This window comes from Schistocerca serialis, chromosome 6 (genome assembly GCF_023864345.2).
Source record: "Schistocerca serialis cubense isolate TAMUIC-IGC-003099 chromosome 6, iqSchSeri2.2, whole genome shotgun sequence".
Classification (NCBI taxonomy): Eukaryota; Metazoa; Arthropoda; class Insecta; order Orthoptera; family Acrididae; genus Schistocerca; species Schistocerca serialis.
In genome coordinates this window covers 745,008,927-745,081,015 of record NC_064643.1, presented here as the reverse complement: position 1 = coordinate 745,081,015, position 72,089 = coordinate 745,008,927, and positions in this window count along the sequence as shown.

The window sequence follows — 72,089 nt, the reverse complement described above, 5'->3', positions numbered from 1 at the left end:
TGGTTCAAAATGGGTCTGAGCACTATGGGACTTAACTTCTGAGGTCATCAGTCCCCTAGAACCTAGAACTACTTAAACCTAACTAACCTAAGGACATCACACACATCCATGCCCGAGGCAGGATTCGAACCTGCGACCGGTGCGGTGGCGACGCTCCAGACTGAAGCGCCTAGAACCGCTCGGCCACACTGGCCGGCTGAGATATTTGGCCCGCCCACTATCAATGGACCACCCTGTACAGTCCAACATCGTGACCTCTCTTTTTTTTGCGCGTGTTGTTCGTTGTTGATCGTTGTGGACGTCACACGACATCCGTTCAAGTTCGTTTGTTTGTTCCTTCCACTGAGTTTTTTTTTTTTTTTTTTGACCGAACACGCTGAGCTACCGTGCCGGCACTTAACCACGACGCCGTGGCTGTTCATGTTTGCTCAATATTGCACCTGTTGAACTTGGAGCGTTCACTGTTTCTATTTCTTTTTTTTTTTTTTTTCTTTTTGGTTCAATACATCTTCCTGTTTTCTTACTATCGTAAAGCTACAAATGAAGATCATAGTTCTGTATTACTGAATTCTGTCTAAAAAAGCGTAGATCAATATGAGAAGATGCTTTGCCCCATTGCAAGCTTCGGAAATTTTACATTCAGGTAACTATATTTACTTGATCCATTTGGTTATCGAAACTTACCCCAACTCCCTTACAATTAACTCGTTTCTTTTATTTATTTATTTATTTTCGTTTGACATCGTCACTGGAAATGTGAACTAATTTACATGTGTAAATGTCCAACTGTTGCCAGTCATTAGATTACAGTCGTTTTCAGCGAAAGAAATTCTACACAGAAAACAAAATAGCTTCATACATCGAAAATACTGCTGAGCTTAAACTTTTTTAAACATGCACATTATAAAAGGTAAATATTCCCCTCTTGCAACAGAAAGGAGAGACTTTATAAGACAAAAAAATTTTATTTGATAAAACAAGTGTCTCTCTTTTGCCTCTTCTTCAGTGCCCCACCCCCTCCCCCAACGTGTACAATCGCAAGATATTTCATTAACATTCAGTGCTCCTCACCCCATAGTCAACCAAGATACAAAAAGAAGAGTACCAATATGTTCACAGTTTCTTGTAAAAGCAACCCAGTACAAACGTAACTTCCTCAGATTTACAAATAAGGTAAAGAAGCACGAATTCTGTTGCTGCTGGACCACGAACTTGTTTTTGTATGTCAATCCTTAAAACAGGTGGAAATTTAAGTTCAGGAGTACACTATTTGTTAAGAAGTGTAATGAATTGCACAAATAATTGATTGGAGAAATCTCTCACAACAATGTGTGTTGATCAACTACCGCCAATAGTTTCACATTTTCCTGTGTCAGAGAGGGAGACACCACCATTGTGAGTATGCCTGCAACAGACCTGGCGTTCGCCGTGCCTAGCTGACGTGACGTCACGAAGAAGCACCGAGTCGGTGTTGGTTCACCTGACCCGATGTGAGAACTGGTAAGGCCTTGAGCTTGTAAGACTCTGCCTTCGTGTGCAACGTAAACTACGCTGTGACTTTGTGTTGCATCTACAACGCCAGTGAGGGCGGAGCGGCCAGTGGAGGCGGTCGGCGCGGGTCAACAGCCAGGAGCGTGTGGCCGGCTGCAGCCATTTGCCTGCACCTCCCGTCAAATGTCGCTGCACGCTCCAGTGGCCGCCGCGATTTCGCTCCGGCCGGCGCGTCGGCCGTTAGCCCCGCCCGAGCTCACACCGCTCGCCGCATCTAGCTCCACCTAGCAAGCAGCTCGTGGCGATCCTGCCCACAGCCGCTGCCGGCAGAAGACACGGCGAAGACAGGCGCGCCGCTCCACATCGCCTGCCGCCAACGAGGATATTTGTGGCCATGTCAAGTGCAAGATGGCGCGGGACTTGTAACGTCCCCCTTCCCTTCTATCGACAATGTTAGAAATATATTACCGTGTAAGCACGTGTCTAAACAATTGGAATAAAATTTTGAAAAGGCTACCGTTCCGAAGATTCAATATAAAGTCGATAAATGAGGGGGAGGTTAACAACAAGATGCCATCTAGGACAACTTATTCCGCCTACTTAATTACTGTAAAATTTAGTATGGTTGTTCGAAAGGTTTGTGCTATCATTCACGTACTGTTGCAACGAGATGGGGTACCACGTGGATCGGAACAGAATAATAAGAGTTACTGAAATAATTATAGCTAAAAGAAATACGGTCGCCAGCCCAATTGGGGCAAAATTTCTGTCCGGTAGGTGAATTAATGAGGCGAACAGTCAATGTCAAGAATTACTAGAACACGCGCGGCAACAGAGGGCTGCACGCACGTTAGCAAAAACAATTGAAACATTTACGTAATAAAGCGAGAAAGAAAATAGTTTGCACTCGAAATATCATAAACTAATAGAGCTGAAATAAACTGTTGTAAGTGACACTGGCGCTACCTCACAATAACGTCTACCATTTTCATATGAATGTTGGAAAATGGCAAAAAAATAATTAAAAGAAAAGTTTGTATATGGCTGCACGTTCAGAGTCCGTGAATAATTACAACTGAAAGAAAACAGCCCTCGGTCACTATTTTTAACGAATTAACCGGGTTTCAACACTGCTAGGAGTGTCTTCCTCAGAAGTCACTCCGTTTTGCAACCTGCACCACGCAAGTAACGAGCAGCCGTCAGTGGCTCGCCATCACAGTTTTCTTTATTTAAATATCTTTGTGACTAATGCCCTTTTGCCATATTTATTATTTTATAAATGACATGTAAGTACGATAATTCCGTGCTTATACTCTACCATACGTTTTTAGTCATAATTCTGTGACCATGTTATAGAATATAGACCATTCTTTGATTTAAATTCTGAGGAAGACACTCCTAGCAGTGTTGAAACCCGGTTAATTCGTTTAAATATAGTGACCGAGGGCTGTTTTTCTTTCAATTGTAATTAAAAGAAACTCTATTGACTTCTGAAGAGGGAAGTAGAAATTGATAATTACTGTATCAAAAGGCAATTATTATACTTTAGCACGACTGCAAGTCAAAATGTGAACCAGAACTTTACCAACAACAGATTACAATAATCACTGGTATTTGCACTCACTGATTAATTCTAGTTAGTGCTTTTGTTCATAGTGCCAGGAATCATTTTAATTTGATTAGTTGATTTACTATTTGAAACAATTACATCACATCAGATTAAAATTCAAATTTAAAGTTAGTGAGACTGAAATTACTGAATGCTTTAAGTTCAATTCTTTGATCTAACTGAATCATTTATTTCATAAGCAAAATTAACTGGCATTGCAATTTTCATTTTTCGTAAACGGTACTCGGATTATTGTACCAACAGGACAGGACAGGAACTTACTTGGTGAGTGATTTTAGGAGAATCTTAACAGTTTTGATTAAACTATGGTAATTATTCACTCGCAAAACACCACAAAGTTGAGTAACGCCGTTACAAAACTAGTTGGCAATAAGCTGTGATGCAGCAACCTCACTTCAGTCCATTCCCGCCGTGACGAAGTTGCTGACGACGATACTGCTGCTGGCTCCTATCCATGATAATTAGCGAGCACGGGAGTTGTTGGCCATGATATTGCCGTGGCGGGTTCTTGATGTTGCTGCAGCCAATATTTTCACCGCCCACGCTCATCACTTGCCACGTGCCGCTAAACAATCACTCCTCCAGTACAGTCCACGCCATCCATGCGTCCGCACTTCACCAAGTCTCATACCAGAGTTCTGTCTCTGTGTAGCGCGCGCTCTGACGTAACATTCTCCCGAGTCCAGAGACGCCGCTACTCCGACGATACTTATTCGCTGACAAAAGCCTAACGTTTTCCAAACATTCCATCAGCGATTACTCAGCGATGTTTACATAATATACATAATTGATTATACAGCAAAATAAACAAATTAATTCATATATCGTGTACATATAAATTTACATAAAGATAAAAGCAAGTATATATACAGTAATAAATGGTCAAAGAGTACATCGGCATGAAAGTGTTACAGACTCCAGCAGGCGCGGCTCCAAGCAGGGAAACGGGGTGGGCAGGTCACGTGATTAACTGACCACCCCCCCCCCCCCCTTAAGAAACCGGCAAGAGCCTTCACGTTTTTTTACGGATATCAATTTCCAGATTTCACAGCTAACTTTCGGAGAACGATGTAGCTTAACACCTAAGGGTCACGAAAATCAGAGCTCTTCATCTCAGAGTGGCACTTTCAACTGATGTTCTCAATTATTTGCTTGATGTAATCGAATCACAGCCCGCTCCGTAGCCGAGTGGTTAATACAAAAACAGACCCTCATCCAGGGAATTCGGGTACGATTCTAGGTACTGCCAGGAATTTTTCCTTGGTGCGAGGACTGGACCAGGTACACCAGCCCGTTGGGGAGCTACCTGCTTGAGAGCTAGCGGCTGTAAGGTCGAAACGTCGCCAATGGCCGGGAGTGTGGTGAGTTGCTCCTTCATATCGTATCCCATGATGAACGACTCAGGATGACACGTATCCACAAAAAAATGGTTCAAATGGCTCTGAGCACTATGGGACTTAACTTCTAAGGTCATCAGTCCCCTATAACTTAGAACTACTTAAACCTAACCAACCTAAGGACATCACACACATCCATGCCCGGGGCAGGATTCGAACCTGCGACCGTAGTGGTCGAGCGGTTCCAGACTGTAGCGCCTAGAACCGCTCGGCCACTTCGGCCGGCACGTATCCACACTGTTTCCTTTTTCCTATATCACACTCTGTCTTCTTTTCCAGTTCTCTTTACTAACATGGAGTTTATTTCCTGATGTTTTTATATTTCTTCTATCATCCTGTCCTTTCTTCTTGTCGGCGTTTTCTATGCGTCCCGTTCTTCGCCGATTCTGCGGGGAACCTCCTCATTCCTTACTTTATCATTCCACCAACGTCCTTCTATACTATCTAACAACGCTACCACGACAAAGGTCAGCATTTCATAACGATTGCGGTGTTACTCACGCTGCTAAATACTGCATTTTCGGGCAACAACAGTCATATTATGAGGCAGGTGTCATTAGAGCACACTTAATAAAGTTATTTCATGTAATAATAAAAAAATTTTACACTCTCATCCTTTTGGGTTTCCCACGCTGGTCTCATCGTAAAATCATGGCTCAATCGTTGAAAATCTAGGTGGTTATGATTCCAAGCTCGGATGCAAAGAGGCCTAGGTTTTATTCTGCTATATTCAAAAGTTTTGTAGATGTGCTTGACAAATCATTCTTGAAGATTACACTTTTGCAGGACAATGGTGATGTAAAAAAAGCAATCAGCACTCCGAATTTAAGTTACACTTCCTTGTAATTGCAATATCACGTAAACACAAAACATCACTTCACAATACAAAACATACTTGAAAATATCTTTCTCACAGTCACTGTTAAAGTTCACATTTTACAAGCGGACTACGTTAAGCGTCTTTCCAACATGACGTCCAACACTTGACATTCTCAAGGTTCGACTCTCTAACAACTCAACAACTAACTAACAATCGCTTACGCGCACAAAAATCAGAGTTACAAGTACGTCAAAGATCATAGTGATTGGTTCAAATGGCTCTGAGCGCTATGGGACTTACATCTATGGTCATCAGTCCCCTAGAACTTAGAACTACTTAAACCTAACTAACCTAAGGACATCACACAACACCCAGTCATCACGAAGCAGAGAAAATCCCTGACCCCGCCGGGAATCGAACCCGGGAACCCGGGCGTGGGAAGAGAGAGCGCTACCGCACAAGATCATAGTGACAAAAGAAAGAATACACATAAGAATAATATCATTGCAATACAAACATATCGATGTATCAAAAGTGAAATCAAATCTGAATGTTGTCTCAGAAATATGTCAACTACTTTGCAGAAACACAGCAGAATATTACTGGTATCGAGAGGTTCAGGTGAGGTGTCGTAATGGTTGCGTAATTCAAGTACCATTACAACCACCACATCTCAAACACTTTAATTCCCTTCTTTTCTGGTTTTCCCACATTTACCGCAAGGCACTGTACACCAAACGTACATTCTGAGAAATTTCTTCCTCATATTAAGGCCGATATTTGATACTATCACACATCTCTTAGTCAGGAGTGACTTCTCTTTGTGCCTGTGATAATATGCTTCGTCCTTCTAGCTTCGCCCGTCATCTGTTCTTTTGATTTGAAAATAGCATAATTCCTTCACTTCGTCTACGTCGTGGTCCCCAATCTGCATGTTAAGTTTATAGCTAGTATCATTTTACTGTTCGTAATTAACTTCGTGTCGGCCGCGGTGGCCGAGCGGTTCTAGGCCCTTCAGTCCGGAACCACGCGGCTGCTACGGTCGCAGGTTCGAATGCTGCCTTGGGCATGGATGTGTGTGACGTCCTTAGGTTAGTTAGGTTTAAATAATTCTAAGTCTAGGGAACTGAAGACCTCAGATGTTGTCCCATAGTGCTGAGAGCCATTTGAACCATTTGAACCAATTAATTTAGTCTTTCTTCCGTTGATTCAAAACGCATACGCCATACACTGTACTAATTAGACCATTCTATTCAACACGTCCAGAACTCCTCTTCCCTTTCAGTGAGGACAGGTACGTCAACATAGAATCCTTTAAACCTGACATTCAGACCCACGCTTGAAAGTTTTATTTCCATCATTGCTTGCTTGATCGATGGATAGGTTGAACAGCAGAGACGAAAGAATACGTACGTGAATTACACCCTTTTTAGTCCAAACAATTCGTTTGTGGTCTTCTGTTCTCATTGTTCCTGTTGGTACTTCAACATATTGTATAGTACCCTTCTTTTCCTATAGCTGACTCCTACGTTTCCCAGAATTTCGAACACCTAGCACGATTTCCACATTTTCGAACGCTTTTTCTCGGTCAGCAATTAATACGAGTGTGTCTTGACTTTCGTTCAGTCTTGTTTCCATTATCAGACGCAACGTCAGAACTGCCTCTGTGGTGCCTTTACCTTTCCTAAAGCCAAACTGGTGGTCATCTAACAGATCCGTGATTTTTTATGCCATTTTTCTGTATATTATTCTTGTCAGCAGCTTGGATGCATGAGCTGTTAAGCTGATTGTGCGATAGTTCTCACACTTATCTCCTCTAGTTATCTTCGGAACTGAAAAGATGTTATCTTCCGTATGTTTTGCCATTTCACCCAATGATTTTAGAAATTCCAAAGGAATCTTATCTACACGTGCTACCTTATTTCATTTTAAGTCTTCCAGAGCTCTTTTAAATTTTGATTCTAATACTAGATGCCCTATTTCTTCCATATACGCGACAATTTGTTTTTCTATAATGTCATCAGACAGTTCTTCCCCCTCATAGAGGTCTCCAGTGTATTATTTCTACCTATCCGCTCTTCTCTCTGCGTTTAACATTGGAATTCCCATCACACTCCTGATGTCCCTTTTTTATGGGACCAAACTGCTGATGTCATAGGTCCCTAATTTTACACACTACTTAATCTAACTTAAACTAACTTACGCTGAGTCAGTACTTTTGATGACCATTTCCTTTTCTATTTCTTCGCATTTTTCCCGCAGCCATTTCGCCGTCGCTCCCCGACGCGTATTTCATTCCTAAATGATGTATGTTGCTGTCCTCCTGTCTTTCACTGGACATATTTGTACTTCATCTTCATCGACATCTACACGTGACCAGAGCCTGAGCAGACCCAAAGCACCGCTCGAGGCAGACCCATAGTTTGAGCAGAATACCATACGAAAGACTGACGAAACAACAGTTGAAATACAGGCCCAGAGGGAGAAGGAATCCTGGTAGGCCTGAAAAAAAGTTGGGCTCAACTGTAAGCTTCGAAGACGGAACAGGGAGTTAGCCTAATCTCTGGAAGTGATGATGATGACGGTAATTAAATCATGCAATGAAGAACTGTTTACTGCTCTTGTTCTGAGATTAAGTTCAGTAAAATTAATTTCTATTTCTCATTTCTTCTATCGAAGCTCTATTACCATGAGCAACAAATTGTGAAGGAAAAAATCTTGACACTAATACGATTACTTTTAATTAGCTACTATGACCGTGGGGTAACTTTGAAAGGGTACAGCACCGCCCGACATTGAAAATAGGAACAACATTCTTCGTTATTCTTGTCAGAACAACATATTTTTTTGTAATAATAACTCAATTTCACTTAATACATCGAAGCCGGATACCAGTCTAGGAAAGAAGATAATTTATTTATTTAATTGATCACATGTGCACTCCCACAAAATAAATCCCTACATCCAGTTTGGTGAGATCTGCGAAATGAATGAATGTATGGTCGTCTGCCAACCGCAGATAGTGAATGTGCATAATATGATCATCTTTGAGACGGGCCTCTGGTCACCTTTGGTGGAACCAAAGAGATGAAATTTACCGGAGCTTTGAGCGCCTGAAATGTGGCTGACTAATACGATAGCATGGTGCTCCCCCACCTCGACGGAGGTGCGAGCTGACCTGAAGAACGGCCATGTTTCAGCACTCTTCCGCTGGATCTTGTGTTGGTAAGACCTGTCTTAGGTGTGCTCCATAAAGACAAAAGAGTGGAGAGATGGTATGCATGTGAAATACTTAAAGAGTAGTTTGGAATAATAATTTCTCTATTTCAGGAACTTTTGGGGGAAAATTAAATGACAGGCAGGTAATATGAAGGGGATCGTAGTAATCTTCGGAAATGACCAACGGTCACAGTGAACCACGTGTAGCAATTCGTTGAAATACTTGCGAGTGCTGGTACTAAGTTGAAATACTTCCGAGTGCTAAAGTTAAGCTGAATTACTGGCGTGTGTACTATAAGTTGGAAATATTTAAGAAATGGCGTGTGCAGGACTTGAAATTAGAGACGAGCACTTCCACGTGGTGAGTACTGTGAGAGTCTCAATCTGTGTATGAGAGAAAGGATAAAGAGAAGTACTCGTCCATGGTATCAGTTGAGGACTCGAGTGTGTGACGAATATGTTCTTAAAATTACTTCGCGTGTTATGTTTCCGTGTGACGCTGGATTCAAACTCTAATACTCTGAGAGAGAAACAAGGTGAGTCAGCCGACTACCCAGCAGCGCCACTTGGCTTGCATTGCACAGGAAGACGTACATATATGCTCCAGAGTTCGTAGCAGGAAAGAAAAGTTACGAAGTGGGGCAGTGTCGTGTGAAACTGGGATGAATACTAATTGAAGTGGGGAAGCTGAAAGTGAAGTGATTCTAACGTTGTGACTATTCTTCGTGATGTTTTGTATGTTGCCAGTGTGATGTATTTCATGTAATTTAAGTATGTGTGGTTTGCATGGGATAGTAGCAAGATAGGTTCAGAGGCAGTGGGTTATGCATGTTCCTTTTTGTACCGCTCGGTCTGGAGGATATTTTCGTGATGATGGGTGTGAGAGTCGAAGTGTGAGATATAGCAAAAGATCCACCATCCTATCCAGAAAGTGCACTGTAGCGTTAGATAATTACGAGACGATAAGATAGAGAATCACCAATGTAAAGCCATGCCCATTGGGCGGAGTTTCTCATGTGTAATTGTTGTATAAAATGTAATGGTGTGTTTAGGTTGTCTTTGAATCATAATAGAATTTATCGCAATTAAAAGTGATAGTGAAAAGAAAAAGGTTGGTGGCCTTGTTCTTCGAATAGTGTGTAGCCATGATATCCAGAATTTATAATGTGTGCGCCATTCATATTCAGTGCGATGGCCACGTGTTGATCAAAGCCGTTAAATAAGAAAAAAAATGTGGTATTGCCAGAGTGTAGTGAACAATCATAGTTGTGTAAATTCCAAATAGTCAGATGTGCGTTATCCGTTTCCGTTGCGTATTATTCAAACAGAAGAATAATTTGTAGCTTAATTGTGAGTACTAGAGCTCATAATCAGTCATTGATATTACTCGATAGATAAGAATAAATCCACTCGCTTGGCAGACCACTCATCTTGCAGGCCTGACTGCTTGATGCCACAGTATGAGCAAGGCATGTGGGTGCCTCTCAACTTAAATCATCCGCGTAAGGCGCTGTCAAAGTGTATGACCCTTTGAATTAATTTGTGTTACTGAAATAGCTATTTACAAAGTTAATCAATGAATGAGCCATACGAATTAATAGGAAGCAATGTGAAAATAGTAATCCCAAAGGAATCCAAATTCTATAATCTGTCTATCGTCGTGATCAAAGAGAACGTCTTATAGAAACAGCTTTTCAATAACAATACTCGGTTCGAAGCTTGTGTAACTGTATGGTACTGAGAATCACTTCTGCGTTAGCGAACTCGGTGGGGTAGTTTTATGAAGGGAAAGAAACAAGAAGAAAGTGCTACACTTCTCCAAATACTGGAGAACGACCAACGCCCGCCGATCGCGTCGTTGCAATTTCCGCAACGAATCGATTGCGGAGTGGAAAGACCGCTTCCCAGCGAGTTCATAAGGCGGCGCGGACGAACTGTTCCTGAAGCGATAGATAAATACATATTCTGCCCCGTTCGTGCGGACCAGTCACGACGCGAGATCTGTATCGTAAATCCGCGTAAGACGTCAAGTCATATGCAGAGCCATTTTCTTACCACTCGATCTGTGCGGCTCGTACAATGTTAACGTTTCAGCTCGCAGACGTGGGAGGTCAGTGGCCGAACGAGTGGGCAGATGTGTACAAGAGGAGCTTGCCTTGTATCCGAGAGCAATAATCATCACCCAGACAGCAAAACCTGCACATACACACACACATAAACAGAGAGAGAGAGGGAGAGAGAGAGAGGCAGAGAGAGAGAGAGAGAGAGAGAGAGAGAGAGAGACAGTGTGTGTGTGTGTGTGTGTGTGTGTGTGTGTGTGTGTGTGTGTGTGTGTGTGAGAGAGAGAGAGAGAGAGAGAGAGAGAGAGAGGAGAGGGGGGGGGGGAGATTACCAGGAAGGGTAGGAGTGTAGGATAAGTGAAAAGGCTTCAGAGATGTGTAGACTTACGAGGGATAGTAAAGTTTTGATTATCACGTAGATAAAACTTAAGTGACGACCTTCAAACATACGCTATGTGATAGAAAGTATCCGGACACCCCGAAAAACATACGTTTTTCATGATTGGATCAAATGGCTCTGAGCACTATGGGACTTAACTTCTGAGGTCAGCAGTCCCCTAGAACTTAGAACTACTTAAACCTAACTAACCTAAGGACGTCACACACATCCATGCCCGAGGCAGGATTCGAACCTGAGACCGTAGCGGTCATGCGGTTCCAAACTGAAGCGCTTAGAACCGCACGGCCACACCGGCCGGCATTTCATAATGAGATTTTCACTCTGCAGCGGAGTGTGCGCTGATATGAAACTTCCTGGCAGATCAAAACCGAGTGCCCGACCGAGTCTCGAACTCGGGACCTTTGCCTTTCGTGGGCAAGTGCTCTACCATCTGAGCTACCGAAGCACGACTCACGACCGGTCCTCACAGCTTTACTTCTGCCAGTATCTCGTCTCCTACCTTCCAAACTTTACAGAAGCTCTCCTGCGAACCTTGCAGAACTAGCACTCCTGAAAGAAAGGATATTGCGGAGACATGGCTTAGCCACAAAATGGTTCAAATGGCTCTGAGCACTATGGGACTCAACTTCTGAGGTCATTAGTCCCCTAGAACTTAGAACTAGTTAAACCTAACTAACCTAAGGACGTCACACACATCCATGCCCGAGGCAGGATTCGAACCTGCGACCGTAGCGGTCTCGCGGTTCCAGACTGCAGCGCCCAGAACCGCACGGCCACTTCGGCCGGCAGCTTAGCCACAGCCTGGGGGTGTTTCCAGAATGAGATTTTCACCCTGCAGCGGAGCACGTGATCTACCACGCTTTACAGGTTCGCAGGGGAGCTTCCGTAAAGTTTGGAAGGTAGGAGCCGAGGTACTGGCAGAAGTAAAGCTGTGATGACGGGGCGTGAGTCGTGCTTGGGTAGCTCAGTTGGTAGAGCACTTGCCCGCGAAAGGCAAAGGTCCCGAGTTCGAGTCTCGGTCAGGCACACAGTTTTGATCTGCCAGGAAGTTTCATACGTTTTTCATATTAGGTGCACTGTGCTGCCACCTAGTGCCAGGTACTCCATATCAGCGAGCTCAGTAGTCATTAGACATCGTGAGAGAGCAGAATGGGGCACTCTGTGCAACTCACGGACTTTGAACGTGGTCAGGTGAATGGGTGTCATTTGTTTCATATGTCTGTGCGCGAGATTTCCACGCTCCTAAACATCCCTAGGTAAAATGTTTCCGATGTGATAGTGAAGTGGAAACGTGAAGGGACACGTACAGCAGAAAAGCGTACAGGCCAACCTCGTCTGTTGACTGACAGAGATCGCCGACAATTGAAGAAGCTCGCAATGTGTAAAAGGCTTCAGATCATCATACAAGAATTCCAAACTGCATCAGGATCCACTGCAGGTACTATGACAGTTAGGCGGGAGGTGAGAAAACATGGATTTCATGGTCGAGCGGCACACATCACGCCGGTAGATGCCAAATGACGCCTCGCTTAGTGTAAGGAGCGTAAACATTGGACGATTGGAAAGTGTAAAAACGTTGAGTAACGAATCGCAGTACACAGTGTGGCGATCCGATGGCAGGGTGTGTGTATGGCCAGGTGAACATCATTTGCCAGCGTGTGTAGAGCCAGCAGTAAAATTCGGAGTCGGCGCTGTTATCGTGTGGTCGTGTTTCTCATGGAGGGGCCTTGCATCCCTTATTGCTTTGCGAGGCAACATCACAGCACAGACCTACATTGATGTTTTAAGCACCTTCTTGCTTCCCGCTGTTGAAGAGCAATTCGGGGACGAGGATTGCATCTTTCAACACGTTCGAGCACCAGTTCATAAGGCACTGTCTGTGGCGGAGTGGTTACACGAAAATAACATCCCTGCAATGGACTGGCCTGCACAGAGTCCTGACCTCAATCCTATAGGACACCTTTGGGATGTTTTGGAACGCCGACTTCGTGCCAGGCCTCACCGACCGACATCGATACCTCTTCTCAGGGCAGCAGTCCGTAAAGAATGGGCTGCCATTCCCCAAGAAATCTTCTAGCAGCTAATTGAACGTATGTCTGGGAGAGTGGAAGCTTTCATCAAGGCTTGAATTCCAGCATTACCGATGGAGGGCGTCACGAACTTGTATGCCCTTCTCTAGATATCCACCCTCCCTAGCGCTCCTATTTCCCAACAATGGATTATTTGGTGTAGGCCTCGTAGAATCCTCTCTTTCTGCTGTTCTCAAAACGTTTCACTTCAAAATCCATCTCGTTCTCACTCTGGAAATGCCTGTCCCACGTAATGGTTTATTCCTCCAAGGAGAGATGAACAAGTCTCTGGAAATCGTGTCAAGAGATTACGAGGGATGAAGCAATATTTGATAGCCGAAAACGCAGCACATGAGAATGTGTCCTGTGGAGAGCTGGGACGTTGTAGTGGAGCAAATAAGCCTCTCTGGAAACGTTCCGTAACCTCGTCACGATACGACCTTGCAAAGGTTTGCCCCTTAAGAATATAATTAGTGCCATACCATAGAAGGCCCAAAAAAGACCTTTTGTCATGATCTTTATGCAGTAGGAATGACACATACAGTTATAATTACAAATCTTATTTTATCTGCAATCGTTTTCGGTGTTACATTACGTCTTCTTAATGCCAAGTGATCTTGTGAATATCGGGTAATCATTACACATCTCATAGAGGGTACACGAAAACCGACCTCCATCAGCAGAAAAGAAGGGGCAACATAGTGGACATCCATTTTTCGAACCCCCAACTTAGAGGCGTCCTAAAATGGAGTAGAGTAAGCCTAAAACTTAAGCCGGTTGGAAATGAAATAAGAGCTATACTCACTGCTGAAAGTGCTTCGAAGATTCTCGGGTGTATTGCCAGATCCAATCGTTGAAGGTGCACGATATTTCGACGAACAACCGTTCCATCGTCATCAGCGGATGCTGATGGAATGAAGTGAATTGGGGAGCAGATCTCCAAGGTCATGGAACGCGTCAGTACATGAAATTACAACATAAAAGTAATAACAGATAAAAATAAAATATTTATGAACCCGAGAAAAGTCAATGCATAAGTTTAAGTAAACGCAATCAACAATAGAACAAAAACCAGCTTAATTTTTCAAGGAACTCCTCGACAGAATAGAAGGAGTAACCCATGAGCAAATTCTTCAGATTCTATTTGAAATCACGTGGATTACTGCTAAGATTTTAGTATTCGAGTTGTAGCTTGCGGCAAATGGAAGCAGCAGTATATTGCACACATTTCTGCACGAGGGTTAAGGAAGTCCGATCCAAATGCAGGTTTGGTTTCTGCCGAGTATTAACTGAGAGAAAGCTGCTTATTCCTGGGAATAAGCTAATATTGTTAACAAGAAATGACAGTAAGTAATATACACTCCTGGAAATTGAAATAAGAACACCGTGAATTCATTGTCCCAGGAAGGGGAAACTTTATTGACACATTCCTGGGGTCAGATACATCACATGATCACACTGACAGAACCACAGGCACATAGACACAGGCAACAGAGCATGCACAATGTCGGCACTAGTACAGTGTATATCCACCTTTCGCAGCAATGCAGGCTGCTATTCTCCCATGGAGACGATCGTAGAGATGCTGGATGTAGTCCTGTGGAACGGCTTGCCGTGCCATTTCCACCTGGCGCCTCAGTTGGACCAGCGTTCGTGCTGGACGTGCAGACCGCGTGAGACGACGCTTCATCCAGTCCCAAACATGCTCAATGGGGGACAGATCCGGAGATCTTGCTGACCAGGGTAGTTGACTTACACCTTCTAGAGAACGTTGGGTGGCACGGGATACATGCGGACGTGCATTGTCCTGTTGGAACAGCAAGTTCCCTTGCCGGTCTAGGAATGGTAGAACGATGGGTTCGATGTCGGTTTGGATGTACCGTGCACTATTCAGTGTCCCCTCGACGATCACCAGTGGTGTACGGCCAGTGTAGGAGATCGCTCCCCACACCATGATGCCGGGTGTTGGCTCTGTGTGCCTCGGCCGTATGCAGTCCTGATTGTGGCGCTCACCTGCACGGTGCCAAACACGCATACGACCATCATTGGCACCAAGGCAGAAGCGACTCTCATCGCTGAAGACGACACGTCTCCATTCGTCCCTCCATTCACGCCTGTCGCGACACCACTGGAGGCGGGCTGCACGATGTTGGGGCGTGAGCGGAAGACGGACTAACGGTGTGCGGGACCGTAGCCCAGCTTCATGGAGACGGTTGCGAATGGTCCTCGCCGATACCCCAGGAGCAACAGTGTCCCTAATTTGCTGGGAAGTGGCGGTGCGGTCCCCTACGGCACTGCGTAGGATCCTACGGTCTTGGCGTGCATCCGTGCGTCGCTGCGGTCCGGTCCCAGGTCGACGGGCACGTGCACCTTCCGCCGACCACTGGCGACAACATCGATGTACTGTGGAGACCTCACGCCCCACGTGTTGAGCAATTCGGCGGTGCGTCCACCCGGCCTCCCGCATGCCCACTATACGCCCTCGCTCAAAGTCCGTCAACTGCACATACGGTTCACGTCCACGCTGTCGCGGCATGCTACCAGTGTTAAAGACTGCGATGGAGCTCCGTATGCCACGGCAAACTGGCTGACACTGACGGCGGCGGTGCACAAATGCTGCGCAGCTAGCGCCATTCGACGGCCAACACCGCGGTTCCTGGTGTGTCCGCTGTGCCGTGCGTGTGATCATTGCTTGTGCAGCCCTCTCGCAGTGTCCGGAGCAAGTATGGTGGGTCTGACACACCGGTGTCAATGTGTTCTTTTTTCCATTTCCAGGAGTGTATATAATGAGAGGTCAATGTCAAAATACCCAGGCTCGTGAACAGGGGCCAATAGGAGGTTCGTGAACATACACCATTTATTGCCCGAACCGCCTGTTTCTGAGCCAAAAATATCCTTTTAGAGTGGGAAGAGTTACCCCAAAATGAAGTACCATACGATATAAGCGAATGAAAATAAGCGAAGTACACTAATTTTCATGTCGGACGATCACTCGCTTCAGATACCGTTCGAATAGTAAAAATGGTAGCATTAAGTCTTCGAACAACATCCTTAACGTGGGCTTTCCATGACAGTTTACTATCTATCTGTTGTTGTTGTTGTTGTGGTCTTCAGTCCTGAGACTGGTTTGATGCAGCTCTCCATGCTACTCTATCCTGTGCAAGCTTTTTCATCTCCCAGTACATACTGCAACCTACATCCTTCTGAATCTGCTTAGTGTATTCATCTCTTGGTCTCCCTTTTCGATTTTTACCCTCCACGCTGCCCTCCAATACTAAACTGGTGATCCCTTTATGCCTCAGAACATGTCCTACCAACCGATCCCTTCTTCTGGTCAAGTTGTGCCACAAACTTCTTTTCTCCCCAATCCTAGTCAATACTTCCTCATTAGTTATGTGATCTACCCATCTAATCTTCAGCATTCTTCTGTAGCACCACATTTCGAAAGCTTCTATTCTCTTCTTGTCCAAATTATTTATCGTCCATGTTTCACTTCCATACGTGGCTACACTCCATAAAAATACTTTCAGAAATGACTTCCTGACACTTAAATCTATACTCGATGTTAACAAATTTCACTTCTTCAGAAACGCTTTCCTTGCCATTGCCAGTCTACATTTTATATCCTCTCTACTTCGACCATCATCAGTTATTTTGCTCCCTAAATAGCAAAACTCCTTTACTACTTTTAGTGTCTCATTTCCTAATCTAATTCCCTCAGCATCACCCGACTTAATTAGATTACATTCCATTATCCTTGTTTTGCTTTTGTTGATGTTCATCTTATATCCTCCTTTCAAGACACTGTCCATTCCATTCAACTGCTCTTCCAAGTCCTTTGCTCTCTTTGACAGAATTACAATGTCATCGGCGAACCTCAAAGTTTTTATTTCTTATCCATGAATTTTAATACCTACTCCAAATTTTTCTTTTGTTTCCTTTACTGCTTGCTCAATATACAGATTGAACAACATCGGGGAGAGGCTACAACCCTGTCTTACTCCCTTCCCAACCACTGCTTCCCTTTCATGTCCCTCGACTCTTATGACTGCCATCTGGTTTCTGTACAAACTGTAAATAGCCTTTCGCTCCCTGTATTTTACCCCTGCCACCTTTACAATTTGAAAGAGAGTATTCCAGTCAACATTGTCAAAAGCTTTCTCTAAGTCTACAAATGCTAGAAACGTAGGTTTGCCTTTCCTTAATCTTTCTTCTAAGATTAGTCGTAAGGTGAGTATTGCCTCACGTGTTCCAGTGTTTCTACGGAATCCAAACTGATCTTCCCCGAGGTCGGCTTCTACTAGTTTTTCCATTCGTCTGTAAAGAATTCGTGTTAGCATTTTGCAGCTGTGACTTATTAAACTGATAGTTCGGTAATTTTCACATCTGTCAACACCTGGTTTCTTTGGGATTGGAATTATTATATTCTTCTTGAAGTCTGAGGGTATTTCGCCTTTTTCATACATCTTGCTCACCAGATGGTAGAGTTTTGTCAGGACTGGCTCTCCCAAGGCCATCAGTAGTTCTAATGGAATGTTGTCTACGCCCGGGGCCTTGTTTCGACTCAGGTCTTTCAGTGCTCTGTCAAACTCTTCACGCAGTATCATATCTCCCATTTCCTCTTCATCTACATCCTCTTCCATTTCCATAATATTGTCCTCAAGTACATCGCCCTTGTATAGACCCTCTATATACTCCTTCCACCTTTCTGCTTTAGCCGGCCGAAGTGGCCGTGCGGTTAAGGGCGCTGCAGTCTGGAACCGCAAGACCGCTACGGTCGCAGGTTCGAATCCTGCCTCGGGCATGGATGTTTGTGATGTCCTTAGGTTAGTTAGGTTTAACTAGTTCTAAGTCCTAGGGGACTAATGACCTCAGCAGTTGAGTCCCATAGTGCTCAGAGCCATTTGAACCTTTCTGCTTTCCCTTCTTTTCTTAGAACTGGGTTTCCATCTGAGCTCTTGATATTCATACAAGTCGTTCTCTTATCTCCAAAGGTCTCTCTAATTTTCCTGTAGGCAGTATCTATCTTACCCCTAGTGAGATAGTCCTCTACATCCTTACATTTGTCCTCTAGCCATCCCTGCTTAGCCATTTTGCACTTCCTGTCGATCTCATTTTTGAGACGTTTGTACTCCTTTTTGCCAGCTTCATTTACTGCATTTTTATATTTTCTCCTTTCATCAATTAAATTCAATATTTCTTCTGTTACCCAAGGATTTCTACTCGCCCTCGTCTTTTTACCTACTTGATCCTCTGCTGCCTTCGCTACTTCATCCCTCAAAGCTACTCATTCTTCTTCTACTGTATTTCTTTCCTCCATTCCTGTCAGGTGTTCCCTTATGCTCTCCCTCAAACTCTGTACAACCTCTGGTTCTTTCAGTTTATCCAGGTCCCATCTCCTTAAATTCCCACCTTTTTGCAGTGTCTTCAGTTTTAATCTACAGGTCATAACCAGTAGATTGTGGTCAGAGTTCACATCTGCCCCTGGAAATGTCTTACAATTTAAAACCTGGTTCCTAAATCTCTGTCTTACCATTATATAATCTATCTGATACCTTTTAGTATCTCCAGGGTTCTTCCATGTACACAACCTTCTTTCATGATTCTTAAACCAAGTTTTAGCTATGATTATGTTGTAGCTCTGTGCAAAATTCTACCAGGCGGCTTCCTCTTTCATTTCTTAGCCCCAATCCATATTCACCTACTATGTTTCCTTCTCTCCCTTTTCCTACACACGAATTCCAGTCACCCATGACTATTAAATTTTCGTCTCCCTTCACAATCTGAATAATTTCTTTTATTTCATCATACATTTCTTCAACTTCTTCGTCATCTGCAGAGCTAGTTGGCATCTATCTGAACACCTAGAAATTTGAACTGTTCAGTTTCACTAATCATATCCCATTCTCCCATTCTGTGAAATTAAAACGTCAGGTTTTGTTGAGTTGTGTGTTAGAAACTATAAAAACTGAGTGTTACTGTGATTTAGCGTTAGTTTATATTCTACAAGCCATGAAAATAGGTCATTAACTACACTATTGGAAACCGAGACAACGTTTCACACAACATCCCTTACTACCGAGCTAGTGTCATCAGTAAACAGAAATATTTTAGAGCTACACGTAATACTAGAGGGCAATTCATTTATATAAATAAGGAACAGGAGTAGCCCCAACACTGATCCACGGGGCCCCTCCCCCTTGCACCCCCCCACCCCCCACCCTCCCACGGCATTCGGCTGCGGTGTGGAAGGGGGGGTCTCAGCTGCCTTCCGCCCTCCTTCATTGTCGCCTCTCGCGTCCGGATGTCATGTTCTTCTTTGATGGCTCCCATGCCTTGCTCAGTAGGAAGGCTGTGCACTTGTTGATTAACTTACCAGTCATCGGATTTCAATAGCTGCTTTGAAAAAGAGATCTCAGAAGTTATCGGAGATATCCAGGGCTTTCGTTTGCTGCTAATTCATTTCGTTCCCATTTTCAGTGAAGTATTCCGCTATTGCAGACTTTTTGGGATGCATTTAGCGGGTGTGTCGCTCATGTTCTGTATACCGATCTGAAGTCGTGTGGATCGTTCGTCCAATATAAGTTTTTCCTCATTCACACGGAACTTGGTATACCTCCCTTTTTTTTAGGCCCAGATCGTCTTTCGCTGCCGTTAATAAAGCTCGTATTTCGGCTGGTGGGCGGAAAACTGGCATTATGTCGTGTTTTCCCAGTAGTCCGTCAAAATGAATTACCAGCAAACGGAAGTCCTGGCTACCATCGATAAACTTTTGGACTGCGTTTTCAGAGAAAGAAGTCCTTTTGTCTGATAATTTAATCTGCAAGGTCACCAGATTCCAACTGAGAAAGGCATGGGAGCCAATACTAATCTCCATCAAAGCAGAACGTGACACCCGGGTGCGAGATCTACATCTACATCTATACTCCGCGGGCCACCTTACGGTGTGTGGCGGAGGGTACTTATTGTACCACTATCTGATCCCCCCTTCCCTGTTCCATTCACGATGCGACATTGAAGGCGGACGTAAGATCTCTCCCCTCCCCACTCCGCAACCACCACCACCACCACCACCACCACTACCACGACCACCACAGTTGCATGCCCCAACACCACCAACCTGAATTCTGGACCGGCAGGTATAAATACCTCCAGGGGGCACCAGACACTTCATTCGATCAGCACCACCTGAAGATGGCGGAAAGGTTGTTAGACGAAATATCCCATGAACCTTCGACGGTTGGATCCAGCAGGACATTCGAGAGCCTTGGAAGCTGCATAAGCGTCGGAAGTACTTCAGATCACAGAGAGCTGAAAGCATCATTTCTAGTAGAAAATGATACAGTAACATCTACACCTAATACACACTCCGCAGGCCACCACATTGTTCGTGGCGGAGGGTACCCTGTACCATTACTAATTTCTTTTCCTATTCCACTCATGAATAGAGAGGCAAAAACGACTCTCAATGTGTCTCCGTATGAGTCTTAGACTCTCTAATCTTCGTGGTGCTTACGCGAAACGTACGTTGGCGGCAGCAGAATCGTTCTGCATCCAGTCTCAAATGCCAGTTATATAAATTTTCTCAATAGTGCGCCTCGAAAAGAAATAGTACACCTCCAGTAATTGTCATTTGAGTCCTCGAATCATCTGCATACTACTTGCGAGTTGTTCGAACGTACCAGTAACAAATCTAGCACCCCGCCTCTGGACTGCTTCGATGTCATCCTTTAATCCGACTTGGTACAGGTCCCAGACACTCGAATGGTGCTCAACAATGGGTCGTACTCCGTGCTACAATTGGTCTCCTTTACCGATGAACCACATTTTCCTACAACTCTTCCAATAAATCGAAGTCGACCATTTGCCTTCCCCACTACAATCGTTACGTGCTCGACCCATTTCATATAAATTTGCAGCGTTATGCCTAGATATTTAGTCAACCAAACTCTGTCACGTTACACACTACTAATGCTGTACTCTAACATTATGGGTTTTCTTTTTTGGTACTCATCTGCATTAACTTACTTTTTTCAACATTTAGACCTAGCTGCCATTCATCACAAACAGACAGCGTCCGAACAGTCCTTGAAGGCCCATGTCATCCTCAGTCCTTAGGCATGTGGTCAGCACACAGCTCTCCCGGCCGTTGTCAGTTTTCGTGACCGGTGGCGCTACTTCTCAATCACGTAGTTCCTCAATTGACCTCACAAGGGTTGAGTTATCCTGCTTGCCACTAACACTCGGCAGACACAGACGATGACCCATACAAGTGCTAGCCAAGCCCGACAGCGCTTAATTTGGGTGATCTGACGGGAACGGTCTTACCAATGCGGCAAGGCCGTTGGCTGCCATTCATCACACAAACTAGAAATTTTATCTAAGTCATCTTGTATCCTCCTACAGTCATGCAACGGCGACACCTTCCCATACGCCACAGCGTCTCAGCAAGCAACCGACGACTGGTGCTTACCTCTGTCCGCCACGTCATTTAGGTGTATAGAAAATAGAATCGGTCCTATCACACTTCCCCGAGGCACTCGTGATTATACCCTTAGTACCGCACAGTAACCTATAGGAAGATGAATATAAGGAGCTTTTAAGACGATAGTTGGTCTTTGCCTTTTACGGCGGCTGAGCTCCTTTGTTCAGTCATAATCGGATTATGCGGCTAAGTAAGTCGTGTGGTCGCCATGGCGCTGCTTCAATTCTTCAACTGTTGAGTCGATTCGGCGCGCTTTTCGAGCGGTTGTGAGCAGTCGCGGAACGCCTCTTCGAGTAACACGGCCTTCGCATCTCCTACGACTGTGGTTCTTCACAGAGAGATCGTCTGCGACTTCATTCTTTGTCATTCGAACTTACCCAACCACAATGTAAGCGACTGCTTCTCGTAACCATCGTGCCGTACGATGGTGCACCGTTGCCGAACACCTCCACCAAGGCAACAAGGGTAGTTATTCCTCTTTAATCGAAGGAAACGAATTATCCGCCGTTTTCCATATGATCAATCGCCCACGACATTTTTTTTTTAAACTGGTGTGCTACGGTACGCATGGCGCGAGGATTCCAATGTGAACGGGGACTGCAGGCGTGTACCATAAACAGAGCACACTTTGACCGCCCCAGTAGCTGAGTGGTCAGCGTGACGGATTGCCGTCCTCTGGGCCCGGGTTCGATTCCCGGCTGGGTCGGAGATTTTCTCCGCTCAGGGACTGGGTGTTGTGTTGTGTTCATCATCATTTCATCCCCATCCGGCGTGCAGGTCGCCCAATGTGGCGCCGAATGTAATAAGACCTGCGATATGGCGGCCGGACCTGCCCCGCGAGGGGCCTCCCGGCCAATGACGCCAAACGCTCATCATCATCATCAGAGCACACTTTGACCGATTTGCAGATTAAAATGTGATTATCACGACTGCTTCTTTTTAACTTCTGCGATATTTATGTTAGTGACACAGGGGCTTGTGTAAAAGGATTAGACACTAATTAGTACAGTACTCAGGGAGAATGTTTAGTAAGAATAATGGAATCGATATACAGTAGAAGCAGATGCCCGTCTAGCAACAGTGAACAAATCGCTCATTAGTTTTATCAAAATGTTCCAGAAATGATCAATTAGTACTAACTTCAAAATCCGCTTGCATCAGTCGACCATTATACCAGTAACATGATACGGATGTGAAACATTAATGTTTAGAAAGAAAGATGAAGAAAAACTGTAAATTGAATCAACTGTGGGTTCTTGGTGAAACATTGTAAATTAACTAAACAAACACTGTTTTTAGCCTTGTTTCACGATTCATTATTAATGTTATTGCACAACTTAATGTAGGTTTCGGGTTATAAGCCCATTTTCAAGTTCATTACTGATTCCCAAAGACGATAATACATAGTTAAACATGATGACAAGCCAAAGATAATCTCAACTTCTTAGGTATCGAGTCATAGCTTAATGTACACTTACACCTGTGACCACTTTTAACAAATTACATCCATTATTACACATTCATCAATTATATTACAATGAACAGACTAAAGTTTTACATCAGATAAGATATTTTTAACTACAGTGGAATGGGGTCCAAAGCTTTGCTTCTATCCTGGGATTGTGATTTCATCTAAAAGGGGTGAATAACTGAATTGGGTTTGATCATTTAATAATAGGTGTGGGGATATGCACATCTGTTTTTTAATTTCTAAAATTTCTAATTGGGCGAGTTGGGGCCCCTTTTGCTCTGTTTTTAGGACTTGTACATCTTTGGTGCATTTGTGATTATTGTTCAGGAAATGTTGTGCAAAGGCTGAATCAGGCTTCCTAAATCTCCAGCTTCTGTGGTGTTCCTTAAGCCTGGTACAGATTGACCTCCCCATCTGTCCAATGTAGCAAGACTGACACTCCCAGCATGTGATTTTATAAACCCCACTTTTTGTGATAGCTGGTTGTTTGTCTTTGCATTGAACAGGAAGCCACCTATTGTCTGAGGGCCATAGAGAAACACAGAGAAACCCTTTGCCTTCAAGATGCTACTTATGTTATTTTATGTTTTCCCTATAAAACGTAATCTGCACCATTTCTTTCCTTGTTTGAGTATTTCATTGGAGACAGTGGGTACCTGGCTTGCTTCTTCCTCTTTTAACCTAAAATTTTATAACTGTTGTTGGGGTCAAATTCATTATTTATGGCTATTGTTTTTATTGTGTTAATTTCATGGTCAAAGTCTTCTTGGGACATAGAGATAGAAAAGAGACGGTGGATCATGTGATGAAATTCTGCAAGTTTGTAGATTGTAGGATGTTGGGAGGAAGCCGGGATGAAAGAGTCAGTGAAGGAATCTTTTCAGTAAATTTTAAATTTATGATTTGTGCCTTCTATCTTTAAGCTAATGGTCATGTTATGTTGCCCCCCCCCCCCCTCAACTCCATGCTGACCTTTACGTTATTGTGCCACTTGTTCATATTTCCCACAAATTTATGGAGTTGTCTGTTGGAACCTTTCCATATACAAAGAATATCATTTACATATCTGTACCAACACGCAACATGTTTTGCCAGTGGTTCTCTCTTCAGAAAATCAGTCTCCCATTAACCAGTGGCACACTAACATAAATATCTATATCTATGCATTATCATCTTTGAGAATCAGTAATGTACTTGAAAATCGGCTTATAGCCCAAAACATACTGTAGGTTGTGCAATAACATTCATAATAAATAGTGAAACAAGGCTAAAAACAGAGTTTGTTTAGTTAAAAACTGTTAATATTTGAAATATAAGTACTAAGAAAAATTTTTGGTCCAGCATATGATGAGGATAACATGGAAAGGAGGATAAGAAAAAATGAACAATTAAGAGAGCTGTACAAACACCGTAACATCATAGACCTGCTAAAGAAGAGAAGGTTGAACCGGACAGGTCATATAGCAAGAATGGCAGAAAACAGACTACCTAAATTATCATTTGGAAGGACAATATACGGAACGAGAGGAAGAGGAAGACCTAGAAGTAAGTGGAGAGATAACGCCTGGGAGGACACAACTAGGATGAACACAAACACTGAATGGTCAAACAGTGCACTCAACAGAAGGAAAGGAAAGGGCTTGTAGATCAGGCGGGTTGTCGATAAGGCCCTTGCCATTTGTAAACATAAATATAAAAAGTTATCCTATTCTATATATTCAAAAAAACCGATGGGAGAAGCTTAGCATATTTAAAGAAATTAGAAAGAGAAAATTTTCTAGAAATCTCTTGAATAGTTTCTGAGGATAAGGTAGATGTATTACTATTTTGAAAATATTTTTTTTACTTTCCATAAAAAAGTTAAATATGTATAATCCAACGAACTTAACGATGTGTTAATTTAATGCAAAGCATAGTACAAAATTTCATTGCCATATATTCCAAATTTTGAATATGGTGCATCTTGTAAATAGTGTGTGTTTTTAATGAACGTCCGCTCTTAAAGGGCTGGTTATGTTGTTATAGCTCGTCACTTTAGTATATTAAAAATAGAGTATCGTTTTTCCAGTAACTGTCGCTTCTGTAGGACACTGTCACACCAAGGAACAAGGAACTCTCATCACGTCATGAAACAACGTAGGTGCCGTCCTGTAAAGGCGTGGCTTGTCTTACTATCAATATGACGTAATCATACATGAAATAAATGCGAACGGCCTCTTGAAGGGGAATCTACTGGGTGATCAAAAAGTCAGTGTAAATTTGAAAACTGAATAAATCACGGAATAATGTAGATAGAGAGATACAAATTGACACACATGATTGGAATGACATGGGTTTTTATTAGAGCCAAAAATATACAAAAGCTCAAAAAATGTTCGACAGATGGCGCTTCATCTGGTCAGAATACCAATAATTAGCATAACAAAGTAAGACGAAGCAAAGATGATGTTCTTTACAGGGAATGCTCAATATGTCCACCATAATTCCTCAACAATAGCTGTAGTCGAGGAATAATGTTGTCAACAGTACTGTAAAGCATGTCCGGAGTTATGGTGAGGCATTGGCGTCGGATGTTGTCTTTCAGTATTCTTGGAGATGTTGGTCGATCACGATACACTTGCGACTTCCGGTAACCCCAAAGCCAATAATCGCACGGACTGTCTTGAGAACTGGGAGGCCAAGCATGACGGAAGTGGCAGCTGAGCACACGATCATCACCAAACGACGCGCGCAAGAGATCTTTCACGCGTCTAGCAATATGGGGTGGAGCGCCATCCTGCATAAACATCGTACGTTCCAGCAGGTGTTTATCAGCCAGGCTGGGGATGATGCGATTCTCTAGCATATCGGCGTACCTCTCACCCGTCACGGTAGCAGTTATAAAACCAGAATCACGCATTTCCTCGAGGATAAAAGGCCCGATAACGGTAGATGTGGTAAATCCAACCCATATCGTGACTTTTTCGTCGTGCATTGGAGTTTCCAAGACAGTTCTAGGATTTTCGGTAGCCCAAATTCTGCAGTTGTGGGCGTTGACAGACCCTCGGAGCGTGAAATGAGCTTCGTCGGTCCTCAACACGTTACTCAAACAATCGTCATCTTCCGCCATCTTTTGAAACGCCCACACCGCAAATGCCCTCCGCTTCACTAAATCGCCAGGTAACAGTTCATGATGCCGGTGGGCTTTTTTACGGATAGCATCGGATGGTACGCCTAAGTGCAAACCAAACAGTAGTGTATGGAATGCCCGTGCGACGTGCGACTGCATGAGTGCTGACTTCCCCGTGCATAGACGAACCCACTACAGTCTCCATTTCTTCCTGAACTGTCTGAGCAGCATTACGCCTTGTGCTCGGTCGGCCACTATGGGGTCTATCGTCTAAACAACCCGTGGCTTCGAACTTCGAAATCATTCCCGCCACAGCTGCATTTGTCAACGGACCTTTACCCGTTCGAATCCCCTTCCTGTGGCAATAGGATCGTAACGATGAACTAGCACATTCCCTATTCTGATAATACAGCTTCACTAAAAGCGCCTTTTCAGGTAACGTCAACATGCTGCGACTGCTGGTGCATCTGATTCTCTCTCTCATTACAGCTCCTTTTATACACGATTGTCATGCGCAGTCACTGACGTTTTGCTGTCCAGCGCCATCTGTCGGACATTTTGTGAACTTTGTTTTTTTTTTTTTTGTTCTAATAAACCCCCTGTCATTCCAAGCAAGTGTGTCAATTTTTACCTCTGTATCTACATTATTCCGCGGTTTATTAAGTTTTCAAATTTATACCGACTTTTTGATCACCCGGTAGGTGAACCTATCTGTTCAAAACTTGCAAACGTACTTTCTTTATGGAAATAGAATAATCCCAGCCGTTGTGTAAAACTCCATCTGGATTTTATATACATTCTTGACAATATTACATAAGGTTCCAACATTGATAAGCAGTCTGAATTTTCTACACCTATTTCATATCTCGTCCATAATGCTTTGCTGGTAATTAGACCGCTTCGTGAAGCGTCGGCTAGAATGAAATACAGTGACTACCCTCCGCATAAAACTTCTGTCACATTTACTCATCTGCTCTGACAGCATGGCGCGTCACGTTTCTTAGCAAAGATAATTACTTTTTTTCCGTTTCCCAGTGTCTTACGTCAATATGCAGATTTTGATTACTGCTCTACGGTAATGGCGAAAGTAATAGCTTATTAGCAGGTGCCATTCGTGTCCTTATATGCCGTTCCACAGTCAGTAAAGTAAGCGTCAAGAGGCTTCACAATAAATTTTGTTTGCCGCCACCACTTTCAGCGCGGAAACATTAAAACTTACGAAACAGTCGCGCACATCCACTTTCAAGTAACGAAGTCTTTCCTACTCATAACCGGAGGTGTCTTTGGTACTTCAGCTGATACTGGTTTTGCAAAAATTTGGTCGACATTAGTGTCGTCCTGCAATTTAATGCCTGTGGTAGCTGTAACTTCATTAAAAATTGCTAACTCGACGGCTAGCATTACGCTAATAACAGCCTTTCGCAGAAACAGAATGCAATAGACAGCAAAATTGCTGCGCATTTGGATCGCGTCCCTGGCATCTGGAAAAAACGTGAATAATCAATTAACGTGGGGCTTTAATGACTGGACGACCTCATTAAGGGTAAGTAGCTTGACCCGGCACGTCAGTCAGCCACGTCGCATGGCTGTTTAAGACCGAGCACGTCTCGTAACTCAGCTAGGTAGCCGCCCAGTAAAGGAGTGGCTCGTCTTAATAGCAATGTGATCGAAACGTAGGTACAGGCTGGCACGGGGCAACACGTACATTACAAACGGCTCAAAAGGAACAAATAAAACAGACGAAGAGAAAGTGTAAGTGTGCGTGTGTAACAACTACTTAACTAGAACATTTGAATGATAAGTGTCTGTCACTTAACGGCTCGAATATGACATTAGCAAGGTTTGTTACATTTGGGCCTGGACGTTCTAGTCTATAATTTGGAATTTTTAGTGTATTATGGCTCGAAACTTATTCTTCAGTCAAGTGACTGTTATACGAAAGTTGGCATACTTCGACTTTTAAAATGGTTCCACGCAAAGAGGTCGCATACACTATTAACGAGATGTCACGGAAGACCTACATCACTACCGTTACGTGACATACCACGTCTTTCACTCAGTCGACGAACGGTTTTCATCGAGAGAAATTTGTATAGTGCAGCTGTAATTCTTATAGGGCAGTATTTTTGATATGTAAGTTTTACAGAACTGCAGCATTTTACTGAATGAAGGATTCATCTCGATCTTTCAGGCATTTATAATAGAATGGCTTTTATTTTTCAACCCTTATTTATTGTTCGTGCTGCTCTCCAAATTGGTTCTATTGCACTTAAATACAAACTCTGAGAAATATGGGTTTCTTAGGAATAAGAGAAATGCTGCCCCTCGGCTCCAACAAATGAAAAAAAAATCATGTAAAAACTTTATTATTATCTTAAGAATATTGTCCAGAAGTATGTGATTAACCATAACATACTGTCGCATTAATAATACAGTCTGCAAAGCTACTACCAACAATGTTTGTAAGGCAAATCTGACGAGAGACAGTCACATTTCCTTTTAAAATTTGTTAATTTCTGTTAAAGTTTCTTTTTATTCCCTTTACACCCCCCCCACTCCCCCACCCCCACCCCCCCACCCCCCCACCCCCGCCCACAGCTGGTCAAGATTTGTAACTGGGCACGGTGTGTTGACTAAATCTTCATTTATTAAATGAAGATGAAAAAAATGAAGGTTAAATGAAGACCACGGCAAAGGATGTGTTGAAAACTTCTCATTCAGATCAAATCTGATTAAAATACTCTTACTTCATTAGAAACGAAGTACACAGTCCCGTCACTGATAATTAATGGGGTTTGATCAATCCCCTAATATTTTCGTCTGCCGGTTCTCAAGTTCAATGACAAAGCACTTTCATCTTTGATTCAGAAGACAAATTAGGATTAAAGAAGGTCACGGTGACAGGAGACAGGTTTCATTTGTGACTTTTCGGTTTTTGTAAGGTGACATGAGAGATACCACGATCAACTACGTGATTTTTTTTAAAGTTTTGAAAGAATACACGGTTCTTTTGCTTCAGAAGCCGCATGGTGCTTCGACGTGGTAGATCGAAATTAATTCTAAAACTTCAACACAGTTCTCTCTAGGCTGCTATTCTCCCACAGTATCTCGAACAAAATCGAGGATTCTGGACGTGTCAGCTCGATCCAAGTGTTCCTTGATCCTTCGGTGCTGAGTTCCAGTTTGTAATTTATTAAACACCAAATTTAAAACAATTCAAGACGGTTGTTGTGTCATCCAATCCCGGCAAACCCTTTTGAGAATGGTTTCAAATTTCTGACGCCTTCCGGATGAATGCAAGACGTCTTTTTACGAAAGTTTTCAATTACAACACAAGCACCTCTAAAGTTACTCGTGTTTTGTGCTGTTGTGTCGAAAACTGATGCCTTAACCCATAGTTGGAATACCTTCTGCAGCGAGAGTTTCATGGGCAACTCTTGCCATCTCTTATCCATAGTATCCTAAACTACCGAAATATGTGTACAATTACTAGCTCTGAATGAGTATTCGATATTTCTTGTTTTTTATAATCTAATGCATATATGTGCAAAATATCTGATTTTTAACTTTCTTTAAGGATATAAAATGTAACGTTCCTTTAGAAATATATCTCTTAGTGAAACGTTCTTTTATAATTAAATTATTCGTGTTTGTTAATGGATATACAATGCGTAATGTTTGACTGACGGAAATTTACTGTGTACTGCGTTGTTGAACAAATTGGTGCTTAATCAGTTTTACTGTAATCCAAAGAAAAATTTAACAACTTAATCTTGAAAACCAGTGTGTAATGCCTATAATGAAATCAGTCCCTCTGAAATTTACTCAGTCTCGTGAGCACCTAGTTCTATGGCCCTCTGCAATAAACTGATAAAATTCCCTATGCAAATAAACAATGAAATACATTTTCCTTAGCTGTTAAGTCGCAACGGATGTAATCTTAGTATTCTGTTTTCTCCACAGTAGGCATACAAAATATCCAATCTTGGTTCAGCGAAGTGCAATGCCGGCCGTAAACCAGCATCATACAAATAATGTCAGTAGATTAGTTGATAAATCAATAACCTTCCAAACGTCCAGTGACAATTTTTGGATATTGGCTCAAGGCTATGCAGTGCTGCCCGCATTGAAAATGTTAAAAACATTAATACTTTTCTGATTCTGGCACATTAACATTTTTTTACTCTGGTTGAAAAATCATTCCTTTTGAAAAACACTCATTGGATTTAAACAAACACGACACGGAAGAGGATGGGGTACTGATAAGGGGATATGCTAAGGCCGAATTCTTTAGTTCAAAAATTGTATTCAAAATAAAGTTTTTCCTTCACAAAATCTGATGTGAAACATTTTACGTTAACTTAAAAATCAGTGAACTTCTCAACTGTTCTACAATTCCCACTTACTGACGTAGCTAACAATACTTGGATAGTTACATGGCAAAAGGTCTTACATCGTTTGACAAATGCTTGGATTCCAAAATTAGCTTGTCTGTATCAGGATTACAAAACAAACAAAAGATTACAAATCGAGTATACCAAATCAACATATACATTAAATCTGATGGAAGATTCTTGGTTCCTACATTCAAGGAATGGTACTGTTAGAATTAGAAAAATCCACATTGCGTTGCTACATACTTAAAACTAAATATACAAAGTTTCATTACTTTACTAAACTGTATTATACTGCGTCCATAGTCCAATAGTCCGCTAGCCACTAGCTTACAGTCTTACATCCTACCTTTAACGAGTGCAACGGCAGCTGCTACTGCCCTCTGCGCGCCCCTACTTACAATCGATCTGCCACTCAAGCAACATCTTTGGATCAGTGGTGTCAAAGATACAATCTCTTCTACATGTGATAACCTTTTAATGTCATTTTTCGTAAAATATATTACAAAATCGGGCTCCACGTACAAGTGGACATGATTTAAGCAGACAAAGTGTATAATATACTGAAATTCTGTATTTAACCTTCACTTCACAATAGCCTCTGCTCGCTCAGACGCTTTCTTTCTCTAATAACTGGTGATCGATTCCATGCACAAACCTTGGCCATCTTTTCAACTGTTAATTGATTAAAATTGGCCATCTCCTACAATAACAATGGTCTAAAAGAGCATTATCATATACCGTATCCTTGAATCCGCTTTTTCCACTTATGTACACTGACGAATCAAAATCGCAACACCAAAAAATAATTAACGTAGAGCAATGAAATTTCGGAAATAGATTCGTCTAGGTGACATCTTTAAGTGATTAACGTTGCAAGATCACAAGTTAATGTAAGCGTGAGGTAAGCCGTTGCAAATGTGAAATGCTGGTACATTAACAACCGGTTAACCGCCACACTCTTCACGACAAGCAAGCAAATGTGCATGCAGCTTGTTGTAGAGGTGTCGGTGTCGGATTGTAACTTGTGGGGTGGAGTTCCATGCCTGTTGCACTTACTTCGTCGATCAGTACAGGGACGGTTAATGCTGTTTGTGGATGAGGCTGGAGTTACAGTCCGATGATGCCCCACATGTGCTCGATTGGAGACAATCTGTTGATCAAGCAGACGAAGGCAAGACGTCGAGGCTCTGTAGAGCATGCTAGGTTACAACAACGGTATGTGGGCGAGCGATATCCTGTTGGAAAACACCCCCTGGAATACATTTCATGAATGGAAATAAAACAAGTGGAATCACGAGAATGACGCACAAATTTGCTGTGAGGGTGCGTGGAATGACCAAGAGAGTGCTCCTGCTGCCATATGAAATCGCACCACAGCCCATAACTCCAGATATAGGTCGAGCGTGTCTAGCACGATGGATGCAAAACTGGCTTTCTAACCAACAAACGACCATCACTGGCATCGAGGCAGAACTAGCTTTCGTCAAAAAACACGCCGGACCTTCACCTCGTCCTCCTATGCGCTCTCGCTTGTCACAGTTGGAGCAGCAAATGGCGGTGGTTTACGGCCAATGGAGTGCACGCTAAAGGGCATCTGGCTCGGAGCTGTCGTTGAAGTAACCGATTTATAACAGGTCTTTACGTCTCTCTGGTGCTAGCTGTTGCTCAAACTGCTGCTGCAGATGCAGTACGATGCATCGGAGCCATACGCTGAACGCAACGATCTTTCCTGTCGGTAGTGCCACGTGGCTGTCCGAAGTTCGGTCTTCTTAACCCTGCAAATTCTCGTGAGCACTACTGCTAACAATCATGTACACAAGCTACATTTCTGCCAAGTCTTTCTGCAACATCGTAGAACGAACATGCAGCTTCTTGTAGTCCTATGACACGACCTCGTTCAAATTCAATGACGTGTTTTTCGCCTTAAAGGCTTTCATAACTGACACCACGTCCATTCCCAAAGATTACTAACGCTCACAGCGCGTATTTAAAGCAAACGTGACCTGCATCCTCACAGCGGCGCTACTGGCGCCACTCTTATGCGACTGGCGCAAAATCTGAATAGACGTCACCTACCAGAGATAGAAACATGCATACCAACTTTCGTTCATGTCACATAAGTACTTTTTGGTGATGCGATTTTTTTTCCGTCAGTGTATTTCCGACAAGCTTTCAGCATATTTCTGTAGTTGCCTCCATTATTGCTAAATACCGTGTGCAGTTTCTCCGCTCCTGTGCTGAAATTAATGATTTTTTACTGTAAATCATCACTAGCTGTACAGCTCATGCAGCCCATTGACGTACCGCTCAATTTCACACCCTCATAGTGTAAAAAGAAATCGTTCACACCTGTTCGACAGAAGCCAGTTTATTCCGGTTGTTTCAGTCGATTATTGCGCGCGGAAATAAATTATCCCCCGTAAACGAACTGAGCACTGTGACATTGTACTTCCTATGGCTGGCATCTTACCTTGAAAGCGAGAGGGCGGTCTTGGTTCTGTCGTACAAAAGAACGGTACGGCTGACGCCGACATCTCTCTAGCTGCCTTGGCGTCATGACATGTCAAGTCAACCGATCAATGTAATTTGTGAAATGGGAAAGCATTCAGTTAATCAAATGGAAATAAATGACCTGCTTGCATTACGAAATGTGTGAACTTATCATGCAGGTTAATTATTTTTGAAGTTGCTGGGTTCCTCGATTTTCAGAAGTCTTCTTGAGATAAATTTACAGACAGTTTATTTGTAAACGGAATGGAGAGAAATTAGGTACAGGGAACAGAGTAGTCTAAGAAGATTATTTTTAAAAAGTGCCTCGTAAGATACACGCTACTGTAAACATTTTATCTCTTCTGGAGATGAAGATTCCAAAATATGCCAATACATCACTGCAATATTCCCTAGATTTCGTCGTTATACTTAAGAATCTCTTGCACAAACATAAATTACTTGCTTCCTCTACTTTTCGTTACTTCATTTGAAACAACCATTTCCCAATATTGGAGACGGTCCTTGAAGTAGAATAGTTATATCACATAATTAACTACTGCAAATTGTTTCTGAAACCGTTGCTTCGTTATTAATTCTCGTCTGTGTTCTATCCACCCAGCAGTATGTCTCGCTTGAAATATTTTGACTCCAAGGCTCAAATATGAAACAGCTCCTCATCCTCCTCCTTAGAATACTGGTCAGGCTATTCACGTCTCAGTAATGTCAGGAATTTTTTCTTTGTGGCAGGACTAGAATTGCCGCACAAAGCCACATGATGAAAAATTTAGAGTGAGGACTACTTGAGTGAGTTTCCACGTCGAGAGCGGGGTGCTAACCCTATGCTCCACCACACTGTATCCCGCTGCCATAACGCAAAGCATGATACTGTGGTGGGTCTGTCTCTAGCGGTCTTGCATGTCTCACAACGGAGTTACTTTTACCACAATGTTATCAACACTCTGGATGCAGTAATTCGCCCGGAAGACTTTATACAGTACGATATTCAAATCGGAACAAAAGAGCTATGATGGAAATACTGGAACTTACGGAAAGAAAAATACCACGGAAAATTTTGGGACCAGTTACAGAGAAAACACAGTATAGAGGACATCGTAATAGTGAACTTGATACACATATTTAAAAAATTACAGGCTGTTTACACAAAGAATAACTTTCTACGGCAACATCCAAAGGATTAATCTCAGCAGACTGACAAAACGGTTATGCACTTGTTTTGGTGAACTAAAAATCAGTTTCACATTGTGCAAAGAAGTTGGAAGGGACGTGGACGAATTCCAAACTACTCTGCAAGGGACTGAGGAATGGCTCGCACTAAGAAAGTAATTACAGGACTCCGAAGGTAGCCTTGAGAAACATAAGATGAAGGCTGGAGCCATTCACACAGAACAAAGAAGAGAGAAACACCGAGATGTGATGAGAGAAATATGGAAGAAAAGAAACGAGAAACAGGTGAAATAAGGTTAGTCAACAGTGGCTTGTACATAAAGGAAGTTTGCTGACACTTTCAAAATGATCCCAGTTAAAGTTCTGGCTGTTAATCCAGATTTACCGTTCTCGATGTTTCTATAAATCTCATAAGGTAAACGCCTTTGAAAACGATACGGGCGCTGTTTTGGCACATTCTTACCCTGTCGAACCGAATCTGACGACGTCGTCATCTAATTTTCTAGTGTAGTATATGCAGCACAGATCTATGTATTCAGAAACATACCCCTTTCTGCAAATATGGCTTGATACGTATAAGTAAATGGTTCAAATGGCTCTCAGCACTATGGGACTCAACATCTGAGGTCATCAGTGCCCTAGAACTTAGAACTACTTAAACCTAACTAACCTAAGGACATCACACACATCCATGCCCGAGGCAGGATTCGAACCTGCGACCGTAGCGGTCACGCGATTCCAAACTGAAGCGCCTAGAACCGCACGGCCACACCGGCCGGCTATAAGTAAAGAAAACGAGATAATTCAGTTGTAATTTTGCTCACTTCACTACCGCAGATACCACCGTTTAAGGATTATAACGAAGGGAAGCGGACGAATGGGTAGTCATGAACAGGATTCCAGGGGGTGTTTTCCAACAGGATATCGCTCGCCTGCATACCGCTCGCAGCGTAGTGCCCAGAGTCGATCGCGGTCCTCTGGTTTGGAGCCGTGTGGAGGGTCTAAACCAGAGGCTCAGACGACTCTGCGACTATAATGGTTGCAAATTCATCGACCTCCGTTATTGGGTGGAGAACTGTAGGGCCCCCCTAGACAGGTCAGGCGTGCACTACACACCGGAAGCAGCTACTAGGGTAGCAGAGTACGTGTGGCGTGCACACGGGGGTTTTTTAGGTTAGAGGGACCCCCCCTTGGGCGAAACGATAAAATACCTGACGGCTTACCAGAGAGGACATTATCATCGTTGATAAAGAACGTCCGTCCTCAGAGACCAAAAACAGGAAAAGTTAACGTAATATTGGTAAACTGCAGGAGTATCCAGGGCAAGGTTCCTGAATTAGTATCTCTTATTGAAGGAAATAGTGCGCATATAGTATTAGGAACGGAAAGTTGGTTAAAACCGGAAGTGAACAGTAACGAAATCCTAGACACAGAATGGAATATATACCGCAAGGATAGGATAAACGCCAGTGGTGGAGGAGTATTTATAGCGGTAAAGAATTCAATAATATCCAGTGAAGTTATTAGCGAATGCGAATGTGAAATAATCTGGGTTAAGTTAAGTATCAAAGGTGGGTCAGGTATGATAGTCGGATGCTTCTATAGACCACCTGCATCAGCAACCGTAGTAGTTGAGCGCCTCAGAGAGAACCTGCAGAACGTCGTGAAGAAGTTTCGTGATCATACTATTGTAATAGGGGGAGACTTCAATCTACCAGGTATAGAATGGGATAGTCACACAATCAGAACTGGAGCCAGGGACAGAGACTCTTGTGACATTATCCTGACTGCCTTGTCCGAGAATTACTTCGAGCAGATAGTTAGAGAACCAACTCGTGAAGCTAACGTTTTAGACCTCATAGCCACAAATAGACCGGAACTTTTCGACTCCGTGAATGTAGAAGAGGGTATCAGTGATCATAAGTCAGTGGTTGCATCAATGACTACAAGTGTAATAAGAAATGCCAAGAAAGGAAGGAAAATATATTGGCTTAACAAGAGTGATAGGGCACAAATTGCAGAATATCTGAGTGACCACCATCAAACGTTCATTTCTGAGGAAGAGGATGTGGAACAAAATTGGAAAAAATTCAGAAACATCGTCCAGTACGCCTTAGATAAGTTCGTACCGACTAAGGTCCAAAGCGAGGGGAAAGATCCACCGTGGTATAACAATCATGTACGAAAGGTACTACGGAAACAAAGAAAGCTTCATCATAGGTTTAAGAGTAGTCGAATCATAGCTGATAAGGAAAAGCTGAACGAAGCGAAAAAGAGCGTAAAGAGAGCAATGAGAGAAGCATTCAACGAATTCGAAAATAAAACATTGGCAAACAATCTAAACAAGAACCCTAAAAAGTTTTGGTCATATGTAAAATCGGTAAGCGGATCTAAATCCCCTATTCAGTCACTCGTTGACCACGATGGCACCGAAACAGAGGACGACCGAAGAAAGGCAGAAATACTGAATTCAGTGTTCCAAAACTGTTTCACTGCGGAAAATCGTAACACGGTCCCTGACTTCAGCCGTCGCACGGACGCCAAAATGGAAAATATTGAAATAAACGATATCGGAATTGAAAAACAACTGCTATCACTTAGTAGCGGAAAAGCATCCGGACCAGACGAGATACCCTTAAGATTCTACAGTGATTATGCTAAAGAACTTGCCCCCTTTCTATCAGCAATTTATCGTAGATCGCTGGAAGAACGTAAAGTACCTAGCGACTGGAAGAAAGCGCAGGTCGTTCCCATTTTCAAGAAGGGTCATAAATCAGATGCGAATAATTATAGGCCGATTTCGCTTACGTCAATCTGTTGTAGAATAATGGAACATGTTTTGTGTTCTCGTATTATGACGTTCTTAGATAGTACAAATCTCCTTCATCATAACCAACATGGATTCCGCAAACAGAGATCATGTGAAACTCAGCTCGCCCTATTCGCCCAAGAAATTCACAGTGCCGTAGACACTGGCGAGCAGATTGATGCCGTACTCCTGGACTTCAGGAAGGCATTTGGTACGGTTCCGCACTTACGTTTAGTGAAAAAAATACGAGCTTACGGAATATCGGACCAGGTTTGTGTTTGGATTCAGGATTTCCTAGAAGAAGGAACACAACATGTCATTCTTAACGGTTCAAAATCTGCAGATGTAGAGGTAATTTCGGGAGTACCGCAGGGAAGCGTGATAGGACCTTTATTGTTTACAATATACATAAATGACTTGGTTGACAACATCGGTAGCTCCGTGAGGCTGTTTGCAGATGACACGGTTGTCTACAAGAAAGTAGCAACATCAGAAGACTCGTACGTACTCCAGGAGGACCTGCAGAGGATTAATGCATGGTGCGACAGCTGGCAGCTTTCCCTAAACGTAGATAAATGTAATATAATGCGCATACATAGGGGCAGAAATCCATTCCAGTACGATTATGCCATAGGTGGCAAATCATTGGAAGCGGTAACGACCGTAAAATACTTAGGAGTTACTATCCGGAGCGATCTGAAGTGGAATGATCACATAAAACAAATAGTGGGAAAAGCAGGCGCCAGGTTGAGATTCATAGGAAGAATTCTAAGAAAATGTGACTCATCGACGAAAGAAGTAGCTTACAAAACGCTTGTTCGTCCGATTCTTGAGTATTGCTCATCAGTATGGGACCCTTACCAGGTTGGATTAATAGAAGAGATAGACATGATCCAGCGAAAAGCAGCGCGATTCGTCATGGGGACATTTAGTCAGCGCGAGAGCGTTACGGAGATGCTGAACAAGCTCCAGTGGCGGACACTTCAAGAAAGGCGTTACGCAATACGGAAAGGTTTATTATCGAAATTACGAGAGAGCACATTCCGGGAGGAGATGGGCAACATATTACTACCGCCCACATATATCTCGCGTATTGATCACAACGAAAAGATCCGAGAAATTAGAGCAAATACGGAGACTTACAAGCAGTCGTTCTTCCCACGCACAATTCGTGAATGAAACAGGGAAGGGGGGATCAGATAGTGGTACAATAAGTACCCTCCGCCACACACCGTAAGGAGGCTCGCGGAGTATAGATGTAGATGTAGATGTAACCCAGCATGCTGTACAGAGTGTCGATGCATTACCTTGGCCTGCTCGATCACCGGATCTGTCTCCAATCGAGCTGATATGGGACATCGTCGAACAACTCCGGCGTCATTCACGAACACCATTAACCGTCCCTTTATTGACAGGCCAACTGCAACAGGCATGGAACTCCACCATACAAATTGCCATCCGGCACCTGTAAAACCCATGCACGCACGGTTTTCATGCTTGCATTCAACAATGTGGCGATTACACAGGCTCTTAATGTACCAGCATTTCACATTTGCTATGACTTATCTCGCGCTTACATTAACCTGTGATCTTGCAATTTTAATCACTTACGTGTGTTACCTTTTTACTTACTTACTTACTTATCCGTGGCTTGGGCCTTAGTGACCATATGCCTGCTCCACACATATCCTCCATCGTTCCCGGTTGCCAGCCTCCTGCCACCACTCGCCCGCTCCTAGTCCCATGTCCTCGGTGTCCTTGTCAATATTGTCCTTCCATCTTGTCCGCGGGCGTCCCCGATACCTCCTTCCAGTTACAGCTCCCAGAAACACGTCATGGGTTATCATCCCTTCATTCATCCCTGCTACATTTGCAGCCCAGGTCAACCTTCTTCTTATTCTTTTTATAATCTCGGGCTGTGCGTAAAGTTCTTTTAAATCTTTTTTTTTTCTAATTCTCCATTACCCTGTTTGTGAATCTATCACAGGACCATATATTTTTCGGAGGATTTTTCGTTCGAAAACAAATAGTTTCTCTTCATATGTTCTCCTAAATGTGAGGCTTTCACAACCTTACATAACCACTAACATAATCATACTTCGGAACAGCCTGATCTTAAAACTTCTTGACAGGGATCTTTTCTTCAGCACATCCTGAAGGCTAAAGTATGCTCTGTTGCCTCCGACAATTCTTGCATTTATTTCAATTTCACAGGTGGTTCCGGTCGCTGCAAAGACTACCAAGGTATCTGAAAGTATTCGACCTTTTGAATCGGAGACTGTCCACCGTGAGCCGATCCCTATCTCTCGCTGTCTTGCTCAGGACATATATTCTGTCTTATCTTCACTGACTTGCAGGCCTGCCCTACTGGTAATCTCGCAGTACGAGCCTGCCATTCTTATGAGCTATTCTCTACTACCGCTGATTAGAATTATATCATCCGCGTATGCCAGTCGAATCATTGACATGTTGTCTAGGGGTATTCCAATGGGGTCAGTTTCATAAATTCCCGATGTATTTTTTCTAGTACAAGGTTGAATAATATAGGGGAGAGGACCTCTCCCTGTCTGAGGCCGGTTGGAACTTCGAACTGTTCTAATAGACCGGCACTTGCCTGCACTTCACTGAGTGTTTGTTCTAGACACATTGCCACAAAGCGGATGTCACCTTCATCTAGACAAAAGTATCCCCGTAATTTCTTTATTCTACACAAATTATTTTTTGGTGCTGTGATTTTTTTCCGTCAGTGTACTATTCCTATTTTGGTATCCGGCACATAGTTGCTTATTCTACATCTACATCTACATATACATCTATACTCCGCAAGCCACCTGACGGTGTGTGGCAGAGGGTACCTTGAGTAACTCTATCGGTTCTCCCTACTATTCCAGTCTCGTATTGTTCGTGGAAAGAAGGATTGTCGGTATGCCTCTGTTTGGGCTCTAATCTCTCTGACTTTATCCTCATGGTCTCTTCGCGAGATATACATACGAGGGAGCAATATACTGCTTCACTCCTCGGTGAAGGTATGTTGTCGAAACTTCAACAAAAGCCCGTACCGAGCTACTGAGCGTCTCTCCTGCAGAGTCTTCCACTGGAGTTTATCTATCATCTCCGTAACGCTTTCGCGATTACTAAATGATCCTGTAACGAAGCGCGCTGCTCTCCGTTGGATCTTCTCTATCTCTTCTCTCGACCCTATCTGGTACGGATCCCACACTGCTGAGCAGTATTCAAGCAGTGGGCGAACAAGCGTACTGTAACCTACTTCCTTTGTTTTCGGATTGCATTTCCTTAGAATTCTTCCAATGAATCTCAGTCTGGCATTTGCTTTACCGACGATCAACTTTATATGATCATTCCATTTTAAATCACTCCTAATGCGTACTGGCTCTGAGCACTATGCGTACTCACAGAAAATTTATGGAATTAACTTCTTCCAGTTGCTGACCTGCTATTTTGTAGCTAAATATTAAGGGATCTTTATTTCTATGTATTCGCAGCACATTATACTTGTCTCCATTGAGATTCAATTGCCATTTCCTGCACCATGCCTCAATTCGCTGCAGATCCTCCTGCATTTCAGTACAATTTTGCATTGTTACAACCTCTCGATATATCACAGCATCATCCGCAAAAAGCCTCAGTGAACTTCCGATGTCATCCACAAGGTCATTTATGTATATTGTTAATAGCAACGGTCCTACGACACTCCCCTGCGGCACACCTGAAATCACTCTTACTTCGGAAGACTTCTCTCCATTGAGAATGACATGCTGCGTTCTTTTATGTAGGAACTGTTCAGTCCAATCACCCAATTGGTCTGATAGTCGATATGCTCTTACTTTGTCCGTTAAACGCCTGTGGGGAACTGTATCGAACGTCTTACGGAAGTCAAGAATAGACGGCATCTACCTGGGAACCCGTGTCTATGGCCCTGTGAGTCTCGTGGACAAATAGCGCGAGCTGGGTTTCACACGATTGTCTGTTTCGACACTCATGCTGATTGCTACAGAGTAGATATCTAGTCTCCAGAAAAGTCATTATACTCGAACATAATACGTGTTCCAAAATTCTACAAATCGACGTTAGAGATATAAGTTTATAGATCTGCACCTCTGTTCGACGTCCCTTCTTGAAAACTGGGATGACCTGTGCCCTTTTCCAATCCTTTGGAACGCTACGCTCTTCTAGAGACGTACGGTACACCGCTGCAAGATGGGGGGCAAGTTCCTTCACGTACTCTGTGTAAAATCGAACTGGTATCCCATCAGGTGCAGCGGCCTTTCCTCTTTTGAGCGATTTTAATTGTTTCTCTATCCCTCTGTCGTCTATTTCGATATCTACCGTTTTGTTATTTGTGCGACAATCTAGAGAAGGAACTACTGTGCAGTCTTCCTCTGTGAAACAGCTTTGGAAAAAGACATTTAGTATTTCGGCCTTTAGTCTGTCATCCTTTGTTTCAATACCATTTTGGTCACAGAGTGTCTGGACATTTTGTTTTGATCCACCTACCGCTTTGGCATCAGACCAAAATTTCTTAGAATTTTCTGCCAAGTCAGTACACAGAACTTTACTTTCGAATTCATTGAACGCCTCTCACATAGCTCTCCTCACACTACATTTCGCTTCGCGAAATTTTTGTTTGTCTGCAAGGCTTTGGGTATGTTTATATTTGCTGTGAAGTTCCCTTTGCTTCCGTAGCAGTTTAAACAGATAGGGCTGTTAGGGCTGCTAGACAATAGGTCGTGTAATTGTGACATCACTTTAACCACTAGTGTGTCATTCCTCGCTAAACTAATGTAATGACTCAATTGGGGGAAAAAATGGCAACGCTTCACAGGCTCAACAATTCATTTATTCACAGTGAAGACCAAGTTGGCTAATGGGCTGTTTACAGAGAGACTCCTTTGAGAAAATGTCAGTTATTAGAGCTTCCAGTGTCGCGTGACCTGGCAGTCGCACGAGATTACCGGCCGGCCAGCCTCCCCTCGTTATGTTTTTGCCGCTGGTCGAATTATCTCTGGCCAGCCGGGCCGCGCGGCTGCGGACGACTCGCGCCTAACGACGCATAAAGCCGCTCGGCGCGGAGTCCCACCGAAAGAGCGGCCCCGGCCAGTTAGCAGACGGCTTTATAGATTTGTCCAGGAATAGCTGCCCAGCACGCAGAGCTGGAATGCCCGCCGTCTGGCCGCCGCTTCATTTCTGGGAGTTCCGCGGATTCCCCGCGTACGGCGGATTCCCGCCGCTCTGTGTCGCCGGCAATTGCACGGAATATCTCTGACGGGGCCAGCGCAACCCTTTGACTCATCTGCGCCCCTGGAACTCCGTCTCAGCTCTCGGAATGCGATGTTTTTCGGGAGAACAAAAGCTTTTTACGTCGCAAAGCGCGTGCCGGCGTTCTACAGACGTCCTGCTGAGAACTTTGGAATTTATGTGCATATCGAAAGGACTTGAAAAGTCAGTGGCAGTACATGAGCCACGTCCAGCTGAAGTGGACTCTGATGTTCAATGCGTGAGTTTAAATACTTGGGGTCTCAGCATTAGCCGAGTAAAGGCCAATACGCTTGTCGTAACAGGGGGAAGTGTTGCAGGACACATACAGGACAGCGTAGCTAGGAAGGCAAGATGTTGTTTGGTCGGTACCTCAGTCTAGAGACTCATTTCAGAATCACATGACGGAATGTGCACAAGAGACCGCCATAAGCAATTCCCGCCATACTCTACAGTTTTTGTTAGGTATGAGGTTGTGTTTTCTGCAGACTTTTTAAATACGAGGGCTATCCACAAAGTACATTACGTTTTGGAATTAAAAATAAATAAAGTATTGGAAATTTTTTATTATATACAGATGAAAGCCACACTTAAATACTACTTTTCTACATAGTTGCCATTTAAATTAAGGCACTTATCGTAGCAATGGACGAGCTTGGAAATTCCTTCCTCGTAAAATTCGGCCGCCTGCGCCTTCAGCAGTGAGTCCCGACCTAAACCACATCGCACGTATTTGGGACACTCTTTACAGACGTGTTCGTGGTCATTCTGTTCCACCACAGGCTCTCCAAGAACTCTCTTGGACTCTCACTGACGAAAGGGAACGGGTGTCACAGAGTAACATCCGTATACTTATATGAAGCACACCAAGTAATTGTCAGGCAGTGACAAACGCTCAGGGAGGAACATGTATGTTACTGAAGCTCTCAAAATCCAATGAAAAGCACGCTGGATTACGGGATGCATCATTGTTTTCACTTCGTTTTCGGGAATTTCAGTTCTTTATATACATACGAGCGAGGATGAAACGACATTTTGTTGCGTACTTAATTTATGAAGGATGAAGGTGTACTTTGGTATCATACCCAGTCCTCAGTTATTGTTTCTATCTTAGCGGCCGCTGCTTCGCTCGTGTGGGCTGTGCGGCTTGCAGAGATTTTTAATTTTTTAATCGAATTTTTATGTCGTTTACAAATTGCAACACCTTCTAAGCTTTTCACGCTAATTAAGGTAATATAAGCTTCGTCTTTTTCGAATGTACTACTGACCAAAAAGCGATTATGGCAGCTGGAGTCCCAAGTTATTCTTGTTCCGTAGCAACTTCGATCACCTAGAAAATATTTCTTTATATCTAACCGAGAAGTGAAATACCGGTTTTCATAAATTTAGCTTTAAAATTTTTTTTATGTAACGAAATATTTTCTGAAATTTTTTTAGAACCCATTGCACTCCCTTCATCGGTCATGGCCCATCTTATAGCTTCAACCAAAAGGATGTCTTTTGTCATCCACCTGGTGGTACCTGTAATTGAAAATTAATTGAGTTTGTTACATTGCAGTGTTTCACGGACGGTTTTTGCGATAAAATTCAATACAGTATTTGTTACCAGGCACATGAGCCATACAGGTAACTGCAGCAGCAACAAATCGTGTTACACTATCCAGGTGAAAGATGGTGCACTTATTTCTGCGATTTTTCCCACGCTCAACGGATTTCTGTTCTCATCATAGCCTACAAATTGAAAGTCGGTTAAGGATTCCTGTGCACGTAACTTCTTTAGCGTGGCCTCTCCCAATAACTGTGTGTCACTGTTCCACCATCCATGCAACCCTGCAATAGATCTACGATCACAATATTGCTTCCCAACCCTGCAAGTAGGATCGATCCGATGGCCTTTGATCGAGAACGTTACTATTTCGATGAATTTGTATCGATTTAAAGGAGTCGTTGAGTAGTATTAATCTGGCGACCGTATTTTTTTAAGTTATTTTAGCTATCCCTGCGGACAGGGTCTGTCGAAGTAATCAATGAGCCAGGGGCAATTAATCAATTATAGGTGGAGACCCACAGAGGAGTAGGGGAGAGTACTGTAGCACGGAACACTTTTCAGGCTTCCCTCTTTTAGCCAAGACTTTAACGGAAGCTTAATATATTTCCTTATTCCATTTTAAGTGTTTTCCTGAAATTGCAAGAATCACTCGGGAAAAATGCCAGATATGAGGTTGCGTTTTCTGCAGCATTTTTAAATATTTCAAGTTCCAAATATTTAAGTATTGTACAACATATCAAAGCTGTTTGGGATATGTTGCTAATTCTTCATTTACAAAATTTTATGACAAATAAAATTCTATATACTCTGTTCAAGAAAATGAGGAGAACATGTGAAACAGCGTTCGGTGTGTCAAATTAATTTTGATACAGGCGCTACCTGTAGTTTTTTTCATGGCTTCAGATCTTCCCTTTCACTGCAGGCAACAACTGAAATCATTCGCCGTCTATTGGCTATGTTATGCATAACAGCGCCAGGTGACCCCTCCAAGAAAGTGAGTACCGGTGTACTTCATATTTGATTTTTGGGGATAAAACTGGGTTTCGTTAATGTCTTATCAATTTTACCTGCTCTGATAATGGAAGTTTGTGTTACTTTACAATAGCTTCAGTTTCAAAACGTATTTAACTTTTAACTGGTTTTTGGTAATACTTCTTCTCAATTCCATTTCATTTGAGCTGATATGTAGTAGTTCAAATGGCTCTGAGCACTATGGGACTCAACTGCTGACGTCATTAGTCCCCTAGAACTTAGAACTAGTTAAACCTAACTAAGCTAAGGACATCACAGACATCCATGCCCGAGGCAGGATTCGAACCTGCGACCGTAGCGGTCTTGCGGTTCAAGACTGCAGCGCCTTTAACCGCACGGCCACTTCGGCCGGCCTGATATGTAGTAGAGTATCAACGTAACAGACAGACAACTAAATACAGTACTGACTAGACTTTCTGGACTGCAACGCTTCTTAAAATTCACTAGGGGTAAGATAGATACTGCCCACAGGAATATTAGAGAGACCTTTGGAGAAAAGAGAACCACTTGTATGAATATCAAGAGCTCAGATGGAAACCCAGTTCTAAGCAAAGAAGGGAAATCAGAAAGGTGGAAGCAGTATATAAAGGGTCTATACAAGGGCGCTTCAGGACAATATTATGGAAATGGAAGAGCATGTAGATGAGGATGAAATGGGAGTTATCATAATACGTGAAGAGTTTGACAGAGCACTGAAAGATCTAAATCGAAACAAGGCGCCGGGAGTATACAACATTCCATTAGAACTACTGATATCCTTAGGAAAACCAGCCCTGAAAAAACTCTATCATCTGGTGAACAAGATTTGTGAGACAGGGGAAATACCCTCAGACTTCAAGAAGAATATAATAATTCCAATCCCAAAGAAAGCAGGTGTTGACAGATGTGAAAATTATCGAACTATCAGTTTAATAATTCGCGGCTGCAAAATACTAACACGAATTCTTTGTCTGGAAAAACTGGTAGAAGTCGACCTCGTGGAAGATCAGTTTGGATTCCGTAGAAACGTTGGAACGCGTGAGGGAAAACTGAACCTACGACTTATCTTTGAAGATAGATTAAGGAAAGGCAAAACTACGATTCTAACATTACTTAAAGCTTTTGACAATGTTGACTGGAATACTTTCTTTCAAATTCTAAAGGTGGCAGGGGTAAAATATAGAGAGTGAAAGCCTATTTACAATTTGTACAGACAACATATGGCAGTTATAAGAGTCGAGGGTCATGAAAGGGAAGCAGTGTTGTAGCCTATCCCCGACGTTATTCAATCTGTATACTGAGCAAGCAAGGAAACAAAAGAAAAATTCGGAGTAGGAATTAAAATCCATGGATAAGAAATAAAAAATTTGAGGTTCGCCGATGACATTGTAATTCTGTTAGAGACAGCAAAGGACCTGGAAGAGCAGTTGAACGGAATGGATAGTGTCTTGAAAGGAGGGTATAAGATGAACAGCAACAAAAGTAAAACGAGGATAATGGAATGTAGTCGAATTAAATCGGGTGATGCTGAGGGAATTAGATTAAGAAATGAGACACTTAAAGTTGTAAATGAGTTTTGCTATTTGGGGAACAAAATAACTGAAGATGGTCGAAGTAGAGAGGATATAAAATGTAGACTGGCAATGGCAAGGAAAGCGTTTCTAAAGAAGAGAAATTTGTTAACATCGAGTATAGATTTAAGTGTCAGGAAGTCGTTTCTGAAAGTATTTTTATGGAGTGTAGCCATGTATGGAAGTGAAACATGAACGATAAATAGTTTGGACAAGAAGAGAATAGAAGCTTTCGAAATGTGGTGCTACAGAAGAATGCTGAAGAGAAGTGAGGAGGCATTGAATGGAATTGAGGAGGAGTTTGTGGCACAACTTGACTAGAAAAAGGGATCGGTTGGTAGGGCAATTCTGAGGCATCGAGGGATCACCAATTTAGTATTGTAGGGCAGCGTGGAAGGTAAAAAACGTAGAGGGAGACCAAGAGATGAATACACTAAGTAGATTCAGAAAGATGGTTGCAGCAGGTACTGAGAGATGAAAAAGCTTTCACAGGATAGAGTAGCATGGAGAGCTGCATCAGACCAGTCTCTGGACTGAAGACGACAACAACAACATAAATTCAATAAACGTTTTTGTGCATCCATATAACTTTCCTTAACAGCTGTTCCTAGTTCAGTTTGCCTTGAAAACTTAGGACTTAATAAGATATTTTTTTTACCTTTTTTTTTCAAAGTCCTGCAACTCTGGGTACGACCCACTTTGAAGAGCATGAGCTGTACAAAGACGTTCACGAAGGCGTTTGGTGCTAAGCGACAGGCTACAGCAGGATTCTGCTTGTCGGACAAGCTGCTGCACGACGTGTCACAATGCAGAGAGGGCGTAGTAGTCGTCGTCGTCGTCGTCGGCGGCGGCGGCGGCGAGCCAGCCGGCTGCTGGAACAGCATCAGGGCGTCCGGAGGGCCCGGCCGCGCCCAGCCGACGGGCCCGGTAGCGATGTAAAAGGCGCTCATTTGTAATTCCGATGCCCGCCAACAATAGGGTGTCGCGCTGCCGGCCGTCAGCGCCGCCCGGTAAGACGCGGGGGCGACCCTGCCTGCGTTCGCGGCGCCGTCACCGTAAAAGGCGTGGCGCGCAGGTGGCCGTGCCAACCGCATCACACTTGCTGCACTCGATTGTTAAAAACTGCATCGTCACCGAACTGCTGTGCTAACTGCTTTACACAGGGCGTCCAGATCTATTAGGGCGACAATTACCCAGGCAGTGCCGAAACCTAACCTGGTTACTTGAGATAAGGAACCAATGAAACTTTCTGGGAGATTAAGACTGCTTGACCGCGATGACGATACGAGAGAAATTAGGGCCCGTAAGTTGAGGGGTAAGCTATAGGGAGAGACGGGTCACATACAATATATACAACAACCAAGAGGGAATAATAAGAGTGGACGATCAAGAACGAAGTGCTCGTATTAAGAAGGGTGTAAGACAAGGCTGTAGCCTTTCGCCCCTACTCTTCAATCTGTGCATCGAGGAAGCAATGATGGAAATAAAAGAAAGGTTCAGGAGTGGAATTAAAATACAAGGTGAAAGGATATCAATGATACGATTCGCTAATGACATTGCTATCCTGAGTGAAAGTGAAGAAGAATTAAATGATCTGCTGAACGGAATGAACAGTCTAATGAGTACACAGTATGGTTTGAGAGTAAATCGGAGAAAGACGAAGGTAATGAGAAGTAGTAGAAATGAGAACAGCGAGAAACTTAACATCAGGATTGGTGGTCACGAAGTCAATGAAGTTAAGGAATTCTGCTACCTAGGCAGTAAAATAACCAATGACGGACGGAACAAGGAGGACATCAAAAGCAGACTCGCTATGGCAAAAAAGGCATTTCTGGCCAAGAGAAGTCTACTAATATCAAATACCGGCCTTAATTTGAGGAAGAAATTGCTGAGGATGTACGTCTGGAGTACAGCATTGTATAGTAGTGAAACATGGACTGTGGGAAAACCGGAACAGAAGAGAATCGAAGCATTTGAGATGTGGTGCTATAGACGAATGTTGAAAATTAGGTGGACTGATAAGGTAAGGAATGAGGAGGTTCTACGCAGAATCGGAGAGGAAAGGAATGTGTGGAATACACTGATAAGGAGAAGGGACAGCATGATAGGACATCTGCTGAGACATGAGGGAATGACTTCCATGGTACTAGATGGAGCTGTAGAGGGCAAAAACTGTAGAGGAAGACAGAGATTGGAATACGTCAAGCAAATAATTGAGGACGTAGGTTGCAAGTGCTAGTCTGAGATGAAAAGGTTAGCACAGGAAAGGAATTCGTGGCGGGCCGCATCAAACCAGTCAGTAGACTGATGACCAAAAGATAAAAAAAAAGTTGAGGCATTCGCTGTTGTTGTTGTTGTTGTGATCTCCAGCCTGAACACTGGTTAGATACGCCTCTCAGTGCTAGTCTGTTCTGTGCAAGCCTCTTCATCTCCGAACAACTACTGCTACCTCATTCATTCATTAAAACTTCCTCGCTACATTGCCGTGGTCCAAATATAAAACTGCTTCTCCTTCTTAACGTTTCGTTGCCTACAGCGGGCAACATCTTCTGAAGTGAGTCGGCGACTGGCTGCTAAGCGCTGGTGGTCCCGCCTATATAGAATGCTTAAATGGCCCCACCACTAGTCACGTGCTTTCGACTTTAAAACTATCTCTGGCTAGTGCCATCTCTCTCGATTTCAGGTAATCGATTGTCACTTCTTTGGTACAAAGTCGACCTCCATATCTTGTCTAGTTTTAATCCTTCTTCTTTTCTATTAAAATTATTTCCGTGCTTGTAGATCTCTATAGCTTCTCTATACATACGAGTATAATAATGTGAGGTCCTAGCTATCACGTTTGTATCACTAAATTTTATTTCGTGATCACCGTCTTTGAAAAGTGTTCCGCTACAGCTGATTGTCAATCTGTCCCAATCTACAGTTCCTTTTGTGTTCCGTTAGGCGGGTATTAACACTCCTTTTAGTTGTTCCAATATAAACCATGCCACAGCTACACGGAATTTTATACACACCTGGGGTAGCTAAGGGGTGTCGTGCGTCTTTCACCGATCTTAAACTTTCATTTATTTTCTTGGTAGGTCGAAAGAGTGTCTCCACTTGAAACTTGGCCAAAACTTTACCAATACGGTCCGTGATGTTATGAATAAATTGAAGAAAAACTTTTCCAGCCGACGGTTGTTGTTGTGTATTTTCGGACACTTTTCTTCTAGGGTGGAGTGCTCGATCCATTTCCTTGTCAGTGTACCCATTTCTCTTGAAAGCTGTTAGCAAATGGCTTAATTCATCTTGTAAGTAAATTGGCTCACAAATGTTATTAGCTCCGTCCACTAAAATTTTTATGACTCCTCTCTTCTGTCTAGGATGATAAGCAGGACCACCAGCCTAGAAGCTAGTCGCCGACTCACCTCAGAAGATGTTGTCCGCAGTAGGCAACGAAACGTCAGGAATGAGATGAAGTTTTGTATATGGACCATGGGAATTCAGCCCGGAAGTTTTGATTAATGAAGACGCCGGCCGTGAAAGCTTACATGTTATGATTAGAACTACTGCTACCTATATTCATTTGAACTCACTTCTCCGTTCATCCCTTGATCTGCCTGTACAACTCCCCCCACCTCCCAACCGATTACTTTCGGTACCGAATCGACGATTCCTTAACGCCTCAGAATGTGTACGATCAACCGATCCCTTCCTATAAATTTCTTTTCTTCCCAATTCCATTCCATAGGTAGTTCTCCACGCTCTTAATCTCCGACTAACTACTGCAACCTACATCCTTCAGAATCCGCTAACTGTTTCCCTCCACGATTTTTACCTCCGACACGTCACTCCAGTAGTAAATGGTGATTCCCTGATATCTCAGAATGTGCCCGATTAACTCATCCCTTCTTCTAGTCTAGTTGTGCCATCAATTTATTTTCTCGCTAATTCGATTCAGTACCTCCTCGTTAGTTACCCAATCAAAGCATCTAATTTTTAACAGTTTTCTCAAGCACCTCGTATCAAAAGTTTCTATTCTTTTCTTGTCTAAATTGTTTATCGCTCATGTTTCACTTCTGTAGATAGCTACACTCCAGACAAATATCTTCAGGAAAGACTTCCTAACACTTAAATCTATATTCATGTAACAAATTTCTCTTCTTCAGAAATGATTTTTTTGCCATTGCTAGTCTACCTTTTATATCCTCTCTATGTCGACCATCATCAGTTATTTTACTCCCCAAATAGTGACACTCATTTATTACTTTAAGTGTCTCCTCTCGCAGTTTAATTTCCTCACCATCATCTCGCTTAGTTCGGCTACACTCTATTATCCTTGTTTGGCTTTTGATTATGCTCATATTATATCCTTCTTTCAAGACACTGTCCATTCCTTTCAACTGCCCTTCCAAGGTCCTCTACTGTCCCTGACAGAATTACAATGCCATCGGCAAACCTCGAAGTTTTTCATTTCTTCTTTCGGGATTTTAAATCCTACTCCACATTTTTCTTTGGTTTCCTTAACTGCTTGCTCATAGCACAGATTGAATAACATCGGGGATAGGCTACAACCCTGTCTCTCTTCCACCTCAACCTCCCATTCATGCATCCCTTCCGTGTCCCTCGACTCTTTATAACTACCGTCTGGTTTGTGTACAACTTATAAATAGCATTTCGTTCCCTATATTTTACTCTGCTACCTTCATAAATTCAGAGTATTCCAGTCAACATTACCAATAACTTTCTCTAAGTCTACAAATGTTATATTCCTTAACCTTTCTTCTAAGAGAAGTTGTGGGGTTAGTATTGTTTCGCGCGTTCCTACATTTCTCCGCAATCCAAATGGACCTTTCTCAAGCTCGGTTTCTACCAGTTTTGCCATTCGTCTGTAAATAATTCGTGTTAGTATTTTTCAACCTTGACTAATCTTCAGTATTCATCAATAGCACCGTCTTTCTATGCTCACCTCATCCACTTTCGTACATGGTTACAATCAAGACATATACCTTCAGAAAATATTTCCTATGACACAAATTTATATTGTATGCTACATTCCTCTTTTACAGAAATGGCAAAATAACTGATGATGGACAAACTAGAGAGGATATAAAGTAGAGACTGGTTATAGCGGGAATACATTTCTGAAAAGAAAAAATTGTTACCAACGAATACAAATTTAAGTGATAGGAACGCTTTTCTGAAGGTATTTACCTAGAGTGCTACCGTGTACGGAAGCGAAAGATGTCCGATAAGAAGTCCAAAGAGGGAGAGAATAAAAGCTTGTGAAATGCGGCGCTATATAAAAATGGTGAAGACGAAATGGAACTACTTATTCCGCAGCTGAAGTGAACACAGTTATTTCAGATGTAGTTTTATTTCTGTCGTCAGACACGCTTCATGTAACCAAAAACAGTCAGCTTAATGTGAGATGTGAGGAATAGTCACCTCCTCCACGTGCCTTTGATTTGTGCAAACTCTGGATAGGATATAACGTCTCGACGCCGTCAGTGTTGCTAAGAGATTGGCTAGGGTTAGTGATTAACTCGGTGACTTCATGGAAACCACTGAAAACCTATTATGGTTGGTTGGTTCGATGACAATCTGGAGTACGTCAACATCAATTTTCCACAAGCCACCTATGGGTATGTGGCGGATGGTACTTCAGATACCAATAACTGATCCCCCCTTCCCTGTTCCACTCGCGTATGGCGCATAGAAAGAATTATTGTCGGTAAGCCTCTGTATTAATTCAAATTTCTGGAATTTTCTCGTTCTGATCGTTTCCCGAGACCTGTGTAGGAAAAAGGAAGAAGTAATATGTTGCCCGACTCTTCCCGGAAAATACTTTTTCGAAGTTTCACTAGCAGACCTCTATGTGATGCATAGCGCCTCTGTTGTAACCTTTGCCATTGGAGTTTGTTTAGCTCTCTCATGCATACTAAGCGATCCGGCGATAAAATGCGCCGTCTTCGTTGGATCTCTATCAGTCCTACCTGGTAAGGGCCCAGACTGATGAACAAGACTCAAGAACCGATCGAACAAGCACCTTGTGACCCACTTCTTTACTGGACGAATTAGTTTTCATTAAGATTCTTCCTATTAATCTCAGTCTGGCATGTGCTTTTCCTACTCTTTGTTTTATGGGGTCATTCCACTTAAGGTTGCACCGGATAGATACTCCTAGAAACGGAGGCATATAGACGTCATCTTTACCTCGCTCCATTTGCGAGAGGAACAGGAAAGGGAGTGACTAGCGATGGTATGGTGGGTTGCGGTGTATGTTTGAAGATGTAGATGTAAATTATTCGGACGCGGAAACTTGAGCTTCTCGAGTAACGTTCAAACTGACCGGTTTACCCAAGCACGATTTGCAGACCGTCCTCACAACTTTACCTCCGGAAATACCTCCATCCTACCTTCCAAGCTTGGATAACTCAGTAACATTAAATCCATTACGGGTAGGCTGCCACATCATCTTAAAACATGCTTAAAATGTTGAAATACTACTAAGGCCGATGTTTTGTCGGCGTTTTAGCGGCCTTCCTAAGTGTAGTCTGTGCCTTGAGGAGGGTCGCCGCAGTACAGCTGAAACGTCGGTTGTTTCAGTGTTTTCTGTTTCATATCTGTTCGCGGCAGTTCCCGGGTTCGATTCCCTGCGGGGTCAGGGATTTTCTCTGCCTCGTGATGACTGGGTGTTGTGTGATGTCCTTAGGTTAGTTAGGTTTAAGTAGTTCTAAGTTCTAGGGGACTGATGACCATAGATGTTAAGTCCCATAGTGCTCAGAGCCATTTTTTTCGTTCGCGGCAGCAAACCTAGAAGGACTTCAGCTAGACGTGATAGTCTACTTATTTATATTGGATAGCGAAAGGCAAAATTCCGTGTTCAAATCCTGGTACGGCGTACAGCCTTAACGTGCTAGGAAGCTTCAGAAGAGCGTATACACCACTACAAAATGTAAGATTCATTCTGAAAAACAAGCATCGTAAGAAACTAATATTTCGGGAATTAAGATTTCTGTAATGAGATATGCCTGTGACGTACGAGTTATTAAAATGCATCCGTTTCACGGCAAACAGTTTCCTGCTCCAACGACGCTACTATGAAAAATATTCCATAATATTCGTGGGCAGTTGTCGAAAATGTATAATGACTTGTTGCAGCAATTTGTAGATACGCGTTTAATGTACGTTGCACAGGATGTTGTACTTACAAAGCTGAATTAGTTTATAGAGACAACTTTACATATAGAAACCATCCTAACTGTAATAGTTTTATCGCCTTGGAAAGAAACTGGGCCTTTCAAGCCACAGAGGTCCGGTGAAGGGCAAAAAACAACTGCATAATGTAAGGAGATAATGCTGGGACGTCTGGGAGAAGATTAATAGTTAGACACTGATGAACAATCTAAGAATACAGTGTATAAATACTGGTGATGAAATTACTACATCCCTACAATAAACAAGACCAAATGATCATGATCGACAGTTAAATTCAAAATAAAATATCGAAACAAAACACCTTCAGTTGTCTGAATTTACTTGAATAATGATGACAAAACCGGCGGCTGTATTTGAAACTAACGTACAACGTGCACGGCTGCAGTCCCACTTGATGAATTACCAGAGTCTGAATTTATGGTTGTTATTTTATCTAAGCAACTAGTTCCAGCGTTACATTACGCCATCTTCGGGCCCCTGACCGACGTGTAAGAAGAATTTCAATTCTGGTCCAGCCAAAACATGGGACAGTATTCAGTGACTGCTATAGGCCTACGTACATTTCTGTTCAAAACAAATAACACATAGGAAGTTCAGCTGTGTCAGTAGGTCGTGCAGAGCAGTACTGCAGTGCAGCACTTTCTACAGTTTGTTTTGTTCTACGATCTTAAGTTGCTGCAGTCAGTTGTTTACGTCAGTTAAAAAAACAAAGTGTTCATTACCAACTTCTTGCTCTTTTTATCACACCACAAATCATCATTTTGTCGCTAAAGGTTTGGGACATCCTTTACGACACCGTGATAATAATGACATTTGCGGATACCCACTGACATGGGACTGAGGTATACACTACTGGCCATTAAAATTGCCACACCACGAAGATGACGTGCTACAGGCGCGAGATTTAACCGACAGGAAGAAGATGCTGTGATATGCAAATGATTTGCTTTTCAGAGCATTCACAGAAGGTTGGCGCCGGTGGCGACACCTACAACGTGCTGACATGAGGAAAATTTCCAACCGATTTCTCATACACAGCTGGCCGAAGTGGCCGTGCGGTTAAAGGCGCTGCAGTCTGGAACCGCAGGACCGCTACGGTCGCAGGTTCGAATCCTGCCTCGGGCATGGATGTTTGTGATGTCCTTAGGTTTAACTAGTTCTAAGTTCTAGGGGACTAATGACCTCAGAAGTTGAGTCCCATAGTGCTCAGAGCCATTTGAACCATTTTCTCATACAGCTGACCGGCGTTGCCTGGTGAAACGTTGTTGTGATGCCTCGACTAAGGAGGAGAAATGCGTACCATCACGTTTCCGACTTTGATAAAGGTCGGATTGTAGCCTATCGCGACTGCGGTTTATCGTATCGCGACATTGCTGCTCGCGTTGGTCGAGATCCAATGACTGTTAGCAGAATATGGAATCGGTGGATTCAGGAGGGTAATACGGAACGCCGTACTGGATCCCAACGGCCTCGTACCACTAACAGTCGAGATGACAGGCTTCTTATCTGCATGGCTGTAACGGATCGTGCAGCCACGTCTCGATCCCTGAGTCAACAGATGGGGACGTTTGCAAGACAACAACCATCTGCACGAACAGTTCGACGACGTTTGCAGCAGCATGGACTATCAGCTCGGAGAGCATGGCTGCGGTTACCCTTGACACTGCATCACAGACAGGAGCGCCTGCGATGGTGTACTCAACGACGAACCTGGGTGCACGAATGGCATAACGTCATTTTTTCGGATAAATCCAGGTTCTGTTTACAGCATCATGATAGTCGCATCCGTGTTTGGCGACATCGTGGTGAACGCACATTGGAAGCGTATATTCGTCATCGTCATACTGGCTTATCACCCGGCGTGATGTTATGGGGTGCCACTGGTTACACGTCTCAGTCACCTCTTGTTCGCATGGTCGGCACTTTGAACAGTGGACGTTATATTTCAGATGTGTTACGACCCGTGGCTCTACCCTTCATTCGATCCCTGCGAAACCCTACATTTCAGTAGGATAATGCACGACCGCATGTTGCAGGTCCTGTACGGTCCTTTCTGGATACAGAAAATGTTCGACTGCTGCCCTGGCCAGCACATTCTCCAGATCTCTCACCAATTGAAAACAGCTGGTCAATGGTGGCCGAGCAACTGGCTCGTCACAATACGCCAGTCACTACTCTTGATGAACTGTGGTATCGTGTTGAAGCTGCATGGGCAGTTGTACCTGTACACGCCATCCAAGTTCTGTTTGACTCAATGCCCAGGCGTATCAAGGCCGTTATTACGGCATGAGGTGGTTGTTCTGGGTACTGATATCTCAGGATCTATGCACCCAAATTGCGTGAAAGTGTAATCACATGTCAGTTCTAATATAATATATTTGTCCAATAAATACCTGTTTATCATCTGCATTTCTTCTTGGTGTACAATTTTAATGGCCGATAGTGTAAAAACCTGTTGTGCTACAGACACAGTGGTCCGGTCGGTTTGGTGACTGGGTAAGTTTGGTGTTGTACGTGAGCGCGATGATATCAGATCCGACACTGATCACCTGAATGATACTGGCTAACAGAATGTGTCAAACGTCGCACTCTTTCTGAATCTTGTCGCGACTGTATTACATGGTCAGACGTAACGAGCAAATATGAGCGATTGAGATACTAGAGTCGGCGAAACAGGCAAACAGCTCAGAGGCTTCAGGATTCGACGAATCACCGCCAGATTCTAAACACATGTGAATTAGAACCTCTTTACACTGTTTCGTATGACGAGATTAGGACCATGGGCTGTATCAAACGAATATTTTGCCTGGACTGAGGGTTTCTTGGTAGTGAAGACACGTTAAGTTATCGACAGAAGTAGAAGTAAATTCAGACATCACCAAGGAGAGTGCTTTTTGGCCCTTACTTTTCCTGTCGTATATAAGTGACATGGTAGCAAATATTGGTAGTAACAACAGCAAAATTTGGAAATTTCTGATAAGGTCTTATGGGACCAAACTGCTGAGGTCATCGGTCCCTAAGCTTAAACACGGCTTAATCTAACTTAAACGAACTTAACTCTAAGGACAACACACACACACACACCCACGCGCGAGAGAGGACGCGAACCTCCGACGGGGGGCAACCGCGGGAAACGTGGAAAAGCGCCTCACACCGCTCTGCTACCCTGCGAGGCAGTAGCAACAGGTTTTTGCAGATAATGTATATGTCTATAATGGAATATTATCTGGAAAATACTGCACAAGAATGAGATGTTGAGAAGTGGTGCAAACAATGGAAAATGCTTTAAATAATCAGAAAAGTAACATAGGTCTGTACAGTTCATAAATGCAGAAAAGGTAAGCTATATGACTTCATTAACAATTAGTGACAGCGGGAATCAGTCAACTCATAAAAATAGTTTGGTGTAACAATATCTGAGGACATGAAACTGAATGAAACATAGCAGGTGGCAGGCCTTATTTCTTGGAAAATGCAGCCTACAATGGAGTTTGGATATGAAACACTGGTGTACATCCTAGAATTGATGAAGTGAGTGGGATCCATAATAAATAAGTCTAATAAGCGAAACTGAGCGAGTACAGCCCGCATCTCGTGGTCGTGCGGTAGCGTTCTCGCTTCCCACGCCCGGGTTCCCGGGTTCGATTCCCGGCGGGGTCAGGGATTTTCTCTGCCTCGTGATGGCTGGGTGTTGTGTGCTGTCCTTAGGTTAGTTAGGTTTAAGTAGTTCTAAGTTCTAGGGGACTGATGACCATAGATGTTAAGTCCCATAGTGCTCAGAGACTTTTGAGCGAGTACAAGGAAAGGCACCGTGGACGTTTACATATTTCTCTGACTCACAGAACATTGTCACGTAAAATTTGAGAAAATTGAACTGGCAAACGCCTACGTACAAAGTTGCAAGAATTATTAAGTGAAGAATGTGGAAAGATACTAAAAGTCTCCTCCGTATCGTTGTAAAAGGGCACGTTAAGACGAAACTACATGGTGGGTAGAGGCATTTACTCGTACTTAGTCTTCCTTCACGCATTCTTCACACGAATGGAACAGGAAGGAAACCCAAGCGGTTTGCGAAGTACAAATGTAGATTTACAATTAAAACAGGCCAGAAACAAATGCTAAGGCTTTGACTGCCGCCGTCAGGGACATTTTAACATATCGGCCTGAAAATCCGTGGTCCACTAGATCTGTATGGGACTTCGTTTTTCTTCGCATATTTCTCCAGATCAACGAATAAGCTCTGGCCACGGCAGACATATAAGAGAAAGGTCCAGTACACATATGGCTACCAAGTAAGGACAAACCAAACCACTGGGGATGTTCAGTGCAGCTCCTGGAGAAACGTCACAAATGAGATGCAGAACAGTTGGGTCACTGCCTGTTATTCCAGTAATCTCTTTTGTGTGTTACCAGTTTATGTACATAATCAGTCTGAAAAGTTTGTAAGCGTGTTGCAGGAAATGATGCGCTGAGAAATAACTATTAAGAAAAAATTCGCTGCGCTGCACGGTTTCCGAGTTATTTAGCATGGTCGTTAGCCAGTCTGGTCGCTGGCGCATAAATTCAAACGCTTGCGAGCGCTAAAATACGGTGATGTGTAGAGATCTGTGTCTCTGTGGGTTACGACTTGTTCAAATGCTCTTTACTAGTTAAACTGTGCCTTTTTCGAAAGTGATAAATTTAAGCTAGGTGAATAAAGACTACGTTTGTTAGATTTGAAGAAACCAAACGAAGGTCACGTTTGGCGACACCGTCTCTGGCAGGCTGCTTGAACTTTCGCGGGCTACGACCTGACCTGACTGCCTAACTTCAGTATTAAGTAACTCGGAAACGGCGCAACGTATCGAATTTTTTCTCTGAACACTTATTTTCCAGCACAACCTCCCCTGCAGTACACAGGCTCTTCAGCTGCTTCTGACTAATCTGCACAGTAGACGACGTAAACGAGAACTACATGCAGAGCCAACCTGGTAATGGACTACGTTGTTAAGGGGTTGTTACCTGAAAAGCAAATCGTAGTTTTGCATAAACGTCCGAGATGATGTTTAGTAAGTTAATAACATTTTGCGAACAGTCTTAAAACTTTAGCAGGGTTAAGTCCGCTATTTATTCTTCCAGTCCGACCTCCATGAAGTGTGACACACGTAATCGTAACTCGGAAACAGACAAGGACTGCAGAAGAAAAAGTGTAATTCATATTGCTCTCCAGTTTTCGTGTGAATATACTCTTCAAAGATATGTTAACATAAAATTTCTTTGGCAAGGAAACGATTAATTCTTCGGGAAAGTGACGATGTCATTCATTTATACACTACAGAGCCGAAAGATTATTACCACTGCCCACAGCGAAGTTCTATCCTCCTGGTGACATTGCAGTCATGTGACGTGTACTGTTGATATTTTTTTTAAAAAAAATTAGGAATCCGATCTACCAGTATTTAAAAAATGTCATTATCGGGCCTCGATATATACAAAAGAAGTATCCGTATATCGATATAGTAACGGAAAAATTACCGATATATCGAACCATAAAATTATCGCCTCCACATTGCAAATATATTGCCGGTTTTAGAGCTGTAAATTTAAGTATTGGTGTATTATTAGATATCAACAATCTAGCTGCCCGCCTATCACCCTCGAGCAAGAATTGAAAGGAAAACGATGCACGTTCACTGTTGGTGATAACCACTTTGTTAACAATGGTAACTGGATGTAAGTGGCACAATAACAGCTGTCCAAGGGGTCCGTCGTTCGGTTTCGTCACGTATCAGATTTGTCCGGAACACTTCATGTCGATTTCCCCTTTTTTCAACTCCAGTTAGCAAGCAGTTGTAGTGTCAAAACTGTGTGGTGAGGTTAAACGCTGCGATTTCTGTTGGTAGCGCCGCGCTCCGACTACGTCAGCATTTCCCCTGACACGTCTCCGTCCACCGCAAACACCAATCTTGTCATTTAGATGGTTGTTCATCATTTTCAGCAACTGTTTTCGAAGATTTCCGATGTGAAGAAATAGCTCACTAGTTGCGTTGAAAATTGCTTTGTACCGCAACTGGTGCGCTATTTCTTTTCTTCACATAGGAAATCTTGTTATTCCATTCACACCGCCATCCCCTAATGCAACCTTTCTCTTTTTGCTATCTATACCTGTTTCACACAGTCAAAGAGAAAGACTGGACGTCACGAAAACTCAAAAAAAGTAGTAAGATTTCTTCGCACAGTGAAGTAAAGTTTTGTTCTACTACAATTTCAAAAGAACAAATACTTAACCGAAAATCGCGAAAAAAAATATAAAATAAAAATATCAGCACGAAGTTTCCGATATCGATGTATCAGGAAAAAGTATATCGCCGTATATTCATCAACAGCCCTACATCAAACGCATATAATAACTTAAGTGATTGTAACAAACGGCAGATTGTTATCACTCGGCACAAAGGAACGAACATTACGAGACTGGCGGTGCTGCTCAGCCGATCCCGTGCTACATTCGTACATGAAGTGGTTGAAGGACGGCGAGCAAGAGAATAGGCGACAGAGTGTTAGAAGTCCATGCCTCATCTCAGAATGTGGAGGCTTGCTCACTCTTCAAACGATGACGCCTGTTCTGGCAGATCAGTGCATGCATGCTCTTTCAGTGAGTAATACGATAGTATTGGCATTGCTCGCAGCAAAAGATAAAATCGACTGTCGTTGTGAGATGGCACAAAAATAAATAAATAAAAGAACGACGTACCACGAAGGAAATCGGTATACGTGAGCTACATGTACAGACAAACAAAGATTACAATTTCAGAAAAAATTGGGTGATTTATTCAAGAGAAAGAGCTTCAGAAATTGAGCAATCAGCAACGCATTCGCCCACCTCTGGCCCTTATGCAAGTAATTACACGGTTTGGCATTGATTGATAAAGTTATTGGATGTCCTCCTAAGTGCAAATCATGCCACATTCTGTCCAACTGAAGCGTTAGATTGTCAGAATCCCAGGATGGATGGGGCATCCTGTCCATATTGCTCCAAACGTTCTCATGTGGCGAGGGATCTAGCGACCTTGTTGGCCACGGTTGGGTCTGACAAGTACGGAAACAAGCAGTGGAAACTCCCACCATGTGGAGACGGACATCATCTTGCTAAAATATAGGCTAAGGGTTACATAATGGTAAGACAGAGATTTAGGAACCAGGTATTAAACTGTAAGACATTTCCAGCGGCAGTTGTGGACTCTGACCAGAATCTATTGGTTATGAGCTGTAGATTAAAACTGAAGAAACTGCAAAAAGGTGGGAATTTAAGGAGATGGGATCTGGACAAACTGATTAAACCAGAGGTTGTACAGAGTTTCAGGGAGAGCCTAACGGAACAATTGTCACAAATGGGGGAAAGAAATACAGTAGAAGAGGAATGGGTAGCTCTGAGGGATGAAGTAGTGAAGGCAGCAGAGGATCAAGTAGGTAAAAAGACGAGCGCTAGTAGAAATCCTTGGGTAACCGAAGAAATATTGAATTTAATTGATGAAAGGAGAAAATATAAAAATGCAGTAAATGAAGCAGGCAAAAAGGAATACAATAGTCTCAAAAACGAGACCAACAGGAAGTGCAAAATGGCTAAGTAGGTATGGCTATAGAACAAATGTAAGGATGTAGAGGCTTCTCTCACTAGGGGTAAGATAGATACTGCCTACAGGAAAATTAAAGAGACCTTTGGAGAAAAGAGAACCACTTGTATGAATATCAAGAGCTCAGATGGAAACCCAGTTCTAAGCAAAGAAGGGAAAGCAGAAAGGTGGAAGGAGTATATAGAGGGTCTATACAAGGGCGATGTACTTGAGGACAATATTATGGAAATGGAAGAGGATGTAGATGAAGACGAAATGGGAGATACAATACTGCGTGAAGCGTTTGACAGAGCACTGAAAGACCTGAGTCGAAACAAGGCCCCGGGAGTAGACAACATTCCAGTAGAACTACTGAGGGCCTTGGGAGAGCCAGTCCTGACAAAACTCTACCATCTGGTGAGCAAGATGTATGAGACAGACGAAATACCCTCAGACTTCAAGAAGAATATAACAATTCCAATCCCAAAGAAAGCAGGTGTTGACAAATGCGAAAATTACCGAACAATCAGTTTAATAAGTCACAGCTGCAAAATACTAACGCGATTTATTTACAGACGAATGGAAAAACCTTGGGGAAGATCAGTTTGGATTCCGTAGAAATACTGGAACACGCGAGGCAATACTGACCTTACGACTTATCTTAGAAGAAAGATTAAGGAAAAGCAAACCTACGTTTCTAGCATTTGCAGACTTAGAGAAAGCTTTTGACAATGTTAACTGGGATACTCTCTTTCAAATTCTAAAGGTGGCAGGGGCAAAATACAGGGAGCGAAAGGCTATTTACAATTTGTACAGAAAGCAGATAGCAGTTATAAGAGTCGAGGGACATGAAAGGGAAGCAGCGGTTGGGAATGGAGTGAGACACGGTTGTAGCCTCTCACCGATGTTATTCAGTCTGTATATTGAGCAAGCAGTAAAGAAAACAAAAGAGAAGTTCGGAGTAGGTATTAAAGTCCATGGAGAAGAAATAAAAACTTTGAGGTTCGCAGATGACATTGTAATTCCGTCAGAGAGAGCAAAGGACTTGGAAGAGCAGTTGAATGGAATGGGCAGTGTCTTGAAAGGAGGATATAAGATGAACATCAACAAAAGCAAAACGAGGATAATGGAATGTAGTCAAATTAAATCGGGTGATGCTGAGGGAATTAGATTAGGAAATGAGACACTTAAAGTAGTAAAGGAGTTTTGCTACTTGGGGAGCAAATAACTGATGATGGTCGAAGTAGAGAGGATATAAAATGTAGACTGGCAATGGCAAGAAAAGCGTTTCTGAAGAAGAGAAATTTGTTAACATCGAGTATAGATTTAAGTGTCAGGAAGTCGTTTCTGAAAGTATTTGTATGGAGTGTAGCCATGCATGGAAGTGAAACATGGACGATAAACAGTTTGGACAAGAAGAGAATAGAAGCTTTCGAAATGTGTGCTACAGAAGAATGCTGAAGATTAGATGGGTAGATCACATAACTAATGAGGAGGTATTGAATAGAATTGGGGAGAAGAGGAATTTGTGGCACAACTTGACAAGAAGAAGGGACCGGTTGGTAGGACATGTTCTGAGGCATCAAGGGATCACCAATTTAGTATTGGAGGGCAGCGCGGAGGGTAAAAATCACAGAGGGAGACCAAGAGATGAATACACTAAGCAGATTCAGAAGGACGTAGATTGCAGTAAGAACTGGGAGATGATGAAGCTTGCACAGGATAGAGTAGCATGGAGAGCTGCATCAAACCAGTCTCAGGACTGAAGACCACAACAACAACAAGAAGGGTGTTTTATCATGAAGGGCAACAAACCGGGACGTACAATATCGTCGACGTACCGCTGTGCTGTAAGGGTGCCGAGGCTGACAACCAAACGGGTCCTGCTATGAAAACAAATGACATCACAGACCATCACTCCTGGTTATCGAGCCGTACGGCGGATGACAGTCGGGTTGGATTCTCACCGCTGTCCAAAACATGGCCAGATAAGGCTTCGTCAGTCATTAGCGCCAGGAATCTCACTGACTGGAGTAGGATTGTCTTCAGAGATGAGTCTCTCCACGAAGCGAGCTCCTGTGACCCGCGAAGTTATGTCTGGAGACGCCCCAGGCAACAGTGGGATATCAAGCTGACTGTTCGAAGCGCGACTGATCACTGAGGACGATTCTACTCCAGTCAATGAGATTCCAGGCCAAAGACGAGTCTGGAGACGATCCGGACAGCCGTGGGGTACCAACCTGAATGTTACCCGCCATATGTCTCGACCATCAGGAGTGATGGTCTGGGGTGCCATTTCATCTCGTAGCAGGACCCGTTTGGCTGTCATCCGCACCTCCCTTATAACACAGCGGTACGTCGACGATATTCTAAACCCGGTTTTGTTGTCCTTCGTGGAGATTCATCGTGGGCTCACACTTCAGCAAAGTAGTGGAGACCGCACACGGCTCGAGTTTCTACTGCTTCCTAAACCCTACCGTGGCCAGTTAGGTCGCCAGCTGTCCCTCCAGTTGAGAACGTTTCGGGCTTTGTAGGTAGGGCCCTCCAACCAGCTCGGGGATTCTGACGATCTAATGCGTCAGTTGAGCAGAATCTGGCACGATATCCCTCAGGAGGACATCCAACAATTCTATCACTCAATGTAATTCGAATAACTACTTGCATAAGAGTCAGAGGTGGATCAAAGCGTTATTGACTTGCTCAGTTTGTGAAGCTTTCCTCTCAAATAAACCAACTTTTTCTTTTTAAATTGGAATTATTTGTTTGTCTCTACATGTGAATCACACTACAGATTTGTGTCTCATTCGCATAATTCCTTAGTACGTCTTTTTTTGAGTGTACATATCAGGAAGTATTACGGAGCTTTATCACTCTAAACTATACATGATGGAAGGATGCAACAACTTGTCCAAGAGGATCGGCTGCGACTGCATGCTAGTGCCAATGCTACAGTGGGCGGCTATGAGGAATGATGAAGTTAACTGTACTGTCGGACGCCCTCATGTATTTACGGATCCCCTCCCTCCCAAGGAAAATCCACGCGGCAGCATCCAACCGACAGAGTCGGAGACACAAGTCGACCAGGGTGGCTGCAATTTCCGAGTCATTACCGGCGCGAGATCCCTCTTTCCCAGGACGAAACACACAGCCCAGTGCGGGAATTCCTCAGCTGAGTTGCCCTCCCTACTCTGTCGCGTGCGTCGACGGACCCACCACTGCTGCCGCACAACTGTTCACCTGTTAAAACTGAAGAATTCGGAACAGCTGATATCGACTTTTGTGGAACATAAATATTTTGTTCTTCCTTATACTCCACATATTCTTAGAAATAGAGTTATTGGCTCATCGAAAAAAAAATTATGTTTTCGGGAGAATACACTAATGGCCATTAAAACTGCTACACCACGAAGATGACGTGCTACAGACGCGAAATTTAACCGACAGGAAGAAGATGCTGTGATATGCAAATGATTAGCTCTTCAGAGCATTCGCACAAGGTTGGCGCCGGTGGCGACACCTACAACGTGCTGCCATGAGGAAAGTTTCCAACCGATTTCTCATACACAAACAGCAGTTGACCGGCGTTGCCTGGTGAAACGTTGTTGTGATGCCTCGTGGAAGGAGGGGAAATGCGTACCATCACGTTTCCAACTTTGATAAAGGTCGGATTGTAGCCTATCGCGATTGCGGTTTCTCGTATCGCGACATTGCTGCTCGCGTTGGTCGAGATCCAATGACTGTTAGTAGAATATGGAATCGGTGGGTTCAGGTGGGTAGTAAGGAACGCCGTGCTGGATCCCAACGGCCTCGTATCACTAGCAATCGAGATGACAGGCATCTTATCCACATGGCTGTAACGGATAGTGCAGCCTCGTCTCGATCCCTGAGTCAACAGATGGGGACGTTTGCAAGACAACAACCATCTGCACGAAAAGTTCGACGACTTTTGCAGCAACATGGACTATCTGCTCGGAGACCGTGGCTGCGGTAACCCTTGACGCTGCATCACAGACAGGAGCGCCTGTGATGGTGTACTCAACGACGAACCTGGGTGCACGAATGGCAAAACGTCATTTTTTCGGATGAATCCAGGTTCTGTTTACAGCATCATGATGGTCGCATCATGATGCGACATCGCGGTGAACGCACATTGGAAGCGTGTATTCATCATCGCCATACTGGCGTATCACCCGGCGTGATGGTATGGGGTGCCGAGGCATCACGTCTCGGTCACCTCTTGTTCGCATTGACGGCACTTCGAACAGTGGACGTTACATTTCAGGTGTGTTACGACCCGTGGCTCTACCCTTCATTCGATCCCTGCGAAACCCTACATTTCAGCAGAATAATGCACGACCGCATGTTGCAGGTCCTGTACGGGCCTTTCTGGATAGAGAAAATGTTCGACTGCTGCCCTGGCCAGCACATTCTCCAGATCTCTCACCAACTGAAAACGTCTGGTCAATGGTGGCCGAGCAACTGCCTCGTCACAATACGCCAATCACTACTCTTGATGAACTATGGTATCGTGTTGAAGCTACACGGGCAGATGTACCTGTACACGCCATCCAAGCTCTGTTTCACTCAATGCCCAGGCGTATCAAGGCCGTTATTACGGCCAGAGGTGGTTGTTCTGGGTACTGATTTCTCAGGATCTATTCACCCAAATTGTGTGAAAATGTGATCACATGTCAGTTCTAGTATAATATATTTGTCCAATGAATACCCGTATATCATCTGCATTTCTTCTTGGTGTAGCAATTTTCATGGCCAGCAGTGTACTTCACCAGAACGAAAATCTATATTCAAAACAGCATTACTGTCTTAGCATAACTGTATTCTGAAGAACTACTGCGCAAGTTATAGGCGACTAACTGGGCCATTACACTGAAAAGAAAGGTATCAGATGATTATCTGTACATGTTTTATTCACATCACGTTACAGGTGCTGTATGTGGGCACAGTTTGTGACACAGCGGATGTCAATACAATGCATTGAACTCGCTGACACAAATTGCTAGGGAAGGTGCGGCAGCAGTCTGCTTTGGTAATCTGTTAATTGCGTTGCCTTCTGCTGGCGCGAACAAATTCGATGCTACAGTACTGAGGTGGTGATTTGTCAACATGTTCTGACACCCCTGCCACAATGTCACAGCGCGTATTACGTAGCGAAACTTGAAGAGATGCTCTTATCCACTGACATGCATCAGTTTGCTGTATGTCTTGTAGTTTCCGCGCAATTGCTCTCTGATACTCCAGAGGCACTTACGAATAACCGTATGGTTTGCAAAGCGCGACGTATCACGCCGCATTGCAAGTGCAAGAAAAGAAGGCAAGAAAATGACAGGAACATTGGAGAGTTCAACTCTTCTGTAAAATAAGGAAGAGAATGTGAAGACCTATGGCTTGTTGAAAGATTATCCTTTTCCGCTTCTTGATTTAATCTGAGCAATTTCAACCTTTTGAAAGTGCACAGACGTGTTTAGTAGGGATGAGAATTTCTAACGCCTAACAGTTTTGAACAAAAAGCCATTCTCGGGAATCTCGAGAACACTCCCAGAAGATAATGAACGGCACGGTTCTACATTGCGAAACCCAACGTACTGGTAGTGTTTAAAGTTATTATCTCCAAGAGCAGCAGTCATTTTGAACCGACATAGTGCCCACTGGTATACTGTCATACACTTGCATCACTTGATTTGAGTACTGTTACATTAAAATGAGCACAACTGCTTAATTAGAAAAAGGAATGACGCAAAACAAATCACTCATAAGATGACCCTTAGAAACGAACGTAAACTATGGGTTTTCAATTAATAAAGTTTTGTCCCGTTGAATTAACCAATGATATATCTTACCTCTACATTATCCTTATACCTACGTAACTGAACAAATAAAAACAAAAAATGGTAGTACGCTGTTTACGCTACATACACTTACTTTCAATGAAACACTACGCCGATATTACTACTTGTAAATGTCTTGAACACGAAAGATCATTTTATTGAGTTCAATATGACATTTCATCTTATTTTAAACGGTGCTAGAGAAGTATTACTAAGTCTATGATTTCCTCTTACTGATCTTCAATATTCGCTGTTGGTGTTACACTGAACAAAAATAAATAAATGTGAATAGTCGGGAACGACATGTAATAAGGGGAAGATAAGTGTTTGCAAATCTGATACGGAACAACTAGATCACTTTGTTTCTCAAGAAATGCGTGGCGAACTACAATAATAAAAGAATTTGCATGAGCCGTGGTCGAAGAGTTGAAAGTTAAACGGGTAGCCTTCAGTGCGACTATGTCACAGAGATCTTAAATTGGTAATACTGATTTCACACACGTTTAAATACATGTTTTTTCAGCCGATATAAAGTAATTGTGTCTGTTCTTTTAAAGTGGTACATACAGTCTGCGGCCGCTAGCTCAACTCCAGTCCACCACCAGCAATGGAGGGTGAAGCTTTGACAAGCCGAAATAAAAGCCGGCACGGTAGCTCAGCGTGTTCGGTCAGAAGGTTAGCTGCCCTCTGTAGTATAAAAAACTGAGTGAACGGATCAGCAACGAACTTGAATGGGTGTCATGGGACGTCCGCCCCGAACAAATGCAACGAACAATATCGAATAAAATGATTTAAAAAAGGCAAAAATAAGATGATCAGCGCGACAGAATGTCAATCCTAAGGGCCCGGGTTCGATTCCCGGCTGGGTCGGAGATTTCCTCCTCTCAGGAACTGGGTGTTGTGTTGTCCTGATCATCATCATTTTATCCCCATCGACACGCAGTTCGCCGAAGTAGCGTCAAATCGAAAGACCTGCACCAGGCGAACGGTCTACCCGACGGGAGTCCCTACTCAAACGAAATTTACATTTTTTACTGAGTGTGAAGACTTTTAATGGCAAGTGTGGTGATTTTGATAGGGCATGTACCGGTAGGTACATGTTTCCATTTTGTTTTCAAGTGCAGTTTTCTTCAGAGTAAGATGCCCAGTCTAAGCTGTGCAGCATAAACATTGGTCATATCAACAGAGATTTTTTTAGAGAGAAACTTGGCCGTGATAGATGAATAAGCGAGAAGGCATCTTACAAGCCAATTGCTTATGGCTTTTGTCTGTTTAATGATAGAGGTTTACTCCCTGCTACAATCTGGAAATTCAGGGTAAGCTACGGCTAGTGCAGATTAGTATAAGAGGGTTATCAACCTTTACTATTTTGTAATTGATACCTCTTGCCATACTGTAACTGACATTACGTTATGAGTGATCTCTCTAGTAGATTGGGCTTAGGTTAGTGGCCGCTACTGTTTAAAAATGGCTCTGAGCACTATGGGACTTCACATCTTAGGCCATCAGTCCCCTAGAACTTAGAACTACTTAAACCTAACTAAGGACATCACACACATCCATGCCCGAGGCAGGATTCGAACCTGCGACCACAGTATTCCCGCGGTTCCGGACTGCAGCGCCTAGAACCGCACGGCCACCGCGGCCGGCGCTACTGTTTATTTAACCCTTTATTTGTCACTGTTGCTCTCAAGCAATATCAGAATTTCCCACTAGTTTCGGCAAAATGTTTCGAGCTTTGTCCTTGGAAGGGTAATTCTGCTTGCATGCAACATTTAAAGCCTCAAACACGGCGATATTCTGTTTTCCCTGGAGAAAAGTTCCTGAATTGTGTGCATCTCTAGCGGTCACATCTTCCAAGGTTATGTGAGCATCAGTTACAAGTGTAGCAGTTTGATTAGATTTGTGATGCTGTTTTAATTGTAGAACGAAAACTTCGCCTACAGGGAAAAGATGGAGTCTTGAGCGTGAGCTGTTATACAAATGTGTTGTTTTTTCAGTAATTTCAAAGACCTATTCTAAAGTTATTTCTTGCATATGTCAATTGATTAATAGTTATATCTTTAGCGCTACAAATAAATTCATCTTTGACAACACCATATACGCAAATGTGCGTCTTGAATAAAGTAACATGTACTAAAACGACGGAGAAAAGAATGTATGCCAGTGCTAAAGCGTTAAAAATGCTTTCCTTGGATTTTGTGGTAAGTTTACACTGTTCATTTTCCACTATTTTGCACATATTTTCCGCGTTTGACTTACGAAATTCATAACCTAACATTAAACCTCATTCGAGAGATGAAATCAAATTACACCTGACGAGGGACCCCCAGGGGCGTTGTTTAATTCATACCTCCAATATCTACAAAAGCTACATACACTACTGCGCGTGCACGTTGCACGAAAGTTTGTCTAAAGTGGTCTTTCAATATTAGAAACGCCGTGTCCTTGCTGTTACAGAATGTAAAAATGAGCTGTACGTAAATCATACCTAGAACACTGTTAAAATTAACGGTGTAATCGTTTTGTTTGTCTGGCCCTCTTACTAAGAAGCTATTTTGCTTGTATAGAGTTTCAGATCAAATTGTGAACGTAATTAGTCTTTGCATAGCGTTAACAAAATTCCTTTTTCTTTCATTAGACACACTTGAAATTATAAATGGCTCTGAGCACTATGGGACTTAACTGCTGAGATCATCAGTCCCCTCGAACTTCGAAATACTTAAACCTAACTAACCTAAGGGCATCTCACACATCCATGCCCGAGGCAGGATTCGAACCTGCGACCGCAGCGATTGCGCGGTTCCAGACTGTAGCGCCTAGAACCGCTCGGCCACTCCGGCCGGCTTTGAAATTATAAGTAAATTACTTTAATGGAATAGCCGTCTAATCCAATGGCGTAAGAGAGTGAGCACATGTTGAAAAGTTGCGTAGCTAAGGTGTACGTCAATTTCCAGTTGTTTCCCGGCTAAATAAACCGCAAGTGTCCTGTATAAATTTATTCGTCTCGACTTCTCCTACACTACCATTGTACGTTGTAAACAGTTATTGTTACTCCCTGTATAATAAATGGAAAAAAATGGAAAAAAACTTTCACCTTAGGTTTCCTTGTAGACCTGTTTTGCAAATGGCTCTGAGCACTATGGGACTTAACATCTGAGGTCATCAGTCCCCTAGAACTTAGAACTACTTAAACCTAACTAACCTAAGGACATCACACCCATCCATGCCCGAGGCAGGATTCGAACCTGCGACCGTAGCAGTTGCGCGGCTCCGGACTGAGCGCCTAGAACCGCGAGACCACTGCGGCCGGCCCTGTTTTGCAGATACACATTGTGTTCACAATTAACACTGCACACTAGACACTGAAAACAGAGAAAGGTACAGCAACAAACAGTCACAAGGACATTTTACTTACTGTCCGCCGATATGATACCACAGATCGTCCATAGGGTATGTATATTATTCTTTAGTGCAGATCGTATTTTTCTTGTGTAATCTCAACCATTATTTTCTCGTATATTGGTTACAAGGCTACTTATTTTTATGAATCGCTATTTGATTTATTTGAGGATAGTACCGAAGCTTCTGAATAAATTCACTGAGTCACTTTCCAGTTTTTCACTAAACATTTTGTCTTCATATTAGTTTGTGCTGTAAATACCTCTCCAGTTCTAGCAACAGATCGGTAACGGTCATAAAATTGATATGTTGGAGGACCTGGAGATGTATTTACCTTCTGCACTGAAGGACAGTATACGTATTCTGCGGACGATCTGATGTAGCATCATCCCTTTGTTGACAATAAGTAAAATATAGTTGTAACTGAAACTTCCTGGCAGATTAAAACTTTGTGCCGGACCGAGACTCGAACTCGGGACCTTTGCCTTTCCCGGGCAAGTGCTCTACCAACTTTTTTTATTTATTTATTTTTTCGTTGCGTCTGCTCGGGGCGGACGTCGTAAGACATCCGTTTAAGTTCGTTGTTGATCCATTAACTCAGTTTTTTTATTACAGAGGGCAGCTAAACCCTCTGACCGAACACGCTGAACTACCGTGCCGGCAAACTGAGCTACCCAAGCACGACTCACGCTCGGTACTCACAGCTTTACTTCTGCCAGTACCTCGTCTCCTACCTTCCAAACTTTACAGAAGCTCTCCTGCGAACCTGTAAAGCCTGGTAGAGCACTTGCCCGCGAAAGACAAAGGTCCCGAGTTCGAGTCTCGGTCCGGCACACAGTTTTAATCTGACAGGAAGTTTCATATCAGCGCACACTCCGCTGCAGAGTGAAAATCTCACTGTGGAAACATCCCCTAGGCTGTGGCTAAGCCATGTCTCCGCAATATCCTTTCTTTCAGGAGTGCTAGTTCTGCAAGGTTCGCAGGAGACCTTCTGTAAAGTTTGGAAGGTAGGAGACGAGGTACTGGCAGAAGTAAAGCTGTGAGGACGGAGCGTGAGTCGTGCTTGGGTAGCTCAGATGGTAGAGCACTTGCCCGCGAAAGGCAAAGGTCCCGAGTTCGAGTCTCGGTCCGGCACACCGTTTTAATCTGCCAGGTAGTTTCATATCAGCGCACTCTCCGTTGCAGAGTGAAAATCTCATTCTGTAGTTATAACTGTTTGTTATTGTATGTTTCACTGTTTTCAAGGTGTTATGAGCACTGTAAATTGTGTTTAATATGTGTGTATTTCTACAAAAGAGAGTAACAAAACCGTAAGGAAAATCTTTTTTTCTAAATTTGATACTAACTATATAGAAAGATCCGCCATAAATTACAACACTGCGTGTTTATATATTATAATAACAGAATAATGCAGCAGGTCACACATCAGAAACGTCACATGTGAGTTGTTTATTGACGAATGTTTCTGTTGTTTTATAACAAACGAATCCCGTTGTTTCTACAATCGCTTGCTTCTACCAACAATTTTTATTAGATCAGATAAAACATCGAAAATTATGTTCCCCGCATAAAGAACAGGCCTTTTAATTTTTAACGGTCGTAATATTCTTAC